This window comes from Salvelinus namaycush, unplaced genomic scaffold, assembly GCF_016432855.1.
Source record: "Salvelinus namaycush isolate Seneca unplaced genomic scaffold, SaNama_1.0 Scaffold1419, whole genome shotgun sequence".
NCBI lineage: Eukaryota > Metazoa > Chordata > Actinopteri > Salmoniformes > Salmonidae > Salvelinus > Salvelinus namaycush.
The window spans coordinates 1-66274 of record NW_024058141.1 but is presented as its reverse complement, the minus strand read 5'-3'; the positions used below and the strand labels follow the sequence as shown (position 1 = coordinate 66274).

Sequence of the window (66274 nt, the reverse complement as noted above, 5' to 3'; positions counted from 1 at the left end):
AGCTTCTACCTCAGCCATTTAGACTCCATAACAGCTTCTACCCCCAAGCCATAAGACTCCATAACAGCTTCTACCCCCAAGCCATTAGACTCCATAACAGCTTCTACCCCCAAGCCATAAGACTCCATAACAGCTTCTACCCCCAAGCCATTAGACTCCTGAACAGCTTCTACCCCCAAGCCATTAGACTCCTAACACTTCTACCCCCGCCATAAACTCCTGAACAGCTTCTACCCCCAAGCCAGAAGACTCCATACGCTCTACCCCCCAAGCCCATCAGACTCCTGACCTTCTACCACCAAGCCAATCGAGACTCCTGTAAACAGCTTCTACCCCCAAGCCATCAGACTCCTGACAGCTTCTACCCCCAAGCCATTAGACTCCTGAACAGCTTCTACCCCCAAGCCAATCAGACTCCTGACAGCTTCTACCCCAGCCATTAGACGCTCCATAACACTTCCTACCCCCAAGCCTAAGAATTCCATACAGCTTCTAACCCACAGCCATAAGAACTCCATAACAGCTTCTACCGCCCATATCCCTAAGACTCCTTAACAGCTTCTACCCCAATCCATCAGAATCCCATAACCAGCTTCTAACTACCCCCAAGCCATTAGACTTCCATAAACAGCTTCTAACCCCCAACCTTAGACTCCTATAAGCTTCTACCACCCAGCCATTATACTCCATACAGCTTCTACCCACAAGGCCATTTAGACTCATAACAGCAGCTTCTACCCCCAAGCCATTAGACTCCATAACAGCTTCTACCCCCAAGCCATTAGACTCCATAACAGCTTCCTCCCCCAAGCCATTTAACCCTTAACCTTCCTACCCCCAAGCCATTAGACTCCTGAACAGCTTCTACCCCCAAGCCACCCCTACCTACATGTACGATTTACCTGAACTAACCTGTACCCCTCCACATTGACTCTGTACCGGTACTTCTGTATATAGCCTCCACATTGACTCTGTACCGGTACCTTCTGTATATAGCCTCCATATTGACTCTGACCATACCCTGTATATACCTCCACTTTGGACTCCTGTACCCGTTACCCCCTGTATATAGCCTCCACATTGATCTCTGTACGGTACCCCCCTGTATATAGCCTCCACAATTGACTCTGTAACCGTGTACCACCCCCTGTATATAGCCTCCACTGACCTCTGTACGGGTACAGCCAGCCTGTATATATGCCTCCACTTGACTCGTACCGTGACCCCCTGTAGTACGCCTCCACATTGACTCTGTACCGTAAGCCCCCTGTATAGTCTCCACATTGACTCTGTTACCCGTACCCACCTGTATATACCTCACATTGTCTGTACTCTTAACTCCACGTCGAACCCCCTGTATATAGCCTCCACTTGACTCTGTCCCTACCCCCTGTATGATCCTCCACATTGACTCTGTCACCTAACCCCCCTGATATATCCTCCACATTGACTCTGTACCTTACCCCCTGTATATAGTCCTCCACATTGACTCTGTACCGGTCCCCTGTAATCCCCAGACTGACTCCCCTTATATAGCCTCCACATTGACTCTGTACCGTATAACCCTGTATTAAGCCTCCCATTGACTCTGTACCGGTACCCCATGTAGATTAGCCTCCACATTGTCTGTACCGGTACCCCACTGTATAATCCTCCACATTGACTCCTGTACCGGTACTTCTGTGTTAGCCTCCACATTGACTCTGTACCGGTACAACCCTGTATATAGCCTCTACTTGACTCTGTTACGGTATCCCTGTTATACCTCCAATTGACTCTGTAACCGGTACCTCCTATACTATAGCCTCCACATTTGACTCTGTACTCGGTACCCCCCCTGTATATAGGCCTCCACATTGACTCTGTACCGGTACCTTCCTAATAGCCTCCATATTGACTCTGTACCAGTACCCCTGTATATAGCCTCCACATTGACTCTGTACCGGTACCGCCCTGTATATAGTCCTCCACATTTGCATCTGGTTATCCGGTACCCCCTGTATATAGCCATCCACATTGACTCTGTACCACGTGCCCCATGTTAAATACCTCCACACTGACCTGTACCGGTACCATCCATGTATATGTCCTCCACATTGACTTGTCGCGGTACCCCCTGTATATAGCCTCCCTTCGAACTCTGTAACCCGTTACCTCCCCCTGTATATAGCCCTCCAAGTTGACTCTGTGACCGGTACACACCCCTGTATATAGCCTCCACATTGACTCTGTACCGTACCCCCTGTATTAGTCTCACAATTGACCTCTGGTACGGTACCCCACTGTATGATGCCTCCACATTGCTCTGTAATCCGGTACCGACCCCTGTATATAGTCTCACATGACCTCTGTACCGGTACCCCACATAGTATTATAGTCTCCCACATTGAACTCTTACCTAATCCCTGTAATATAGCCTCCACATTGACTCTGTAGCCGGTACCCCCCTGTATGATGTCCGCCACTTGAATCTGTAACCGGTACCCCTGTATATTACCTTCCACATTGACTCTGTACCGTAACTACCTGGATATCGCCCCACATTGACTCTGTACCGGTACCCCTGTATATAGCTCCACATTGACTCTGTACCGGTACCCCCCTATATTATCCCCCCATTGACTCTGACCGGTAATCCACCCCTGTATATAGCCTCCCATGACTCTGTACGGTACGTTCTTATATATCCTCCACAAATGACTCTACCGGTACACCCGTATATAGCCTACCACATTGCACTCTGTACCGTATCCCCCTGTATATAGCCTCCCATTGCTCCTGTACGGTACCACCCTATTATATGCCTGCACATTGACTCTTACCTACCCCTGTATATACCCTCTCACTGCCTCTGTACAGTACCACCCCTTTATAATAGCCCCACATTGACTCTGTACGGTACCTCCCTGTAATAGCCTCCACATGACTCTGTATCGGTACCCCTGTAGGTAGCCTCCACATTGACTCTGTGCAGTACCCACAGTATATTAGCCTCCACATTGACTCTGTCCGGTACCCCCTGTATATCGCCTCCATCATTGACTCTCTACCGGTACCACCCTGTATATAGCCTCCACATTTGACTCTGTACCAGTACCCCCTGTAATTAGCTCCCTTGACTCTGTACCGTACAACCCTGTATTATCCTCCAATTGCTCTGTACCAGGTACCCCCATGTATATGCCTCCACATTGACTCTGTACCGTACCGCCCTGTATATAGCCTCCACATTGACTCCTGTTACCATACCCCCTGTATATAGCCCTCCACATTCTCTGGACCGGTTTTTACACCCGGTATATAGCCGTCCACATTGACTCTTCACCGGTACCGCCACCCTGTATATGGCCCTCCACATTGACTCGTATCGGTACCCCCTTAGCCCTGTCAATTATTACTGTATATCCTCCACATTGCTCTGTACCGGTACCCCTGTATTTAGCCCCCCCCCAACCAATTGACTCTGTACCCGGTACACCCTGTATATATCCTCCACATTGACCTGTACGTAACACACCTGTATATAGCTCCCATTGATCTGTAACCGTACAACCGTTTCAATAGCCTCCACATTGGACTCTGTACCGTAACACCCTGTATATAGCACTCCACATTGACTCTGTCCGTACACCCTGTACGTAGCCCTCCACATTGACTTCTGACCGGTAGCCACCCTGTATATAGCCTCCACATTGACTCTGCACCGGTATCCCCCCCCTGTATATAGCCTCCCTTGACTCTGTACGCGTACATCCCCTGTATATAGCCTCCACATTTGACCTGTACCCGGTTACCCCTGATATAGCCTACCAATGGGGGGGTGGGACTCTTACCGGTACCCCCTGTATTAGCCTCCACATTGAACTGTACGGTACACCCCTGAATATAGCCTCACTTGACTCTCTGTAACCGACACCCTGTATATATCTCCACATTGACTCTGTACCGTACCCCCACTGTAGTATAGCCTCCACACTGACTCTGTCCGTACCTCCCCTGTTATAGTAGCCTCCCACTGTCTCTGTACCGTACCCCATTATATAGCCTCCACTTGGCTCTGTACCGGTACCCCCTGTATATAGCCTCCACATTGACTCTGTGCGCACCCTATATACCCGCTTTACGAACACCCTGTATATAGCCTCCACATTGACTCGGTACCGTACCCCCTGTATAATAGCCTCACATTAATGATGTACCGTACACCCTGTATATGCCTCCACATTGACTCTGTGCCGGTACCAGCCTGTATATAGCCTCCACATGACTCTCGTACCGGCCCATGTATATAGCCTCCAACATTGACCTCTGTACCGTACCTCCCCGTATATAGCCTCCACACTTGACTCTGTACCCGGTATCCCTGGTATATAGCCCCACATACGCTGTCCGTACCCTAATACCTCCATGCTCTGACCTGCCTGTAAAGCCCCAATACTTACGTCCATGTAATAACCCTCCACATTGACTCGTACCGGTACCCCCTTGATTATTAGCCTCACATTGACTCTGTACCGGACGCCCTGTATATAGCCTCCACATTGACTCTTGTACCGGTACCCCCTGTAGATAGCCTCCACATTTGTCTCTGTACCGGTACCCCCCTTTAATCCTCCCATGCTCTGCACCGGTACTCTGTATATAGCCATCCACATTGACTCTGTACCGGTACCCCCTGTGTATAAGTCCTCCACACTGACTCTGTACCGGTACCTCCGTGTAATATAGCCTCCACATTGACTCTGTACCGTACCCCCTGTATATAGCCTCCACATTACTCTGTACCTTACCCCCTGTATTAAATAGCCTCCACATTGCTCTGTACGGTACCCCCCTGTATATAGTCTCCACATTGACTCTGTTAACCGGTACCCCCCTTGTATATAGCTTCACATTGACTCTGCACCGGTACTCTCCTGTAAAATGCCTCGCACATGACTCTGTACCTGTTTTCCCCTGTAATAGCCTCCACATTGACCTCTGTACCGGTACCCCCTGTTATAGCCCTTCCACATTGACTCTGTACCGTCGCCCCTGTATATAGCCTCCACATTGACTCTGTACCGGTACCCCCTGTATTAGCCTCCACCGTGATTCTGTACCGTACCGCCATGTATATAACCTCCCACATGCTCTGTACCGGTACCCCCTGTATATATAGCCTCCACATTGACTCTGTACCGTAACCCCCCGTATATAGCCTCCACATTGACTCTTGCACCGGTACTCCTTAAATAGCCTCCACATTGACCTCGTACCGGTTTCCCCTGTTATAGCCCTCCACATTGACTCTGTTCCGGTACCCCTGTATATAGCCTCCACATTGACTCGTACCCGTACCCCCTGTATATAGCCTCCACACTGACTCTGTAACCGTACCACCCTGTATATAGCCTCCCATTGTCCTCTGTACCGGTACCCCCTGTAATAGCCTCCACTTGACTCTGTACTGGTTACCACCCTCCGTATATAGCCTCCCTATGACTCTGTACGTACCACCCCCTGTATAATGCCCCTCCACTTGACTCTGTACGCGTATCTTCTGTATATGCACTCCACATTACTCTGTACCGTATCTGTATATAGCCGTCCACATTGACTCTGCACGGTACCCCCTGTATATAGCCTCCACATTGACGCTACTACCGGTACCCCTGTATATAGCCTCCACATTACTCTGTACCTGTACCCCCTTATATAGGCCTCCACACTGACCTCTGTCCGGTACCCCCTGTAATATAGCCTCCACAGTTGTCTCTGTCCGGTACCCCTGTATATAGGCCTCCAATTGACTCTGTACCGAACCCCTGTATATACCTCCACATTGACTCTGTACAACCGCTACCCCCTGTATAATGCTCCACAGTTGACTGAGTACGTAGCCCCTGTATATAGCCTCCACATTGACTCTGTACCGGTACCCTCTCCCTGTATTACCTCCACATTGCTCTGTACCGGTACCCCTGTATATAGCCTTCCAATGACTCTGTATACCGGTACCCCCTGTATATAGCCTCCAACTGACTTTGTACCGGTACCCTGATAATAGCCTCCACATTGACCTGTACGGGTACCCCCCTGTATATTAGCCTCCACATTGACTCTGTACCTGGTACCCCCCTGGGTATAGTAGCATCTACATTGACCTGACCGGTACCCCTGTATATAGCCTCGCCTTGACTCTGTAACCGGTACTCCTGTAATAGCCTCCACATTGACTCTGTACAGCGGTTTTCCCCTGTAATATAGCCTCCCATTGACTCTGTACCGGTACCCCCTGTATATAGCCTCCACATTGACTCGTAAGACCCCGTACCCCCTGTATATAGCCTCCACATTTACTCTGTCCGTACCCCCCTGTATATAAGCCTCCACATGACTCTGGATCCGTTACCCCATGTATATCTCCACATTGACTCTGTACCGGTACCCCCCCTGTATATAGCCTCCACATTGCTCTGTCCGTAACCCCCCCCCTTATAATAGCCTCCACATTGACTCTGTCCCGGTACCCCCTTTATATCCTCCAATTGACTCTGCACCGTTACTCCTGTAATAGGCCTCCACATTGACTCTGTCCGGTTTCCTCCCTGTATATAGCCTCCCATTGACTCTTGTACCGGTAACCCCTGATATAGCCTCCACATTGACCTGTACCCGTACCTCCCTGTATATAGCCTCCACACTGACTCTGTACGGTACCACCCTGTATATAGCCGCCACTTGGTCTCTGTACCGGTACCAGGCCCTGTATATAGCTCCACATTGACTCTGTCTGTTACCTCCCCTATATAGCCTTCCACATGACTCTGTACCGTACCCCCTGTATATAGCCTCCACATTGACTCTGTCCAGTACCCCCTGTATATAGCCTCCAACTTGACTCTGTACCCGTACCCCCTGTATTGCGTCCACATCTGACTCTGTCCGGTTACCCCCGTGTATATAGCGTCCCACATTGACTCTTAACCGGTTAACCCGTCCCTGTTATACCTCCACATTGTCTCTGTACGGTACCACCCTGTATGATAGCCCTCCACATTTGACTCTGTACCTGGGTACCCGTGCCGTTGGCGTAGTGACTATTATCCTCCACATTGACTCTGTACGCGGTACCCTCCCCTGTATATATGCCTCCACATTGACTCTGTACCGTACCTCCCTGTAATATAAGCCTCCACATTGACTCGATGTGACCGGTACTCCCTGTAGTATCGCCTCCACATTGACCTTGGCACCGTTACCGCCCTGTATAATAGCCGTCCCATTTGACTCTGTACCCTGGTCCTACCTGTATGTAGCCTTCACATTTGTGAGATAGATACCTTCTGACGTGTTTACCATGGTAGCCCCATTCAACTCATCAACAGGAAGGTATTACCTTACTCGACATGTATCCATGGAACCCCATTACCTCCGCACAGAAGGTATGACCACGTCTGTGACATGTTACCCATTGGGGTAACCGCATTACCTCCAGACAGGAAGGTCATGACCATCCCCCTGACCAAATGTTCCATGGTAACCCATTAACCATCAGATCAGGAGGTATGACACTCTGACATGTTACCATGGTAACCCATTATCCATCAAGGAAGGTATGACACTCTGACATTTTACCATGGTAACCCCATTACCGCAACGAGAATGTAATGACCACTCTGACTGTTACCATGTACCACATTTACCATCAACATAGGACGTATGGCCACTTTAACATGTTTACCAGGTACCCCATTACATCAGACAGGAAGGTATGACCACTCTGACATGTTCACCATGGTCACCCATTACCATCAGACAGGAAGGTAGGACCATTACCTGACATGTTTACCATGGTAACACCATTTACCATTCAACAGTGAAGGTATGACCACTCTTACATGTACCGATGGTAAGCCCATTACCATCAGACAGAAGGTATGACCACTCTGACATGTTACCGTGGTAGCCCCATTACCACCAGCATCCCACTCCTTAGTAACGGTATACCCTTACCATGAGCAGGGTATACCACTTGTAAGTACCATGTACCCATTACCATCAGACAGGAAGTATGAACCACTCGACAGTTACATGGTAACCCCATTACCATCAGACGGAAGGTATGACCCTCTGACATGTTACCATGGTAACTCCCATTAACCATCAGACAGGAAGTGTATGACCACTCTGACATGTTACCATGGTAGCCCCATTACCATCAGACAGAAGGTATGAGCCACTTTACATGTTACCATGGTAGCCCCATTACATCAGGAAGTACTGGCTTACTGTTAACAGGTACCCCATTACACAGACGGTAGCCCTCTGGCCTGTGTAGCCATGGTAGCCCCATTACCATCGTACAGGACGGATGACACTCTGATTTACCATGGTAACCCCATTACCATCAGACAGGAAGGTTATGACCAACTCTGACATTTTACCATGGTAACCCGCTTACCATCAGCAGGAAGGTATGACCACTCAGAATTTACCATGGTAACTCCACTTACCATCAGACATGCAAGGTATGACCACTCTGACATGTTTAACCATGGTACCCCTTACCATCGACGGAAGGTATGACACTCTGACATGTGTACCATGGTAACCCCCATTACCATCAGACAGGGAGGTATGACCACTCTGCTGTTACCATGGGAACCCCATCACCAATCAGACAGGAGGTATGACCATTCTGACATGTTACCATGTAACCCCATACCATCAGACAGGAAGGTATGACCACTCTTACATTGTTACCATGTAGCCCCATTACCATCAGACAGGAAGGTATGACCACTCATGACATGTTACCATGGTAACCCCATTACCGTCAGCAGAAGTATGACCACTCTTGACATTTTACCAGGTAACCCCATTACAACTAGACAGGAAGGTAGGACACTCTGCCATGTTACATGGTCAACCCATTACCATCAGACAGAGGTAATGGCCACCACTCTGACTGTTACCATGGTGCCCCATTACCATCAGACAGGAAGTAATGACACCTCTGACATGTTACCATTTGTAACCCCATTACCATCAACAGTGAAGGTATGACCACCTGACATGTTCTACCGATGTAACCTCCATTACCCATCAGACAGGAAGGTATGACCACTCTGACAATGTTACCCATGGTAACCCCATTACCACCAGACAGGAAGTATGACCGACTCCTGAATGTACCATGGTACCACCCATTACCATCAGACAAGGAAGGTTGACCACTCTGACATGTTTACCCATGGTAGCCCCATTACCACCAGACAGGAAGGTATGACACGTCTGACATGTTACCATGGTAGCCCCATTACCATCAGGACGGAGTAATGACCACTTTGACATGTTACCACTGGTCAGCCCCTTAACCACCAGACAGCGAAGTATGATCCACAATCTGACATGTTACCATGGTAACCATTAAGTTACACCAGACAGGAAGGGTCGAATGACCACTTCTGACTATGTTTCCATTGGTACAAATCCCATTACCGATCAGTATCAGGAAGTGTATTGACACTCTGTGACATGTTCTACCATGAGTTACACCCTCATTACCATCGTACATGGAAGGTTAATGAGCCGATCGACCTTTCTACGTTACATGATGTTTTTTACCATGGTAGCCCCATTACCATCAGACAGGAGGTAGACCTCGTGCCATTTACCCATGAGTAACCCCATTACCAACCCAGCAGGACGGTATGACCACTCTGACATGTACCATGTGTAACCCCATTACCATCAACCAGGAGGTATGACCACTTCTGAAACATTGTTACCATGGTAGGGCGCCACTTCATCAGACAGGAAGGTAATGCCACTCTGACAATTTTACCATGGTAGCCCCATTACATCAGTACGATGAAGTATAGGTACCACTCTGAATGTTACCTGGTGAGCCCCAGTATCCATCAGACCGGAAGTATACCACTCTGACCTGTTCCATGTGGTTACCCCATTGACCATCAGACGGAAGTATATGACCACTTCTGCATGTTTAACCATGGGTTAACTCCATTACAAGTCAGACAGGAGGTATGCCACTGCTGGCATGTTACCATGGTAACCCCATGTAACCCACTCCGAGACAGATAGTATTGACCACTCTGACATTTTCACCATGGTAGCCCCTTACCACCAACTAGGCAGGTATACCACTACTGACACTGTTACCGATGTGAACCCCCATTACATAGACATAAGGTTGCCTTGACTGTAGCATGTACACCCTACCTCAACGAGCGTATGCCACTGACATGTTACATAACCCCTTACTAGTCAAGACCAGATAAGGTTATCGACTCTACGTGGGTGTCTCACTGTGTGGTGTCCTTGTACCCCATTACACTATCAGGATAGACTTGAAGTATGGCCACTCGCATGGATCATGGTCTCCATACCATTCGAGAATGCCACGTCTCATATTCATGTAACTCAGACTGTTACTTGATACGAACAGGAAAGTTGGTATGACCACTCTGCATTTTATCCCGATTGATCATGTACCCCATTACCATCGACGAGAAGGTATGACCTCTGACATAGTTACCATGGTAGCCCGATCAACCATCCAACAACAATGTTGATAGGCACGTATCTTTGACGCTGCTGTGGGATGACAATGAAAGATGAATGTTCGCTACATCGTTATATCAGTAGCAGAATCACTGCTTTCTATGGTGGTACCCTATCAGGTGGTGCTTATTCTCATTGAACTTCTCATATTAGGCTCTGTTACCTCAAATCATATAGCATCCTGATATATAACAAGTGTTTCAGCACTTGGTACACCGTGTGTGGAAATGCTTACTTAGGCGCCCTTTCCCACATGCAGTTTAAAAGTAAGACAATTAGATCCAATACCATGAAAAAGAAAATAGTAACACATAAAATAAAATAAAGTCGCTGGCTATATACATGGCAGCAGTAAGCAAGGAAGTACGGCTTCCGTAGGTCAGGTTCGGGATGTATCGGAGTAGTTGGGGATGATTTCCAACACGCCTTGTGAGAGTGATGGTACGAGATTTCAATATTTTGTGTTTTAGTAGTTTGTCCTTGGCAGTTGTTTACTTAGAGTCTGATCTAATGTCTCTCGTTATGTAAATGTTCAGTCTCTTTGGATGTGTGACCACCAGAAAAGGTTGCTGCTGCTCTCTGCCACACGCTAATGGGGAGCTAATAATACCAGAATATGCCAAAGTTACAGTAGAGCAGAGTTGAGATTTGACGTCCGCTATTCAACCACAGATTGGCAGCGTTTTGTTTGGGCCGCGGCTTTTAGCCACGTGTATTGAAAGCAAAGTTCATGACTTATGAGACTGAGAGGCTGAGAGAGGTGCTGACTTTCGTTGAGCACAGCATGTCTGGACGTAGCTAATGGCATGAGTTGAGACAGAATCTGAAGGTTCCCAGCCTTCATCACAACTATTGAGGTCACCGCTTTATTTGGCTGAAATTGCTATGGTAAGATTTTAAAAAAAATCATATTGCAGATGGTGAATACATGGAGTATCACGAGTGTTGTTCTATTATAGGTTATAGAGCATAACCATCTGTCAGTACTTATATAGTCCCTGTGTGGCTGTCTGGTGTGTCTATATATAACCAGTTCTATAGTCTGTGCGATCATAACTACCCAGAGGTTCTATATCTGGTGTGACATATTTAAACATCTATTCCTTTGGTTGTGATCATTATAAACAGTTTTGTATATCTGGTGTGATCATATTTAAAACAGTTGTCTTCATATCTGGTGTGTCATATATACATACAGTTTCTATATCTGGTGGATCAATCAAAATCAGTTCAATACTAGTTCTGTGTGATCAATAGTAAGTGCGTTCTATATCTTTGTGAATCTTAAACAGTTAGCGATATAAACAGTTCTATATCTGTGTGGATCATATATAGACAGTTCTATATCTGGTGTATCATATATAAAAACGTTCTATATCGGTGTGATCTATCTATATTCGTAAAAACAGTTCTATATCTGGTGTGATCAATAGATTTCAAACGTTCTATATCTGGTGTTGATCTATAAACAGTTTTCTTAATCTGTGTGATCATATTTAAACAGTTCTTTATCTGGTGTGAATCATATAAACAGTTCTATGGGTGTATATATATAAACAGTCTATATATCTGGTGTGATCATATATTAAAACAGTTCTATATCTGGTGTGATCATATATAATAAACAGTTCTATATCTGGTGTGTATTAAAGTCATATCGGGTTATATATATAGCTACTAATAACAGTTTCTATATCTGTGTGATATAAACAGTTCTTATCTGGTGTGATCATATTTAAAAAGGTTCTATATCTGTGATGTGATCATTAAAAACAGTTCCTATATCTTGGTGTGTCATTTTAAAACAGTTCTTTATCTGGTGTGATCATAAAACAGTTCTATATCTGGTGTGATCATATTTAAAACAGTTCTATATCTGGGTGTGTCATATAGAAAACGTGTTGCTATATCTGGTGGATCATATATAAACAGTTTCTATATCTGGTGGTTGATCAATATAGAAACCCATTTTCTATATCTGGTGTGATCATAAAACAGTTCTATATCTGGTGTGATCATAAAACAGTTCTATATCTGGTGTGATCATATTAAAAAGGTTCTATCGGTGTGATCATATAAAAACAGTTCTTAATCTGGTGTGATCATATATAAACGAGTTTATAATCCTTTGGGTGGGTGGATCATTTAAAACAGTTCTTTATCTGTGTGATCATAAAACATTCGATATATCTGGTGTGATCATATTTAATACATTCATATCGTGTGATCATAATAAACAGTTCTATATCTGGTGTGATCATATATAAAACGTTCTATCTCTTGGTGTGATCATATATAAAACAGTTCTATATCTGGTGTGATCATATATAAAACAGTTCTATATCTGGTGTGATCATAAAACAGTTCTATATCTGGTGTGATCATATATAAAACAGTTCTATATCTGGTGTGATCATATATAAAACAGTTCTGGTGTGATCATATATAAAACAGTTCTATATCTGGTGTGAGCATATATAAACATAGTTTCTATATCTGGTGTGATCATATATAAAACGTTTCTATATCTGTGTGATCATAAAACAGTTTCTATTATCTGGTGTGGATCATAAAACAGTTCTATATCTGGTGTGATTTAATGATAAACAGTTCTATATCTGGTGTGATCATAAAACAGTTCTATATCTGGTGTGATCATTTTAAAACAGTTCTTTATCTGGTGTGATCATAAAACAGTTCTATATCTGGTGTGATCATATTTAAAACAGTTCTATATCTGGTGTGATCATATATAAAACAGTTCTATATCTGGTGTGATCATATATAAAACCCAGTTCTATATCTGGTGTGATCATTTTTAAACGTTCTTTTATCTGGTGTGATTCATAAACATTCTATATCTGGTGTGATCAGTTGAAAACAGTTTTCTATATCTGGTGTGGATCTATTAAAACAGTTCTATATCTGGTGTGATCATATATAAAAACGTTACTATATCTGGTGTGATCATAAAACAGTTTCTATATCTGGTGTTGATCATATATAAACAGTTCATATCTGGTGTGATCATTATAAACATTCTGGTGTGATCATATATAAACAGTTCATATATCTGGTGTGAGCATATATAAACGTTCCTATATCTGGTGTGATCATATATACAAACAAGTTCTATATCGTGTGTATCATACAAACAGTTTCTATATCTGGTGTGAATCTCATAAAACAGTTTCTATATCTGGTGTGATCGTATATAAACAACAGTTCTATACTGGTGTGATCATATTAAAAAGTTCTATATCTGGTGTGATCATTTTAAAACAGTTCTTTATCTGGTGTGATCATAAAACAGTTCTATATCTGGTGTGATCATATTTAAAACAGTTCTATATCTGGTGTGATCATATATAAAACAGTTCTATATCTGGTGTGATCATATATAAAACAGTTCTATATCTGGTGTGATCATATATAAAACAGTTCTATATCTGGTGTGATCATAAAACAGTTCTATATCTGGTGTGATCATAAAACAGTTCTATATCTGGTGTGATCATATTAAAAAGGTTCATATCTGGGTGTGATCATATATAAACAGTTCCTATAATCTGGTGTGTCATATTAAAACGTTTCTATATCTGGTGTGATCATTTTAAAACAGTTCTTTATCTGTGTGATCATAAAACATTCTATATGCTGTGTGTATCATAATTAAAACAGTTCTATATCTGGTGTATCATACTATAAGACAGTTTCTATATCTGGTGTGTATCATATATAAAACAGTTTCTAATATCTGGTTGTGATCATAAAACAGTTCTATATCTGGTGTGATCAATATATAAACATTTTCTATCTCCTGGTGGATCATATATAAAACATTCTGGTGGATCATATATAAAAAGTTCTATATCTGTGTGATCTCATATAAAACATTCTATATCTGGTGTGATCATAAACAGTTCTATATCTGTGTGATCATAAAACAGTTCTATATCTGGTGTGTGAGGGTCATAGTATAAAACAGTTTCTATATCTGGTGTGATCAATATAAACTCTATATCTGGTGATCAAAACATTTCTATATCTGGTGTGATCATAAAACAGTTCATGATCTTGGTGTGATCATTTAAACACAAGTTTACTTTATCTGGTGTGATCATTTTAAACAGTTCTATGATCTGGTGTGGATACATAATAAAACAGGTCTATATCTGGTGTGATCATATTTAAACAGTTCTAATAATCTGGTGTATCATATTTAAAACAGTTTTCTATATGGTGTGATCATATTTAAACAGTTCCTATATCTGGTGTGATCATATTTAAAACAGTTTCTATATCTGTGATGATCATATTATAAACAGTCTAGTAGGTCTTATCTAGGTGTGATCATATTTAAACAGGTCTTTATCTGGTGTGTCATTTAAACAGTTCTCATATCTGTGTGCTCATAAAACAGTTCTAGTATCTGGTGTGATCATATATAAAACAGTTCTATATCTGGTTGATCATATTATAAAACAGTCTATATGCTGATGTGATCATAAGTTCTAACGTGTATAGAAAACAGTTCTATATCTGGTTGTGATCTATAAAACTTCTATATCTGGTGTGATCAAAACATTCTATAGTGATGATAAAACAGTTCTATATCTGGTGTGATCATTTTAAAACAGTTCTTTATCTGGTGTGATCATCTAATAAACAACAGTTTCTATATCTGTGTGATCATAAACAGTTCTATATCTGGTGTGATCATATATCAAACAGTTCTATATCTGGTGTAGATCATATAATAACAGTTCTATATATGTGTGTGATCATATTTAGAAACAGTTCTATATCTGGTGTGATCATATATAACAGTTCTATATCGGTGTGGATCATAACACGTTCTATATATCTGGTGGATGTCGCGTTCTGACGCTATTGTTCCTTTTTCTGTTATTTTTTTAGGTTGGTCATGCGGAGTGAGTTGGTGGGTTGTCTTTGTGTGTTTTGTCTGACGTTCTAGTAGTCTAGGGTGTTGTATGTGTATGGGGTAGAGAAGAGTGAGGTTGTCTAGTTATGTCTATGGCTGCCTAGATTGGGTCTCAATCAGAGACAGCTGTCATTCATTGTCTCTGATTGGGAGCCATATTTAAGGCAGCCATAGGCAGTAGGCTTTTGTGGGTAGTTGTCTATGTTGAACATTTGTTGCTTGTCTGTGCACTTACGTTATTTAGCTTCACGGTCGTTTGTTGTTTTGTTAGTTTGTGTATAGTGTTCGTTTTGTGTTTTCTCTCTCTTCTCAATAAAAGAAGATGTATTTTGCACACGCTGCGCCTTGGTCCAATCTGTCTCAAGAAGACGATCGTGACATGTGATCATATATAAAACAGTTCTATATCTGGTGTGATCATATATAAAACAGTTCTATATCTGGTGTGATCTAATTCTTAATCATCATCATCATCATCGTCCTCAGATCAAATGATCCCAGCTGCTGTTTCCCTCTGTTCTGTTCCTTGAGCCGTGTTGCTCTGCTGTTAAAATGAGTAAATGTTGACTCTCCCTCCTCGCCTCGCCCTTCTCTTTGTTCACTAATCTAGCAGCTTATCCACTCATTAAAATCCCTTCCATCAATATTCTTACTGAACCAACAGGGACAAACTCCATGGTAAATTGACGGTGAGAAACAACTCATCCAGAAGTAACGTATTCAACACGGTTGTTTTTCAGCACGGCTGATCTGTCACACTGTTTATCACAGGTCTTTAGGAATTTACAATACTGGACATTTTAAACCTCTGTTATAATCATGTGCAAGGTTTAAAGGTGTTGTTAAAATAGTGGGGGGGGGGGGGGGGGGGGGGGAGTGTTCTGTTGGTCACGTGGTGATGGTTAGTAGAGAGAGAATGCTGTGGTGGTGTCTGGGCTGGTCAGGGTAACCTGGTGGTTGTCTGGGCTGGTCAGGGTAACCTGGTGGTGGTCTGGGCTGGTCAGGGTAACCTGGGGGTTGTCTGGGCTGGTCAGGGTAACCTGGGGGTTGTCTGGGCAGGTCAGGGTAACCTGGTGGTTGTCTGGGCTGGTCAGGGTAACCTGGGGGTTGTCTGGGCTGGTCAGGGTAACCTGGGGGTTGTCTGGGCTGGTCAGGGTAACCTGGGGGTTGTCTGGGCTGATCAGGGTAACCTGGTGGTGTCTGGGCTGGTCAGGGTAACCTGGTGGTGGTCTGGGCTGGTCAGGGTAACCTGGTGGTTGTCTGGGCTGGTCAGGGTAACCTGGTGGTGGTCTGGGCTGGTCAGGGTAACCTGGGGGTTGTCTGGGCTGGTCAGGGTAACCTGGGGGTTGTCTGGGCAGGTCAGGGTAACCTGGTGGTTGTCTGGGCTGGTCAGGGTAACCTGGGGGTTGTCTGGGCTGGTCAGGGTAACCTGGGGGTTGTCTGGGCTGGTCAGGGTAACCTGGGGGTTGTCTGGGCTGATCAGGGTAACCTGGTGGTGTCTGGGCTGGTCAGGGTAACCTGGTGGTGGTCTGGGCTGGTCAGGGTAACCTGGTGGTGGTCTGGGCTGGTCAGGGTAACCTGGTGGTGGTCTGGGCTGGTCAGGGTAACCTGGTGGTGGTCTGGGCTGATCAGGGTAACCTGGTGGTGGTCTGGGCTGATCAGGGTAACCTGGTGGTGGTCTGGGCTGATCAGGGTAACCTGGTGGTGGTCTGGGCTGATCAGGGTAACCTGGTGGTGGTCTGGGCTGATCAGGGTAACATGGTGGTGGTCTGGGCTGGTCAGGGTAACCTGGTGGTGGTCTGGGCTGGTCAGGGTAACCTGGTGGTGTCTGGGCTGGTCAGGGTAACCTGGTGGTGGTCTGGGCTGATCAGGGTAACCTGGTGGTGGTCTGGGCTGATCAGGGTAACCTGGTGGTGGTCTGGGCTGATCAGGGTAACCTGGTGGTGGTCTGGGCTGATCAGGGTAACATGGTGGTGGTCTGGGCTGGTCAGGGTAACCTGGTGGTGGTCTGGGCTGGTCAGGGTAACCTGGTGGTGTCTGGGCTGGTCAGGGTAACCTGGTGGTTGTCTGGGCTGGTCAGGGTAACCTGGTGGTGGTCTGGGCTGGTCAGGGTAACCTGGGGGTGGTCTGGGCTGGTCAGGGTAACCTGGGGGTGGTCTGGGCTGGTCAGGGTAACCTGGGGGTGGTCTGGGCTGGTCAGGGTAACCTGGGGGTGGTCTGGGCTGGTCAGGGTAACCTGGGGGTGGTCTGGGCTGGTCAGGGTAACCTGGTGGTGTTTGGGCTGATCAGGGTAACCTGGTGGTGGTCTGGGCTGTTCAGGGTAACCTGGTGGTGGTCTGGGCTGGTCAGGGTAACCTGGTGGTGGTCTGGGCTGGTCAGGGTAACCTGGTGGTGGTCTGGGCTGGTCAGGGTAACCTGATGTTTGGCAGTTGGTGGTGGTCTGGGCTGGTCATGGTAACCTGGTGTTTGGCAGGTGGTGGTGGTCTGGGCTGGTCAGGGTAACCTGGTGTGATTTAGGAAAAATGTACAGACATGGACGTATGGCACATTTGCAACAAAGATATTGATATTCAGGTTTTGAGATAAGATTGTTTAATAGTGCTCCAGATTAGAGCTAATATCCCTTTTGAACACCTGCAATAGGTGTTAATGAAGGAGTTAACCATAGGACATATACAGACATGGCTTCTTGTTTGACTGGCCTGTCTCCCCATGTCTGGTACAGGTACCCCCACCACACTCCCCCTTCTCTCCCGAGCTTTAGCTCGCCTTCAGCACACACTGTTGGGGCGAGTGAGGCTAAACTAATATTGGCCCCAAGTCGTAATATATTGAAAACAAATATTGTCCTCATGACTACTGCATGTTTTGTTGACTATGAACTTTCTTGTTTACCCAACCGTGGGACAGACTGTTTGGTTACACAGACTTTTGGCCTTCCATCCTATTCTTTTATTTTTTATTTTTTATATTTTTTATTACCCCCTTTTCTCCCCAATTTTCGTGGTATCCAATCGCTAGTAATTACTATCTTGTCTCATCGCTACAACTCCCGTACGGGCTCGGGAGAGACGAAGGTCGAAAGCCATGCGTCCTCTGACGCACAACCCAACCAAGCCGCACTGCTTCTTAACACAACGCGCCTCCAACCCGGAAGCCAGCCGCACCAATGTGTCAGAGGAAACACCGTGCACCTGGCCCCCTTGGTTAGCGCGCACTGCGCCCGGCCCGCCACAGGAGTCGCTGGAGCGCGATGAGACAAGGATATCCCTACCGGCCAAACCCTCCCTAACCCGGACGACGCTAGGCCAATTGTGCGTCGCCCCACGGACCTCCCGGTCGCGGCCGGCTGCGACAGAGCCTGGGCGCGAACCCAGAGACTCTGGTGGCGCAGCTAGCGCTGCGATGCAGTGCCCTAGACCACTGCGCCACTCGGGAGGCCCCTCCCATCCTATTCTAACCACCTCTCGCCGGCTTTGTATTCATGTTACCTGATGAAATTGCTGTACAATATGATCTTGTTGCCATTTGATGCACATTCAAATGTCATAAACTAACACTGCAGAGCTCTCCCTGTCCTCTGCCATGCCTTGAGTGTATTACTGCTGATGATAACTGGAAATGTGCACGTACACCCTGACCCATCTACTGTTGCTAGCCTCAATATCTGGAAATGTGCATGTCCACCCTAGCTTTGTTTTTTTGAAATGTTTGTTGTTTGAAGGTGTATTGGAATGTTCTTGGTAGCTAGCTTCTTAGTTTGGATCTTGCGATGCAGATGGCATCAGTTGCTGGGACTGCTTGTCTCTTTCCAGTGATCCTGCCGACCAAGGACGGGTCTGAGGAGCTATTTGGCGTCACAGCTAGCCTAGCTGCTAGCTAGCTGCTTATCAAGCTAGCGGGATTTTCTTGAACGCATCCCATGATGCATTTAGCCATTGTGGCTGGGACCGCAGATTGTCCCGAATTTGTGGTTGTCTAGATCCCTGCTATTTGTTGTTTTCAATCTTCCCTGTGACCTGCCCTGTCTGGCGAGGAGGAGGAGGAGTAACAGCGTAACCTACGTTGCTACAGTGTTTGCTCCACTAAAAGTTTAGCGATTACGCTGCGGTACTTAGAGGTAATTTGTGGTTTAGTACGGTACCCTGCGTCACCACTTCATTGCTCCAGAACACCACAAGGGGGAGTTAGAGCACTGATTATGCTTTTGGGTCCTACTGTGTCTCTAACTGACAATGAATGGGAGACATAAACCTAAATAGAAACTGATAAATGTGCACGACTTCAGTATTACTTACTAAAACTGATGTTACACTAAGGTTTTTTTTAAATTTAATTTTGTTAGGATTTTTTTGTCACATTATACATTGCCTGAGTGGCGCAACTATCGAAGACAGCAGTGCAAGCTGTGTTGCTACAGATGCTGGTTCAATACCTGTGCCGGCATGGACTGAGATGACTGTAGGTTTTTGGTTTCTCTCCCTCTAAAAACAGAAATAAATCATTCTAAATAACAAACTGGCTTTATTTACAAATTAGTAACTATCTCACCCCATGTTCAAGAATGGCCTTTTTCTCGCTAATTTTAAGTTATTTGAAAACGAAAATCATCTCCAAAATATTGTTATTTAAAAAAAAAGAGAGATTATTATTATTATTAATTTAGAAATGATATAAAAGCCCCTTGGATATTCTCACAGATATATTATTACCCCTGTTATAAGCAGGATAATATATATTGGTCATGGCTCCCGTGTGGCTCACAATGGGATTGCCTTGCAGTTCTCCAGCTGTATTCACTGAAAGCGCACAAGGTTTAAGGCACGAGAGCAAGGGGCACAGGATGGGCCGCAGAGCCGCGCACAGAAGACAGACTTACATGCTACCCAAACCGGACTCGTCGCGTGTGCAAGTGTTGCAAAATAAATGTACACATACATGTTATTCAATCATTAAACCCACACTGCTCGCCCTTGCCAACAAGCGTCTGCGTTGCCAAGTGCTACCAAAGAAGTCAGTTCTATTTGTGACGCTGAACGCGGTGCAAGTCCTGCCTCTCCCATCTCCTCATTGGTTTATAGAAGCAGATACCCATGTGCCATCTCCTCATTGGTTATACCCACGTGAGTGACTGAAAGACTAACTGAGCTCGTCGGTCGTCGTGGTGCTGGGCGTGTGGGTAGTGGGCGGGGTTATATCCTGCCTGGTTGGCCCTGTCCGGGGGTAGCGGGGTTATATCCTGCCTGGTTGGCCCTGTCCGGGGGTAGCGGGGTTATATCCTGCCTGTTTGGCCCTGTCCAGGGGTAGCGGGGTTATATCCTGCCTGGTTGGCCCTGTCCGGGGGTAGCGGGGTTATATCCTGCCTGGTTGGTCCTGTCCGGGGGTAGCGGGGTTATATCCTGCCTGGTTGGCCCTGTCCGGGGGTAGCGGGGTTATATCCTGCCTGTTTGGCCCTGTCCGGGGGTAGCGGGGTTATATCCTGCCTGTTTGGCCCTGTCCGGGGGTAGCGGGGTTATATCCTGCCTGTTTGGCCCTGTCCGGGGGTAGCGGGGTTATATCCTGCCTGTTTGGCCCTGTCCGGGGGTAGCGGGGTTATATCCTGCCTGGTTGGCCCTGTCCGGGGGTAGCGGGGTTATATCCTGCCTGTTTGGCCCTGTCCGGGGGTAGCGGGGTTATATCCTGCCTGGTTGGCCCTGTCCGGGGGTAGCGGGGTTATATCCTGCCTGGTTGGCCCTGTCCGGGGGTATCGGGGTTATATCCTGCCTGTTTGGCCCTGTCCGGGGGTATCGGGGTTATATCCTGCCTGTTTGGCCCTGTCCGGGGGTAGCGGGGTTATATCCTGCCTGTTTGGCCCTGTCCGGGGGTAGCGGGGTTATATCCTGCCTGTTTGGCCCTGTCCGGGGGTAGCGGGGTTATATCCTGCCTGTTTGGCCCTGTCCGGGGGTAGCGGGGTTATATCCTGCCTGTTTGGCCCTGTCCGGGGGTATCGGGGTTATATCCTGCCTGTTTGGCCCTGTCCGGGGGTAGCGGGGTTATATCCTGCCTGTTTGGCCCTGTCCGGGGGTAGCGGGGTTATATCCTGCCTGTTTGGCCCTGTCCGGGGGTAGCGGGGTTATATCCTGCCTGTTTGGCCCTGTCCGGGGGTAGCGGGGTTATATCCTGCCTGTTTGGCCCTGTCCGGGGGTAGCGGGGTTATATCCTGCCTGGTTGGCCCTGTCCGGGGGTAGCGGGGTTATATCCTGCCTGGTTGGCCCTGTCCGGGGGTAGCGGGGTTATATCCTGCCTGGTTGGCCCTGTCCGGGGGTAGCGGGGTTATATCCTGCCTGTTTGGCCCTGTCCGGGGGTAGCGGGGTTATATCCTGCCTGTTTGGCCCTGTCCGGGGGTAGCGGGGTTATATCCTGCCTGTTTGGCCCTGTCCGGGGGTAGCGGGGTTATATCCTGCCTGTTTGGCCCTGTCCGGGGGTAGCGGGGTTATATCCTGCCTGGTTGGCCCTGTCCGGGGGTAGCGGGGTTATATCCTGCCTGGTTGGCCCTGTCCGGGGGTAGCGGGGTTATATCCTGCCTGTTTGGCCCTGTCCGGGGGTAGCGGGGTTATATCCTGCCTGTTTGGCCCTGTCCGGGGGTAGCGGGGTTATATCCTGCCTGTTTGGCCCTGTCCGGGGGTAGCGGGGTTATATCCTGCCTGTTTGGCCCTGTCCGGGGGTAGCGGGGTTATATCCTGCCTGTTTGGCCCTGTCCGGGGGTAGCGGGGTTATATCCTGCCTGGTTGGCCCTGTCCGGGGGTAGCGGGGTTATATCCTGCCTGTTTGGCCCTGTCCGGGGGTAGCGGGGTTATATCCTGCCTGGTTGGCCCTGTCCGGGGGTAGCGGGGTTATATCCTGCCTGGTTGGCCCTGTCCGGGGGTATCGGGGTTATATCCTGCCTGTTTGGCCCTGTCCGGGGGTATCGGGGTTATATCCTGCCTGTTTGGCCCTGTCCGGGGGTAGCGGGGTTATATCCTGCCTGTTTGGCCCTGTCCGGGGGTAGCGGGGTTATATCCTGCCTGGTTGGCCCTGTCCGGGGGTAGCGGGGTTATATCCTGCCTGGTTGGCCCTGTCCGGGGGTAGCGGGGTTATATCCTGCCTGTTTGGCCCTGTCCGGGGGTAGCGGGGTTATATCCTGCCTGTTTGGCCCTGTCCGGGGGTAGCGGGGTTATATCCTGCCTGTTTGGCCCTGTCCGGGGGTAGCGGGGTTATATCCTGCCTGTTTGGCCCTGTCCGGGGGTAGCGGGGTTATATCCTGCCTGGTTGGCCCTGTCCGGGGGTAGCGGGGTTATATCCTGCCTGGTTGGCCCTGTCCGGGGGTGGCGGGGTTATATCCTGCCTGTTTGGCCCTGTCCGGGGGTGGCGGGGTTATATCCTGCCTGTTTGGCCCTGTCCGGGGGTGGCGGGGTTATATCCTGCCTGTTTGGCCCTGTCCGGGGGTAGCGGGGTTATATCCTGCCTGTTTGGCCCTGTCCGGGGGTAGCGGGGTTATATCCTGCCTGTTTGGCCCTGTCCGGGGGTAGCGGGGTTATATCCTGCCTGTTTGGCCCTGTCCGGGGGTAGCGGGGTTATATCCTGCCTGTTTGGCCCTGTCCGGGGGTAGCGGGGTTATATCCTGCCTGTTTGGCCCTGTCCGGGGGTAGCGGGGTTATATCCTGCCTGTTTGGCCCTGTCCGGGGGTAGCGGGGTTATATCCTGCCTGTTTGGCCCTGTCCGGGGGTAGCGGGGTTATATCCTGCCTGTTTGGCCCTGTCCGGGGGTAGCGGGGTTATATCCTGCCTGGTTGGCCCTGTCCGGGGGTAGCGGGGTTATATCCTGCCTGGTTGGCCCTGTCCGGGGGTAGCGGCCGGCTGCGACAGAGCCTGGGCGCGAACCCAGAGACTCTGGTGGCGCAGCTAGCGCTGCGATGCAGTGCCCTAGACCACTGCGCCACTCGGGAGGCCCCTCCCATCCTATTCTAACCACCTCTCGCCGGCTTTGTATTCATGTTACCTGATGAAATTGCTGTACAATATGATCTTGTTGCCATTTGATGCACATTCAAATGTCATAAACTAACACTGCAGAGCTCTCCCTGTCCTCTGCCATGCCTTGAGTGTATTACTGCTGATGATAACTGGAAATGTGCACGTACACCCTGACCCATCTACTGTTGCTAGCCTCAATATCTGGAAATGTGCATGTCCACCCTAGCTTTGTTTTTTTGAAATGTTTGTTGTTTGAAGGTGTATTGGAATGTTCTTGGTAGCTAGCTTCTTAGTTTGGATCTTGCGATGCAGATGGCATCAGTTGCTGGGACTGCTTGTCTCTTTCCAGTGATCCTGCCGACCAAGGACGGGTCTGAGGAGCTATTTGGCGTCACAGCTAGCCTAGCTGCTAGCTAGCTGCTTATCAAGCTAGCGGGATTTTCTTGAACGCATCCCATGATGCATTTAGCCATTGTGGCTGGGACCGCAGATTGTCCCGAATTTGTGGTTGTCTAGATCCCTGCTATTTGTTGTTTTCAATCTTCCCTGTGACCTGCCCTGTCTGGCGAGGAGGAGGAGGAGTAACAGCGTAACCTACGTTGCTACAGTGTTTGCTCCACTAAAAGTTTAGCGATTACGCTGCGGTACTTAGAGGTAATTTGTGGTTTAGTACGGTACCCTGCGTCACCACTTCATTGCTCCAGAACACCACAAGGGGGAGTTAGAGCACTGATTATGCTTTTGGGTCCTACTGTGTCTCTAACTGACAATGAATGGGAGACATAAACCTAAATAGAAACTGATAAATGTGCACGACTTCAGTATTACTTACTAAAACTGATGTTACACTAAGGTTTTTTTTTAATTTAATTTTGTTAGGATTTTTTTGTCACATTATACATTGCCTGAGTGGCGCAACTATCGAAGACAGCAGTGCAAGCTGTGTTGCTACAGATGCTGGTTCAATACCTGTGCCGGCATGGACTGAGATGACTGTAGGTTTTTGGTTTCTCTCCCTCTAAAAACAGAAATAAATCATTCTAAATAACAAACTGGCTTTATTTACAAATTAGTAACTATCTCACCCCATGTTCAAGAATGGCCTTTTTCTCGCTAATTTTAAGTTATTTGAAAACGAAAATCATCTCCAAAATATTGTTATTTAAAAAAAAAAAGAGAGATTATTATTATTATTAATTTAGAAATGATATAAAAGCCCCTTGGATATTCTCACAGATATATTATTACCCCTGTTATAAGCAGGATAATATATATTGGTCATGGCTCCCGTGTGGCTCACAATGGGATTGCCTTGCAGTTCTCCAGCTGTATTCACTGAAAGCGCACAAGGTTTAAGGCACGAGAGCAAGGGGCACAGGATGGGCCGCAGAGCCGCGCACAGAAGACAGACTTACATGCTACCCAAACCGGACTCGTCGCGTGTGCAAGTGTTGCAAAATAAATGTACACATACATGTTATTCAATCATTAAACCCACACTGCTCGCCCTTGCCAACAAGCGTCTGCGTTGCCAAGTGCTACCAAAGAAGTCAGTTCTATTTGTGACGCTGAACGCGGTGCAAGTCCTGCCTCTCCCATCTCCTCATTGGTTTATAGAAGCAGATACCCATGTGCCATCTCCTCATTGGTTATACCCACGTGAGTGACTGAAAGACTAACTGAGCTCGTCGGTCGTCGTGGTGCTGGGCGTGTGGGTAGTGGGCGGGGTTATATCCTGCCTGGTTGGCCCTGTCCGGGGGTAGCGGGGTTATATCCTGCCTGGTTGGCCCTGTCCGGGGGTAGCGGGGTTATATCCTGCCTGTTTGGCCCTGTCCAGGGGTAGCGGGGTTATATCCTGCCTGGTTGGCCCTGTCCGGGGGTAGCGGGGTTATATCCTGCCTGGTTGGCCCTGTCCGGGGGTAGCGGGGTTATATCCTGCCTGGTTGGCCCTGTCCGGGGGTAGCGGGGTTATATCCTGCCTGTTTGGCCCTGTCCGGGGGTAGCGGGGTTATATCCTGCCTGTTTGGCCCTGTCCGGGGGTAGCGGGGTTATATCCTGCCTGTTTGGCCCTGTCCGGGGGTAGCGGGGTTATATCCTGCCTGTTTGGCCCTGTCCGGGGGTAGCGGGGTTATATCCTGCCTGTTTGGCCCTGTCCGGGGGTAGCGGGGTTATATCCTGCCTGGTTGGCCCTGTCCGGGGGTAGCGGGGTTATATCCTGCCTGTTTGGCCCTGTCCGGGGGTAGCGGGGTTATATCCTGCCTGGTTGGCCCTGTCCGGGGGTAGCGGGGTTATATCCTGCCTGGTTGGCCCTGTCCGGGGGTATCGGGGTTATATCCTGCCTGTTTGGCCCTGTCCGGGGGTATCGGGGTTATATCCTGCCTGTTTGGCCCTGTCCGGGGGTAGCGGGGTTATATCCTGCCTGTTTGGCCCTGTCCGGGGGTAGCGGGGTTATATCCTGCCTGTTTGGCCCTGTCCGGGGGTAGCGGGGTTATATCCTGCCTGTTTGGCCCTGTCCGGGGGTAGCGGGGTTATATCCTGCCTGTTTGGCCCTGTCCGGGGGTAGCGGGGTTATATCCTGCCTGTTTGGCCCTGTCCGGGGGTAGCGGGGTTATATCCTGCCTGTTTGGCCCTGTCCGGGGGTAGCGGGGTTATATCCTGCCTGTTTGGCCCTGTCCGGGGGTAGCGGGGTTATATCCTGCCTGGTTGGCCCTGTCCGGGGGTAGCGGGGTTATATCCTGCCTGGTTGGCCCTGTCCGGGGGTAGCGGCCGGCTGCGACAGAGCCTGGGCGCGAACCCAGAGACTCTGGTGGCGCAGCTGGCGCTGCGATGCAGTGCCCTAGACCACTGCGCCACTCGGGAGGCCCCTCCCATCCTATTCTAACCACCTCTCGCCGGCTTTGTATTCATGTTACCTGATGAAATTGCTGTACAATATGATCTTGTTGCCATTTGATGCACATTCAAATGTCATAAACTAACACTGCAGAGCTCTCCCTGTCCTCTGCCATGCCTTGAGTGTATTACTGCTGATGATAACTGGAAATGTGCACGTACACCCTGACCCATCTACTGTTGCTAGCCTCAATATCTGGAAATGTGCATGTCCACCCTAGCTTTGTTTTTTTGAAATGTTTGTTGTTTGAAGGTGTATTGGAATGTTCTTGGTAGCTAGCTTCTTAGTTTGGATCTTGCGATGCAGATGGCATCAGTTGCTGGGACTGCTTGTCTCTTTCCAGTGATCCTGCCGACCAAGGACGGGTCTGAGGAGCTATTTGGCGTCACAGCTAGCCTAGCTGCTAGCTAGCTGCTTATCAAGCTAGCGGGATTTTCTTGAACGCATCCCATGATGCATTTAGCCATTGTGGCTGGGACCGCAGATTGTCCCGAATTTGTGGTTGTCTAGATCCCTGCTATTTGTTGTTTTCAATCTTCCCTGTGACCTGCCCTGTCTGGCGAGGAGGAGGAGGAGTAACAGCGTAACCTACGTTGCTACAGTGTTTGCTCCACTAAAAGTTTAGCGATTACGCTGCGGTACTTAGAGGTAATTTGTGGTTTAGTACGGTACCCTGCGTCACCACTTCATTGCTCCAGAACACCACAAGGGGGAGTTAGAGCACTGATTATGCTTTTGGGTCCTACTGTGTCTCTAACTGACAATGAATGGGAGACATAAACCTAAATAGAAACTGATAAATGTGCACGACTTCAGTATTACTTACTAAAACTGATGTTACACTAAGGTTTTTTTTAAATTTAATTTTGTTAGGATTTTTTTGTCACATTATACATTGCCTGAGTGGCGCAACTATCGAAGACAGCAGTGCAAGCTGTGTTGCTACAGATGCTGGTTCAATACCTGTGCCGGCATGGACTGAGATGACTGTAGGTTTTTGGTTTCTCTCCCTCTAAAAACAGAAATAAATCATTCTAAATAACAAACTGGCTTTATTTACAAATTAGTAACTATCTCACCCCATGTTCAAGAATGGCCTTTTTCTCGCTAATTTTAAGTTATTTGAAAACGAAAATCATCTCCAAAATATTGTTATTTAAAAAAAAAAGAGAGATTATTATTATTATTAATTTAGAAATGATATAAAAGCCCCTTGGATATTCTCACAGATATATTATTACCCCTGTTATAAGCAGGATAATATATATTGGTCATGGCTCCCGTGTGGCTCACAATGGGATTGCCTTGCAGTTCTCCAGCTGTATTCACTGAAAGCGCACAAGGTTTAAGGCACGAGAGCAAGGGGCACAGGATGGGCCGCAGAGCCGCGCACAGAAGACAGACTTACATGCTACCCAAACCGGACTCGTCGCGTGTGCAAGTGTTGCAAAATAAATGTACACATACATGTTATTCAATCATTAAACCCACACTGCTCGCCCTTGCCAACAAGCGTCTGCGTTGCCAAGTGCTACCAAAGAAGTCAGTTCTATTTGTGACGCTGAACGCGGTGCAAGTCCTGCCTCTCCCATCTCCTCATTGGTTTATAGAAGCAGATACCCATGTGCCATCTCCTCATTGGTTATACCCACGTGAGTGACTGAAAGACTAACTGAGCTCGTCGGTCGTCGTGGTGCTGGGCGTGTGGGTAGTGGGCGGGGTTATATCCTGCCTGGTTGGCCCTGTCCGGGGGTAGCGGGGTTATATCCTGCCTGGTTGGCCCTGTCCGGGGGTAGCGGGGTTATATCCTGCCTGTTTGGCCCTGTCCAGGGGTAGCGGGGTTATATCCTGCCTGGTTGGCCCTGTCCGGGGGTAGCGGGGTTATATCCTGCCTGGTTGGCCCTGTCCGGGGGTAGCGGGGTTATATCCTGCCTGGTTGGCCCTGTCCGGGGGTAGCGGGGTTATATCCTGCCTGTTTGGCCCTGTCCGGGGGTAGCGGGGTTATATCCTGCCTGTTTGGCCCTGTCCGGGGGTAGCGGGGTTATATCCTGCCTGTTTGGCCCTGTCCGGGGGTAGCGGGGTTATATCCTGCCTGTTTGGCCCTGTCCGGGGGTAGCGGGGTTATATCCTGCCTGTTTGGCCCTGTCCGGGGGTAGCGGGGTTATATCCTGCCTGGTTGGCCCTGTCCGGGGGTAGCGGGGTTATATCCTGCCTGTTTGGCCCTGTCCGGGGGTAGCGGGGTTATATCCTGCCTGGTTGGCCCTGTCCGGGGGTAGCGGGGTTATATCCTGCCTGGTTGGCCCTGTCCGGGGGTATCGGGGTTATATCCTGCCTGTTTGGCCCTGTCCGGGGGTATCGGGGTTATATCCTGCCTGTTTGGCCCTGTCCGGGGTAGCGGGGTTATATCCTGCCTGTTTGGCCCTGTCCGGGGGTAGCGGGGTTATATCCTGCCTGTTTGGCCCTGTCCGGGGGTAGCGGGGTTATATCCTGCCTGTTTGGCCCTGTCCGGGGGTAGCGGGGTTATATCCTGCCTGTTTGGCCCTGTCCGGGGGTATCGGGGTTATATCCTGCCTGTTTGGCCCTGTCCGGGGGTAGCGGGGTTATATCCTGCCTGTTTGGCCCTGTCCGGGGGTAGCGGGGTTATATCCTGCCTGTTTGGCCCTGTCCGGGGGTAGCGGGGTTATATCCTGCCTGTTTGGCCCTGTCCGGGGGTAGCGGGGTTATATCCTGCCTGGTTGGCCCTGTCCGGGGGTAGCGGGGTTATATCCTGCCTGGTTGGCCCTGTCCGGGGGTAGCGGGGTTATATCCTGCCTGGTTGGCCCTGTCCGGGGGTAGCGGGGTTATATCCTGCCTGTTTGGCCCTGTCCGGGGGTAGCGGGGTTATATCCTGCCTGTTTGGCCCTGTCCGGGGGTAGCGGGGTTATATCCTGCCTGTTTGGCCCTGTCCGGGGGTAGCGGGGTTATATCCTGCCTGTTTGGCCCTGTCCGGGGGTAGCGGGGTTATATCCTGCCTGTTTGGCCCTGTCCGGGGGTAGCGGGGTTATATCCTGCCTGGTTGGCCCTGTCCGGGGGTAGCGGGGTTATATCCTGCCTGGTTGGCCCTGTCCGGGGGTAGCGGGGTTATATCCTGCCTGGTTGGCCCTGTCCGGGGGTAGCGGGGTTATATCCTGCCTGTTTGGCCCTGTCCGGGGGTAGCGGGGTTATATCCTGCCTGTTTGGCCCTGTCCGGGGGTAGCGGGGTTATATCCTGCCTGTTTGGCCCTGTCCGGGGGTAGCGGGGTTATATCCTGCCTGTTTGGCCCTGTCCGGGGGTAGCGGGGTTATATCCTGCCTGGTTGGCCCTGTCCGGGGGTAGCGGGGTTATATCCTGCCTGGTTGGCCCTGTCCGGGGGTAGCGGGGTTATATCCTGCCTGGTTGGCCCTGTCCGGGGTTAGCGGGGTTATATCCTGCCTGGTTGGCCCTGTCCGGGGGTAGCGGGGTTATATCCTGCCTGTTTGGCCCTGTCCGGGGGTATCGTCGGACGGGGCCACAGTGTCTCCTGACCCCTCCTGTCTCAGCCTCCAGTATTTATGCTGCAGTAGTTTGTGTCGGGGGGCTAGGGTCAGTGTGTTATATCTGGAGTACTTCTCCTGTCTTATCCGGTGTCCTGTGTGAATTTAAGTATGCTCTGTCTAATTCTCTCTTTCTTTCTCTCTCTCGGAGGACCTGAGCCCTAGGACCATGCCTCAGGACTACCTGGCATGATGACTCCTTGCTGTCCCCAGTCCACCTGGCCGTGCTGCTGCTCCAGTTTCAACTGTTCTGCCTGCGGCTATGGAACCCTGACCTGTTCATCGGACGTGCTACCTGTCCTAGACCTGCTGTTTCAACTGTCTAGAGACCGCAGGAGGGCTCCATCCTAACGGAAACCCAGAGTTTTTTTTTTTTAAACATTTTTCTTGGAATAGAAACACCATAAAATAGAAATCAAATTTAAATTTCTAAATTTGCTAAATTTCTTAATATCAGTTCCATATACTATGTTCTTACAATTTTTTTTTTTTAATTCTCTAGTACAGCCACTATTGAAGGCTATCAAATTCTTCTCAAAGATGCCCTCTGGTGGTCAAACTAGCACTAACTAGCATTAATGGTACCAGTGGTTGGCACTTAAATAACCTGCCATAGAATTCTGCTGCACCGCGCAAGCTGTGCTGCAGTAAGCTGCAACTTTTAAAGGACGAACCACTGTAGCTACCATGACAAAGACCAAAGCAGGCCGGAGTACCGTTGAGGACAGTGGTCTCTCGAGGGACAATCAAGGTGGAACAACATGGTTGTGGACGGAATTGGAGAATCTCCACATGAGACCTGGACAGAGTCTGAGGACAAAGTGAGGGAAATGATCTCTGAGAAATTGAAGATGGACCACAGGAAGATTGAGGTGGAGCGCGCCCACAGGACTGGAAAAGCCACCAGCGGCCCAGGTGACAGGCCCAGGCCGATAGTGGTCAACTTCCTGAGGTTCAAGGACAAGGTAGCTGTTCTGGAAAGAGCCAAGAACTTGAGAGGAACGTATATCTTCCTCAACGAGGACTATCCTGAAGCTGTGCGCCAGAAGAGGAAAGAACTGATCCCAGCCATAAAAGCTGCCAGAGCGCGTGGGGACATAGCTTACACCCGCTATGACAGACTCATTGTCCCCCCTCCCAGAAGCCTGGAAGGGATGAGAGAGCCAAGTCTATGGGTTCATGGCTTCAACGCCGCAACACACACACACACACACACACACACACACACACACACACACACACACACACACACACACACACACACACACACACACACACACACACACACACACACACACCCCAACTGATTAATGGACTGCTGAATGTATATATGTTTTTATCTTGCTGTGTCTGCTCTTTTCAGTGTTATGTCTCTCTCTGATAAGCTACTCAGGAAAGGGCTGGAAACAACCCATATTAATATATGGAGCCTTAGAAATAAGGTTAATTAAATTGGATAATATTCATATATTAGCCATTTCTGAGACTCACTTAGATAATTCATTGTATGATACAGCAGTAGCAATACAAGGATATAACATCTATAGAAGAGACAGGAATGCTTATGGGGGAGGTGTTGCTGTATGTATTCAGAGCCATATCCCTGTAATGCTTATGGGGGAGGTGTTGCTGTATATATTCAGAGCCATATCCCTGTAATGCTTATGGGGGAGGTGTTACTGTATATATTCAGAGCCATATCCCTGTAATGCTTATGGGGGAGGTGTTACTGTATATATTCAGAGCCATATCCCTGTAATGTTTATGGGGGAGGTGTTACTGTATATATTCAGAGCCATATCCCTGTAATGCTTATGAGGGAGGTGTTGCTGTATATATTCAGAGCCATATCCCTGTAATGCTTATGGGGGAGGTGTTGCTGTATATATTCAGAGCCATATCCCTGTAATGTTTATGGGGGAGGTGTTACTGTATATATTCAGAGCCATATCCCTGTAATGCTTATGAGGGAGGTGTTGCTGTATATATTCAGAGCCATATCCCTGTAATGCTTATGGGGGAGGTGTTGCTGTATATATTCAGAGCCATATCCCTGTAATGCTTATGGGGGAGGTGTTGCTGTATATATTCAGAGGCCATATCCCTGTAATGCTTATGGGGGAGGTGTTGCTGTATATATTCAGAGCCATATCCCTGTAATGCTTATGGGGGAGGTGTTGCTGTATATATTCAGAGCCATATCCCTGTAATGCTTATGGGGGAGGTGTTACTGTATATATTCAGAGCCATATCCCTGTAATGCTTATGGGGGAGGTGTTGCTGTATATATTCAGAGCCATATCCCTGTAATGCTTATGGGGGAGGTGTTGCTGTATATATTCAGAGCCATGTCCCTGTAATGCTTATGGGGGAGGTGTTGCTGTATATATTCAGAGCCATATCCCTGTAATGCTTATGAGGGAGGTGTTGCTGTATATATTCAGAGCCATATCCCTGTAATGCTTATGGGGGAGGTGTTGCTGTATATATTCAGAGCCATATCCCTGTAATGCTTATGGGGGAGGTGTTGCTGTATATATTCAGAGCCATATCCCTGTAATGCTTATGGGGGAGGTGTTGCTGTATATATTCAGAGCCATATCCCTGTAATGTTTATGGGGGAGGTGTTGCTGTATATATTCAGAGCCATATCCCTGTAATGCTTATGGGGGAGGTGTTACTGTATATATTCAGAGCCATATCCCTGTAATGCTTATGGGGGAGGTGTTGCTGTATATATTCAGAGCCATATCCCTGTAATGCTTATGGGGGAGGTGTTACTGTATATATTCAGAGCCATATCCCTGTAATGCTTATGGGGGAGGTGTTACTGTATATATTCAGAGCCATATCCCTGTAATGCTTATGGGGGAGGTGTTGCTGTATATATTCAGAGCCATATCCCTGTAATGCTTATGGGGGAGGTGTTGCTGTATATATTCAGAGCCATATCCCTGTAATGCTTATGGGGGAGGTGTTACTGTATATATTCAGAGCCATATCCCTGTAATGCTTATGGGGGAGGTGTTGCTGTATATATTCAGAGCCATATCCCTGTAATGCTTATGGGGGAGGTGTTGCTGTATATATTCAGAGCCATATCCCTGTAATGCTTATGGGGGAGGTGTTGCTGTATATATTCAGAGCCATATCCCTGTAATGCTTATGGGGGAGGTGTTACTGTATATATTCAGAGCCATATCCCTGTAATGCTTATGGGGGAGGTGTTGCTGTATATATTCAGAGCCATATCCCTGTAATGCTTATGGGGGAGGTGTTACTGTATATATTCAGAGCCATATCCCTGTAATGCTTATGGGGGAGGTGTTACTGTATATATTCAGAGCCATATCCCTGTAATGCTTATGGGGGAGGTGTTACTGTATATATTCAGAGCCATATCCCTGTAATGCTTATGGGGGAGGTGTTACTGTATATATTCAGAGCCATATCCCTGTAATGCTTATGGGGGAGGTGTTACTGTATATATTCAGAGTCATATCCCTGTAATGCTTATGGGGGAGGTGTTGCTGTATATATTCAGAGCCATATCCCTGTAATGCTTATGGGGGAGGTGTTACTGTATATATTCAGAGCCATATCCCTGTAATGCTTATGGGGGAGGTGTTACTGTATATATTCAGAGCCATATCCCTGTAATGCTTATGGGGGAGGTGTTGCTGTATATATTCAGAGCCATATCCCTGTAATGCTTATGGGGGAGGTGTTACTGTATATATTCAGAGCCATATCCCTGTAATGCTTATGAGGGAAGGTGTTGCTGTATATATTCAGAGCCATATCCCTGTAATGTTTATGGGGGAGGTGTTACTGTATATATTCAGAGCCATATCCCTGTAATGCTTATGGGGGAGGTGTTGCTGTATATATTCAGAGTCATATCCCTGTAATGCTTATGGGGGAGGTGTTGCTGTATATATTCAGAGCCATATCCCTGTAATGCTTATGGGGGAGGTGTTGCTGTATATATTCAGAGCCATATCCCTGTAATGCTTATGGGGGAGGTGTTGCTGTATATATTCAGAGCCATATCCCTGTAATGCTTATGGGGGAGGTGTTGCTGTATATATTCAGAGCCGTATCCCTGTAATGCTTATGGGGGAGGTGTTACTGTATATATTCAGAGCCATATCCCTGTAATGCTTATGAGGGAGGTGTTGCTGTATATATTCAGAGCCGTATCCCTGTAATGCTTATGGGGGAGGTGTTGCTGTATATATTCAGAGCCATATCCCTGTAATGCTTATGGGGGAGGTGTTGCTGTATATATTCAGAGCCGTATCCCTGTAATGCTTATGGGGGAGGTGTTACTGTATATATTCAGAGCCATATCCCTGTAATGCTTATGAGGGAGGTGTTGCTGTATATATTCAGAGCCATATCCCTGTAATGCTTATGGGGGAGGTGTTGCTGTATATATTCAGAGCTATATCCCTGTAATGCTTATGGGGGAGGTGTTGCTGTATATATTCAGAGCCATATCCCTGTAATGCTTATGGGGGAGGTGTTACTGTATATATTCAGAGCCATATCCCTGTAATGCTTATGGGGGAGGTGTTGCTGTATATATTCAGAGCCATATCCCTGTAATGCTTATGGGATAGGTGTTGCTGTATATATTCAGAGTCATATCCCTGTAATGCTTATGGGGGAGGTGTTGCTGTATATATTCAGAGCCATATCCCTGTAATGCTTATGGGGGAGGTGTTACTGTATATATTCAGAGCCATATCCCTGTAATGCTTATGGGGGAGGTGTTGCTGTATATATTCAGAGCCATATCCCTGTAATGCTTATGGGGGAGGTGTTACTGTATATATTCAGAGCCATATCCCTGTAATGCTTATGGGGGAGGTGTTGCTGTATATATTCAGAGCCATATCCCTGTAATGTTTATGGGGGAGGTGTTACTGTATATATTCAGAGCCATATCCCTGTAATGCTTATGGGGGAGGTGTTACTGTATATATTCAGAGCCATATCCCTGTAATGCTTATGGGGGAGGTGTTGCTGTATATATTCAGAGCCATATCCCTGTAATGCTTATGGGGGAGGTGTTGCTGTATATATTCAGAGCCATATCCCTGTAATGTTTATGGGGGAGGTGTTACTGTATATATTCAGAGCCATATCCCTGTAATGCTTATGGGGGAGGTGTTACTGTATATATTCAGAGCCATATCCCTGTAATGCTTATGGGGGAGGTGTTACTGTATATATTCAGAGCCATATCCCTGTAATGTTTATGGGGGAGGTGTTGCTGTATATATTCAGAGCCATATCCCTGTAATGCTTATGGGGGAGGTGTTGCTGTATATATTCAGAGCCATATCCCTGTAATGCTTAGAGAAGCCAGTATCTAAATAATATGTGTGAAATGCTTGACAGTGTATGTGATGTAAACAGAGAGGTCTACTTTCTTGGGGACCTGAATATTGACTGGTTTTTATCAAATTGTCCTCTCAAGAGGAAGCTTCTTACTGTATCCGGTGCCTGTAATCTGGTTCAGGTTAATAATCAACCTACCAGGGTGTTTACAAACACGACAGGAACTAGATCATCCACATGTATTGATCAAATTGTTACTAATACTGTAGAACTGTGTTCTAAAGCTGTGTCTGTACCCATTGGATGCAGTGATCACAATATAGTGGCTATATCCAGGAAAGCCAAAGTTCCAACAGCTGGCCCTAAAATAGTGTATAAGAGATCATACAAAAGATTTTGCTGTGACTCTTATGTGGATGATGTAAAAAAAATAGTTGTTCTGATGTGATTAATGAGGAGCATTAATGAGAAGAGGCAGAGGTCGAGAGCCGTGCATCCTCCAAAACACAACCCAGCCAAGCCGCATTGCTTCTTGACACAATGCCCGCTTATCCCGGAAGCCAGCTACACCTTTGTGTCTGGCCCACCACAGGAGTCGCTAGTGCGCGATGGGACAAGAACATCCCTGCCGGCCAAACCATCTCTTTACCCGGACGATGCTGGGCCAATTGTGCGCAGCCCCATGGGTCTCCGGTCGCAGCCGGCTGCGACAGAGCCTGGACTTGAACCAGGATCTGTAGTGCCTTAGACCACTGTGCCACTCGGGAGGCCCTGGCTGACTTAACTGCAAAATTGAGAAATTTTGACTAAACTCAACAAAAAGAAGAAGAAACTGTATTATGAAAGCCAAAATCAATGATATGAAGAATGATGGAAAAAAAAGTACTTTGGAGTACTGTAAATGAAATTATTTGCAGAAAGACATTCAACTCATTCTTTCATCGAATCAGATGGTCTTATTCATCACAAAACCATTTGATGTTGCCAATTATTTGAATGATTATTTCATTGGCAAAGTGGGCAAACTTAGGCAGAAAATGCCAACAACAAGCAGTGAGCCATCGTACTCATGCATAAAAAACTAATAATGAAAGAAAAGCATTGCAAGTTTGAATTTTGTAAAGTTAGTGTGGGAGAGGTGAAAAAAACTATTGTTATCGATCAGTAATGACAAACCTCCTGGCATTGACAACTTAGATAGAAAGCTACTGAGGATGGTAGCTGACTCTATAGCCACAACTATCTGTCCTATCTCTAATATGAGCCTAGAGGGATGTCTTTGTCCTCAGGCCTGGAGGGAAGCCAAAGAAATTGGCTTTATTGGTTCTAACAGCAGACCTATAAGCTTGCTGCCAGCTCTTAGCAAACTGTTAGAAAAACTTGTGTTTGACCAAATTCAATACTATTTCTCTGTAAACAAATTAACAACAGACTTTCAGCATGCTTATAGAGAAGGTCAGTCAATATGTACTGCACCGACACAAATGACTGATGATTGGTTGAAATAAATTGATAATAAGAAGATTGTGGGAGCTGTACTGTTAGATTTCATTGCAGCCTTTGATATTATTGACCATAACCTGTTATGTATGTGTTATGGCTTTTTAACCTCTGCCATATCGTGAATTCAGAGATATCTATCTAATAGAACTCAAAGGGTTTTCTTTCTGCCCTGTGTGGTGTACCGCAGGGCAGCGCTCTAGGCCCTCTACTCTTTTCTATTTTTACCAATGACCTGCCACTGGCATTGAACAAAGCAGGTGTGTCCATGTATGCTGATGATTCAACCATATACGCATCAGCAACCACAGCTAATGAAGTCACTGAAACTCTTAACAAAGAGTTGCAGTCTGTTTTAGAATGGGTGGCCAGTAATAAACTGGTCCTGAACATCTCTAAAACTAAGAGCATTGCATTTGGTACAAATAATTCCTTAAGTTCTAGACCTCAGCTGTATCTGGTAATGAATGGTGTGGCTGTTGATTAAGTTGAGGAGACTAAATTACTTGGCATTACCTTAGATAGTAAACTGTCATCATAGTTCTGTCCTTGAGCTGTTCTTGTCTATTGATGTTCTGTTATATGTCATTCTGTATTATGTTCTGTGTTCTGTGTTTTGTGTTCTGTGTTCTGTAAGAAGTTACTCCCCAGGAAGAGTAACTTCTGCTTTTGCAACAGCTACTGGGGATGCTAATAAAATACCAAGGAGAGCAGAGTGCATTGACTGTCTATCACCACTAGATGGCAGCGTTTAGTGACTGGCTTTAGAAACTGGAAGGCAGAGTGCATTGACTGTCTATCACCACTAGATGGCAGCGTTTAGTGACTGGAAGGCAGAGTGCATTGTGACTTGTGCTCTATCTGCTTCCCTGATTTCTGCTCTCGTCAAAGCCTGGGTTTTCTGCACGTTAACGATACGTCCTCCTTTCATTTAATTTAATTTAATCCTGTTGGATGCATTTGCTGTTTGTTGTGGTTGTGTTTCAGATTATTTTGTGCCCAGTAGAAATGAATGGTAAATAATGTACAAAGAAAATAATGTTTCTAAACACTTCTACATTAATGTGGATGCTACCATGATTACGGATAGTCCTGAATGAATCGTGAATAATGATGAGTGAGAAAGTTAGACACTCAAATACTGTACCATGATATTTGTGCGTCTGTAACTTTTGTGCTGTGACAAGGTAGGGTTGGTATACAGAAGATAGCCCTATTTGGTCCATATTATGGCAAGAGCTGCTCAAATAAGCAAAGACAGTCCATCATTACTTTAAGACATGAAGGTCAGTCAACGCGGAAATTTTCAATAACTTTGAACGTTTCTTCAAGTGCAGTCGCTAAAAGCATCAAGCGCTATGATGAAATTGGCTCTCATGATGACCGCCACAGGAAAGGAAGACCCAGAGATACCTCTGCTGCAGAGGATAAGTTCATTAGAGTTATCAGCCTTGGAAATTGCAGCCCAAATAAATGCTTCACAGATTTCAAGTAACAGACACATCTCAACATCAGCTGTTCAGAGGAGACTGCGTGAATCAGGTCTTCATGGTCGAATTGCTGCAAAGAAACAACTACTAAAGGACACCAATATGTAGAAGAGACTTGCTTGGGCCAAGAAACACGATGGATATTGAATATTAGACCGGTGGAAGTCTGTCCTTTGGTCTGATGAGTCCAAATTTGAGTTTTTTGGTCCTAACTGCTGTGTCTTTGTGAGACGCAGAGTTGGTGAACGGATGATCTCTGCATGTGTGGTTCCCACCGTGAAGCATGGACGAGGAGGTGTGATGGTGTGGGGTGCTTTGCTGGTAACACTTGTGATTTATTTAGAATTCAAGGCACACTTAACCAGCATGGCCACCACAGCATTCTGCAGCGATACGCCATCCCATCTGGTTTGGGCTTGGTGGAACTATCATTTGTTTTTCAACAGGACAATGACCCAAAGACCACCTCCAGGCTGTGTAAGGGCTATTTGACCAAGCAGAGGAGTGATGGAGTGCTGCATCAGATGACCTGGCCTCCACAATCACCACACCTCAACCCAATTGAGATGGTTTGGGATGAGTTGGACTGCAGAGTGAAGGAAAAGCAGCAAACAAGTGCTCAGGATATGTGGGAACTCCTTCAAGACTGTTGGAAAAGCATTCCAGGTGAAGCTGATTAAGAGAATGCCAAGAGTGTGCAAAGCTGTCATCAAGACAAAGGTTGGCTACATTGAAGAATCTCAAATATAAAATATATTTTGGTTACTACATGATTCATTGGTTATTTCATAGTTTTTATGTCTTCACTATTAGTCTACCATGTAGAAAATTGTAAAAATAAAGAAAAAACCCTTGAATGAGTAGGTGTGTCCAAAGTTTTGACTGGTACTGTACAGTCGTGGCCAAAAGTTTTGAGAATGACACAAAAATTTATTTTCATAAAGTTTGCTGCTTCAGTGTCTTTAGATATTTTCGTCAGATGTTACTATGGAATACTGAATTATAATTACAAGCATTTCATAAGTGTCAAAGGCTTTTATTGACAATTACATGAAGTTGATGCAAAGAGTCAATATTTGTAGTGTTGACCCTTCTTTTTCAAGACCTCTTCAATCCGCCCTGGCATGCTGTCAATTCACTTCTGGGCCACATCCTGACTAATGGCAGCCCATTGTTGTATAAACAATGCTTGGAGTTTGTCAGAATTTGTGGGGTTTTGTTTGTCCACCCGCCTCTTGAGGATTGACCACAAGTTCTCAATGGGATTAGGGTCTGGGGAGTTAACTGGCCATGGACCCAAAATATAGATGTTTTGTTCCCCGAGCCACTTAGTTATCACTTTGCTTTATGGCAAGGTGCTCCATCATGCTGGAAAAGGCATTGTTCGTCACCAAACTGTTCCTGGATGGTTGGGAAAAGTTGATTTTCGGAGGATGTGTTGGTACCATTCTTTATTCATGGCTGTGTTCTTAGGGAAATTTGTGAGTGAGCCCACTCCCTTGGCTGAGAAGCAACCCCACACATGAATGGTCTCAGGATGCTTTATTTTTGGCATGACACAGGACTGATGGTAGCGCTCACCTTGTCTTCTCCGGAGAAGCTTTTTTCCGGATGCCCCAAACAATCGGAAAGGGGATTCATCAGATAAAATGACTTTACCCCAGTCCTCAGCAGTCCAATCCCTGTACCTTTTGCAGAATATCAGTCTGTCCCTGATGTTTTTCCTGGAGAGAAGTGGCTTCTTTGCTGCCCTTCTTGACACAAGGTCATCCTCCAAAAGTCTTCGCCCCACTGTGCGTGCAGATGAACTCACACCTGCCTGCTGCCATTCCTGAGCAAGCTCTGTACTGGTAGTGCCCTGATCCTGCAGCTGAATCAACTTTAGGAGACGGTCCTGGAGCTTGCTGTACTTTCTTGGGCACCCTGAAGCCTTCTTCACAACAATTGAACTGCTCTCCTTGAAGTTCTTGATGATCCGATAAATGGTTGATTTAGGTGTAATCTTACTGGCAGCAATATCCTTGCCTGTGAAGCCCTTTTTGTGCAAAGAAATGATGACGGCACGTGTTTCCTTGCAGGTAACCATGGTTGACAGAGGAAGAACAATGATTCCAAGCACCACCCTCCTTTTGAAGCTTCCAGTCTGTTATTCGAACTCAATCAGCATGACAGAGTGATCTCCAGCCTTGTCCTCGGCAACACTCACACCTGTGTTAACGAGAGAATCACTGACATGATGTCAGCTGGTCCTTTTGTGACAGGGCTGAAATGCAGTGGAAATGTTTTTGGGGGGATACAGTTCATTTGCATGGCAAAGAGGGACTTTGCAATTAATTGCAATTCATCTGATCACTCTTCATAACATTCTGGAGTATATGCAAATTGCCATCATACAAACTGAGGCAGCAGACTTTGTGAAAATTAACATTTGTGTCATTCTCAAAACCTTTGGCCACGACTGTATACAGTTGAAGTCGGAAGTTTACATACACCTTAGCAAAATACATTTAAACTCAGTTTTTCACAATTCCTGACATTTTAATCTTAGTAAAAATTCCCTGTCTTAGGTCAGTTAGGATCACCACTTTATTTTAAGAATGTTAAATGTCAGAATAATAGTAGAGAGAATGATTTATTTAAGCTTTTATTTCATTCATCACATTCCCAGTGGGTCAGAAGTTTACATACACTCAATTAGTGCTTGGTAGCATTGCCTTTAAAATGTTTAACTTGGGTCAAACGTTTCGGGTAGCCTTTCACAAGCTTTCCACAATAGGTTGGATGCATTTTGGCCCAGTCCTCCTGACAGAGCTTGTGTAACCGAGTCAGGTTTGTAGGCCTCTTTGCTCGCACACTCTTTTTCAGTTCTGCTCACAAATTTTCTATAGGATTGAGGTCAGGGCTTTGTGATGGCCACTCCAATAATCACCAATCAATACTTTGAATTGCCTGAATGGCACCACATCTTCAAGATGAAATGTATTTTGAATTTTGTTCCAGCAATACGGTGCATTAAAACTAAAAGCACATTTGCCTACCTCGGTGGAGACCCTAGGACCCTCAAGAGTTAACCAATCCTATGAACGGGTTAGACAACTCAGGTGTCTATACTTAAATAGCAAAGTTAGATAAGACAGAAGGTTATGAAGTAGTTTTTGTAAACAAAAAGGGAATAATGTTGAGATCTACGGGACAACCTTCTGATCCAGTGATGAGTATTAAAACTGTCCCCTGTAACAAAACGAAGGGCATTATGGGAGATGGCATCCAAAGGTTTAAGACTAGCAGCAGCTGCACTTTGATAAATAACATCATCATAATCAACAACAGATAAAAGGTTGACTGAATAATCTGCTTCCTACTAGGCGCAATCTGTTCTATAGAAAAAGCCACCTTTAGGTCTTAGCTTCTTAACGAGCTCATCCATATTACCTCCTCCCATCTGCCCACTGCACTGAGACTAGGAAACACTGTCACCACTGAAAAGAAAAATCCACGATAATAGAGAATTTCAATAAGCACCTCTCCATGGCTGGCCATGCTTTCCACCAGGCTACCACAACCCCGACCAACAGCTCTGCACCCCCCGCAGCAAATGGCCCAAGCCCCCCCCCCCCACCCCCCTGCTTCTCCTTCACCCAAATCCAGATAGCTGATGTTCTGAAAGAGTTGCAAAATCTGGATCCCTACAAATCAGCTGGGCTAGACAATCTGGACCCTCTCTTCCTAAAATTATCTGCCGCCATTGTTCAAATCAAATCAAATCAAATTTTATTTGTCACATACACATGGTTAGCAGATGTTAATGTGAGTGTAGCGAAATGCTTGTGCTTCTAGTTCCGACAATGCAGTAATATCTAACAAGTAATCTAACCTAACAATTCCACAACTACTACCTTATACACACAAGTGTAAAGGGATAAAGAATATGTACATAAAGATATATGAATGACTGATAATACAGAACGGCATAGGCAAGATGCAGTAGATGGTATAGAGTACAGTATATACATATGAGATGAGTAATGTAGGGTATATAAATATAAAGTGGCATAGTTTAAAGTGGCTAGTGATACATGTATTACATAAAGATGGCAAGATGCAGTAGATGATATAGAGTACAGTATATACATATACATATGAGATGAGTAATGTAGGGTATGTAAACATTATATTAAGTGGCATTGTTTAAAGTGGCTAGTGATACATTTTTACATACATTTCCATCAATTCCCATTATTAAAGTGGCTGGAGTTGAGTCAGTATGTTGGCAGCGGCCACTAAATGTTAGTGGTGGCTGTTTAACAGTCTGATGGCCTTGAGATAGAAGCTGTTTTTCAGTCTCTCGGTCCCTGCTTTGATGCACCTGTACTGACCTGGCCTTCTGGATGATAGCGGGGTGAACAGGCAGTGGCTCGGGTGGTTGTTGTCCTTGATGATCTTTATGGCCTTCCTGTGACATCAGGTGCTGTAGGTGTCCTGGAGGGCAGGTAGTTTGTGCAGACCGCACTACCCTCTGGAGAGCCTTGCGGTTGAGGGCGGTGCAAGTTCCATACCAGGTGGTGATACCACCTGGACAGGATGCTCTCGAATGTGCATCTGTAAAAGTTTGTGAGTGTTTTAGATAAGCCAAATTTCTTCAGCCTCCTGAGGTTGAAGAGGTGCTGTTGCGCCTTCTTCACCACGCTGTCAGTTTGTCCGTGATGTGTACGCCGAGGAACTTCCCACCTTCTCCACTACTGTCCTGTCGATGTGGATAGGGGGCTGCTCCCTCTGCTGTTTCCTGATGTCCACGATCATTTCCTTTGTTTTGTTGACGTTGAGTGTGAGGTTATTTTCCTGACACCACACTCCAGGTGCCCTCAGCTCCTCCCTCCCAACGTATCGTCGTTGTTGCCTACCACTGTAGTGTCATCTGCAAACTTGATGATTGAGTTGGAGGCGTGCATGGCCACGCAGTCGTGGGTGAACAGGGAGTACAGGAGAGGGCTGAGAATGCACCCTTGTGGGGCCCCAGTGTTGAGGATCAGCGGGGTGGAGATGTTGTGTCCTACCCTCACCACCTGGGGGGCGGCCCGTCAGAAAGTCCAGGACCCAGTTGCACAGGGCGGGGTCGAGACCCAGGGCCACAAGCTTAATGACGAGTTGGGAGGGTACTATGGTGTTAAATGCTGAGCTGTAGTCAATGAACAGCATTCTTACATAGGTATTCCTCTTGTCCAGATGGGATAGGGCAGTGTGCAGTGTGATGGCGATTGCATTGTCTGTGGACCTATTGGGGTGGTAAGCAAATTGGAGTGCGTCTAGGGAATCAGGTAGGGTGGAGGTGATGTGATCCTTGACTAGTCTCTCAAAGCACTTCATGATGACAGAAGTGAGTGCTATGGGGTGAGAGTCATTTTGTTTAGTTACCTTAGCTTTCTTGGGAACAGGAACAATGGTGGCCATCTTGAAGCACGTGGGAACAGCATACTGGGATAGGGATTGATTGAATATGCCCGGAAACACACCAGCCAGCTGGTCTGCCCATGCTCTGAGGAAGCGGCTAGGGATGCCGTCTGGGCCAGCAGCCTTGCGAGGGTTAACACGTTTAAATGTTTTACTCACGTTGGCCACGGTGAAGGAGAGCCCACAGGCTTTGGTAGTGGGCCGTGTCAGTGGCACTGTATTGCCCTCAAAGCGAGCAAAGAAGTTGTTTAATTTGTCTGGGAGCAAGACGCCAATGTCCGTGAAGAGGCTGGTTTTCTTTTTGTAATCCGTGATTGACTGCAGACCTGCCACATACTGTACATCTTGTGTTTGAGCCCTTGAAATGCGACTCTACTTTGTCTCTATACTGACGCTTTGCTTGTTTGATTGCCTTGCGAAGGGAATAGCTACACTATTTGTATTCGGTCATGTTTCCAGTTGCCTTGCTGTCACGCCCTGACCTTAGAGATCCTTTTTATGTCTTTATTTTGGTTGGTCAGGGCGTGAGTTTGGGTGGGCATTCTATGTCTGGTGTTCTATGTTGTCCTTGTTTTGTATTTTTATGTGTTTGGCCTGGTATGGTTCTCAATCAGAGGCAGCTGTCTATCGTTGTCTCTGATTGAGAACCATACTTAGGTAGCCTGTTCCCACCTGTGTTGGGGGGTAGTTGTTTTCTGTTTTGTGTGTATAGCTTACAGAACTGTTTCGTTTCGTTCTCTCTCTTTGTTGTTTTTGTGATTTCAGTGTTCAGTTTATTTTATAACATTAAAATGAACACTTACCACGCTACACCTTGGTCCTCTTCTCCTTCTCCCGACGACGTTCGTTACACTTGCCATGATTAAAAGCGGTGGTTCACGCTTTCAGTTTTGCGCGGATGCTGCCATCAATCTACGGTTTCTGGTTAGGGTTTTAAGGTTTTAATGGTCACAGAGGGAACGACATCTCCGATGCACTTGCTAATAAACTCACTCACTGAGTCAGCGTATACGTCAATGTTGTTGTCTGAGGCTATCCGGAACATATCCCAGTCCATGTGATCGAAGCAATCTTGAAGTGTGGAATCCGATTGGTCAGACCAGCGTTGAACAGACCTGAGCACGGGTGTTTCCTGTTTTAGTTTCTGTCTATAGGCTGGGAGCAACAACATGGAGTCATGGTCAGATTTGCTGAAGGTAGGGTGGGGGAGGGCTTTGTATGTAGTTCAGAATGCTACTAGGAAGCCTTGTTCTAAGATTAGCTTTGTTCAAATCCCTAGCTACAATAAACTCAGCCTCAGGATATATGGTTTCCAGTTTACATAGAGTCCAGTGAAGTTCTTTCATGGCCGTCGAGGTATCTGCTTGGGGTGGGGACGCTAAGCTGCTAGATATCAAGTTATCGAAGTTAATCCCAGATGAGTTTTGCATTGGAGCCCTCTTTGTCTGGAGAAAATAATGAACGGCTCCAGCGCTGTATCTACTACACTTTGTTTCGGGACAAACCGCATCACTCAGAGTTCCAATGTGGCAATTGTTTCCTTGCTGAAAATGATAGGCTTGAGGTGGTTTCCTTGATCACACAGTTCACCAGCCTACATAAGAAACTGGGGAAAACGCAGTGTGGAATGTTTACCTTTTCTACGCCAGTGGCTGGCACAATGGCATTTGTGCTTGTTGGATGCATCTTCGCCTTGTCGTTTGTCATTATCCGACTGGCCGGTGTTGCCTGCAGCTCCCTCATCTGATAGTGGAGTCGGAGGAGCACTGCAAGAGGAGCATGGCAATCAAAAATGATTGCATGTCACGAGCCGTGGAAGCCGAAGACAGTGGCTTTCCGCGAAGCAGTCTACACTCCCAAGGAGAGGCCCAGAGTGGATACAAACAATGAATACTGTGACTACTGTGATTATTATTATTTGACCATGCTGGTCATTTATGAACATTTGAACATCTTGGCCATGTTCTGTTATAATCTCCACCCGGCACAGCCAGAAGAGGACTGGCCACCCCTCATAGTCTGGTTCCTCTCTAGGTTTCTTCCTAGGTTTTGGCCTTTCTAGGGAGTTTTTCCTAGCCACCGTGCTTCTACACCTGCATTGCTTGCTGTTTGGGGTTTTAGGCTGGGTTTCTGTACAGCACTTTGAGATATCAGCTGATGTAAGAAGGGCTATATAAATAAATTTGATTTGATTTGAATAGTTTCGCCATCCTGGAGCCTGATGTTCGTGCACCTTTGTTGCTCGGCGTACCTGTGTCTGCGGCCGCTGTGTTGCTCGGCGTACCTGTGTCTGCGGCCGCTGTGTTGCTCGGCGTACCTGTGTCTGCGGCCGCTGTGTTGCTCGGCGTACCTGTGTCTGCGGCCGCTGTGTTGCTCGGCGTACCTGTGTCTGCGGCCGCTGTGTTGCTCGGCGTACCTGTGTCTGCGGCCGCTGTGTCTACTCCTACAATTTCGAAATCAACGTCAGCAACCTTCCCTGTTATGGATCAAATGGGGCTTATCCATCTGTCGGAGGCCTGCGCCAGAGGCAACAGGCTCAAGATATCCTGCCTGTCGCCCATCCATAAAGGGTTCTCCGAATCCTGTGAAGCGTGGGAGTGGGCGGATTTCCTCGGCCTTCTCGCCAGCCGTGATTTTGGGCAGCTCCATGGTAAGAAATGTGTCCATTCCTGGTGTCCTATCCTGGGCATTATTATTATTATTATTATTATAAATGACATTACTAAGCTGCTCCCGAATGGACTACGTCAGGACATGGACATTGATTCTATTGTAGTCCACGTTGGTTTTAATGACATTACTAAGCTGTTCCTGAATGTACTACACCAGGACGTGGACATTGATTCTATTGTAGTCCACGTGGGTTTTAATGACATTATGAAGGACAGCTCTGAACAGTTTAAACTGGATTTTAAAGCTGATCGACTCTCTGCAAGACACTAATAAAATATCCATCCTATCTGGCCCTGTGCCCTCTCTGAATCTACTAGACACTAATAAAGACCCATCATATCTGGCCCTGTGTCCTCTCTGAATCTACTAGACACTAATAAAGACCCATCCTATCTGGCCCTGTGCCCTCTCTGAATCTACTAGACACTAATAAAGACCCATCATATCTGGCCCTGTGACCTCTCTGAATCTACTAGACACTAATAAAGACCCATCATATCTGGCCCTGTGTCCTCTCTGAATCTACTAGACACTAATAAAGACCCATCCTATCTGGCCCTGTGCCCTCTCTGAATCTACTAGACACTAATAAAGACCCATCATATCTGGCCCTGTGCCCTCTCTGAATCTACTAGACACTAATAAAGACCCATCATATCTGGCCCTGTGTCCTCTCTGAATCTACTAGACACTAATAAAGACCCATCCTATCTGGCCCTGTGCCCTCTCTGAATCTACTAGACACTAATAAAGACCCATCATATCTGGCCCTGTGCCCTCTCTGAATCTACTAGACACTAATAAAGACCCATCCTATCTGGCCCTGTGCCCTCTCTGAATCTACTAGACACTAATAAAGACCCATCATATCTGGCCCTGTGTCCTCTCTGAATCTACTAGACACTAATAAAGACCCATCATATCTGGCCCTGTGCCCTCTGAATCTACTAGACACTAATAAAGACCCATCATATCTGGCCCTGTGTCCTCTCTGAATCTACTAGACACTAATAAAGACCCATCATATCTGGCCCTGTGCCCTCTCTGAATCTACTAGACACTAATAAAGACCCATCATATCTGGCCCTGTGTCCTCTCTGAATCTACTAGACACTAATAAAGACCCATCCTATCTGGCCCTGTGCCCTCTCTGAATCTACTAGACACTAATAAAGACCCATCATATCTGGCCCTGTGCCCTCTCTGAATCTACTAGACACTAATAAAGACCCATCCTATCTGGCCCTGTGCCCTCTCTGAATCTACTAGACACTAATAAAGACCCATCATATCTGGCCCTGTGTCCTCTCTGAATCTACTAGACACTAATAAAAGACCCATCATATCTGGCCCTGTGCCCTCTCTGAATCTACTAGACACTAATAAAGACCCATCATATCTGGCCCTGTGTCCTCTCTGAATCTACTAGACACTAATAAAGACCCATCCTATCTGGCCCTGTGCCCTCTCTGAATCTACTAGACACTAATAAAGACCCATCATATCTGGCCCTGTGCCCTCTCTGAATCTACTAGACACTAATAAAGACCCATCATATCTGGCCCTGTGCCCTCTCTGAATCTACTAGACACTAATAAAGACCCATCATATCTGGCCCTGTGTCCTCTCTGAATCTACTAGACACTAATAAAGACCCATCCTATCTGGCCCTGTGCCCTCTCTGAATCTACTAGACACTAATAAAGACCCATCCTATCTGGCCCTGTGTCCTCTCTGAATCTACTAGACACTAATAAAGACCCATCATATCTGGCCCTGTGTCCTCTCTGAATCTACTAGACACTAATAAAGACCCATCATATCTGGCCTTGTGCCCTCTCTGAATCTACTAGACACTAATAAAGACCCATCATATCTGGCCCTGTGTCCTCTCTGAATCTACTAGACACTAATAAAGACCCATCATATCTGGCCCTGTGTCCTCTCTGAATCTACTAGACACTAATAAAGACCCATCATATCTGGCCCTGTGCCCTCTCTGAATCTACTAGACACTAATAAAGACCCATCATATCTGGCCCTGTGCCCTCTCTGAATCTACTAGACACTAATAAAGACCCATCCTATCTGGCCCTGTGCCCTCTCTGAATCTACTATACACTAATAAAGACCCATCATATCTGGCCCTGTGTCCTCTCTGAATCTACTAGACACTAATAAAGACCCATCATATCTGGCCTTGTGCCCTCTCTGAATCTACTAGACACTAATAAAGACCCATCATATCTGGCCCTGTGCCCTCTCTGAATCTACTAGACACTAATAAAGACCCATCCTATCTGGCCCTGTGCCCTCTCTGAATCTACTAGACACTAATAAAGACCCATCATATCTGGCCCTGTGTCCTCTCTGAATCTACTAGACACTAATAAAGACCCATCATATCTGGCCTTGTGCCCTCTCTGAATCTACTAGACACTAATAAAGACCCATCATATCTGGCCCTGTGTCCTCTCTGAATCTACTAGACACTAATAAAGACCCATCATATCTGGCCCTGTGCCCTCTCTGAATCTACTAGACACTAATAAAGACCCATCATATCTGGCCCTGTGCCCTCTCTGAATCTACTAGACACTAATAAAGACCCATCCTATCTGGCCCTGTGCCCTCTCTGAATCTACTAGACACTAATAAAGACCCATCATATCTGGCCCTGTGTCCTCTCTGAATCTACTAGACACTAATAAAGACCCATCATATCTGGCCTTGTGCCCTCTCTGAATCTACTAGACACTAATAAAGACCCATCATATCTGGCCCTGTGCCCTCTCTGAATCTACTAGACACTAATAAAGACCCATCCTATCTGGCCCTGTGCCCTCTCTGAATCTACTAGACACTAATAAAGACCCATCATATCTGGCCCTGTGTCCTCTCTGAATCTACTAGACACTAATAAAGACCCATCATATCTGGCCTTGTGCCCTCTCTGAATCTACTAGACACTAATAAAGACCCATCATATCTGGCCCTGTGCCCTCTCTGAATCTACTAGACACCAATAAAGACCCATCATATCTGGCCCTGTGCCCTCTCTGAATCTACTAGACACTAATAAAGACCCATCATATCTGGCCCTGTGTCGTCTCTGATCATATCTGGCCCTGTGCCCTCTCTGAATCTACTAGACACCAATAAAGACCCATCATATCTGGCCCTGTGCCCTCTCTGAATCTACTAGACACTAATAAAGACCCATCATATCTGGCCCTGTGCCCTCTCTGAATCTACTAGACACTAATAAAGACCCATCCTATCTGGCCCTGTGCCCTCTCTGAATCTACTAGACACTAATAAAGACCCATCATATCTGGCCCTGTGCCCTCTCTGAATCTACTAGACACTAATAAAGACCCATCATATCTGGCCTTGTGCCCTCTCTGAATCTACTAGACACTAATAAAGACCCATCCTATCTGGCCCTGTGCCCTCTCTGAATCTACTAGACACTAATAAAGACCCATCATATCTGGCCCTGTGTCCTCTCTGAATCTACTAGACACTAATAAAGACCCATCATATCTGGCCCTGTGTCGTCTCTGATCATATCTGGCCCTGTGACCTCTCTGATCATATCTGGCCCTGTGCCGTCTCTGATCATATTTGGCCCTGTGTCCTCTCTGATCATATCTGGCCCTGTGCCGTCTCTGATCATATCTGGCCCTGTGCCGTCTCTGATCATATCTGGCCCTGTGACCTCTCTGATCATATTTGGCCCTGTGTCCTCTCTGATCATATCTGGCCCTGTGCCCTCTCTGATCATATCTGGCCCTGTGACCTCTCTGATCATATCTGACCCTGTGTCCTCTCTGATCATATCTGGCCCTGTGTCGTCTCTGATCATATCTGGCCCTGTGCCCTCTCTGATCATATCTGACCCTGTGTCCTCTCTGATCATATCTGGCCCTGTGCCCTCTGATCATATCTGGCCCTGTGTCGTCTCTGATCATATCTGGCCCTGTGCCGTCTCTGATCATATCTGGCCCTGTGCCGTCTCTGATCATATCTGGCCCTGTGCCCTCTCTGATCATATCTGGCCCTGTGCCGTCTCTGATCATATCTGGCCCTGTGCCCTCTGATCATATCTGGCCCTGTGCCCTCTCTGATCATATCTGGCCCTGTGTCGTCTCTGATCATATCTGGCCCTGTGTCCTCTCTGATCATATCTGGCCCTGTGCCATCTCTGAATCGTGGCATTGAAAGCTTTAGCAGGATTCTTTCTCTTCACACCTGGCTACGTGATTATTGCAGCTCAATAGGTGTAACTTTTGTTGACAATTACGATACCTTCTGGAAACAAAACAAGTTTTATAAGGAGGATGAGATCCACCCAAATCATTTGGGTTCCTGGATCCTTTCACAGCATTATAAGGCTGCTTTGAGACAATGACTTATCAATGACCCAAGTCCAGCTCAGTTAATCTCTACCACTGTGATGCTGAGTTGTCATAATGCTTCAGGAAATCTACATTACACCAGGGATGTTGGCAGACACAATGTAAATAACCTAATGTATGTCCCTCTTACTACCCCGATCCTACAGCTATTGTATGCAGTAATCATGTGCCTATGAACCAGATTTATGCTGTTAGCACTGAGGCAGTGTGCCCTAGTAGGAAATCCACTGTGTGCAGCTCACCCTGCACTAACATAAATACCATGAGAATATTTACTTCTGCTAAGCTGAAGAAGCAAGGTTCATGAAATCAATCATTTGCTAGTAGAATTCATGTTCTGACTATCTCTGAAACTCACTTAGATAATTCCTTTGATGATACAGTGGTAGCAATAGAAGGTTATAACATTTGTGACCAACCGGCTCGATCTTATAAAGCAAAATTTGAAATTGTGTTTTTTACATTGGATAAAAGTAGAGACTCAGAGCTACAAAATGTATATCATACACTACAATTGAGGAACAATGGGAAAATAATTCCGCTTTGAAAGTTGATAAACTTGTAACCTCACTTTTGAGAAAATGTCCCTTGAATGATTTGGTACACCTACTGGAGAGCTCTTCTTTGTCTACACCCATTCAGCATCGTTCACACCCTCTTAAGCTTTAGCCCCACCCATCTTTTTAAGGATTCACATGTGAGGCTATGTACTGTACTAAACAACCAAAGATTTCAAGACTAAAGGCTGGTATGTACCACGGGTGTGTTCGTAAATTTAATCTGGAGCGCCAGAATGTGCTCTGGGTTTTTGTAAAAAGAGCATTGTCAGATTGGCCATTCGTAAATTCAGAGCGTTTTGCTCTCGGAGCGTTCAGAGCTCACACTGGACGCTCTGGCCGAAAAGTGGGGTTGATATGAGTGTTCTGACCTAACTACAACAGTCAAGCACCCAAACTAACTGGCTAACGTTGGCTAGCTTGCTAGCTACTTCCAGACACAAATGAGAGAACAGCTCACTCTGACCATTTTACTCGCCCTAGCAGAGCTGGTTAGGCTGTTTTCATGTTATCCAGAACGTTGGTGACTAACTGTGCTGCTGGCAACAATTTAATTCGGCTTTTTTGATGTTGAGCGTTCGTAAATTCATCAGTTATTCTGCTCTCTGTCACACTCAGGTGAGAGTGCTCTGAAATCGGAGTAGATAGCCAGAGCGAATTTACCAGCTACGTCTATTGACAGTTGTCGCAGTGACATAAACATTCTATTGAAATAGTTACTTGCATAGTGGAGTGTTTTGTTTAGATATCTAGCTAGCTAAACAATGAACCATAATCCTAACTCATAACGTTACTACCCTGCATGAATCTGCAGGTAGCTAACCAACCAGGTTCAATGTTACCTAGCTAACATTAGGCTAGAACTAGCAATGCAAATGAGGTGAGATACAAATAATATTACTACACAGATCATACACCTAACGTTAGCGAGCTAGCCAGCCAGCTAATGTTAGCTAGCTAGCTAACAGTACACTTTAACTTTAAAACGACTTTCTGACAAAATTAGAAACGTGTAATATCTGAAAATGTAGCTACCTGTTATACATGGATGGACGCTTCTCCATTTCTGTCACGGATGCCAGTTTGAAGATGTAATCTAGAAAAACTGGTGTTTTATACAACAGTCTTCTGCGTGTTCACTTTTCGACTCCATCTGTATATTTTCAATCAAAGCCAGAACTTTCTCCATCTCCTTAACTGTCATACTCGAATTCCATTAATTTCTAAACTCAGTCCTCCAGAAAGTGGACATCAACACTTATGCAGTTCAATTACGTGATGTCTTTCAAACAAGCAATGTTAGAATGAATTACCTACACATACTGACCAGCTCATGTTATAGACGTGTTACATAGTCCGGGTAGCCGAACTCATCTCTCGGCATGTCCAGCCCACTCTTTATCTCAGCCAATCATGGCTAGCGGGAAGTTTGCTGTCTTTTTCCATGGCTAAACCAACTAGGCTAGTAATTTAACAATTTAGCAATTTGTTAATAAGGCGATAATTCACATGTTCCAGACTTTACTGCCAAAAAAGTTTACGTTCTAATGGTGCTCTTGTGAAGTAGTGACGTGCACCTAGTTTCCTGTGTATTGATGAGGAAATGAACAATTCTATGGTGGAGAGGGATGAGGCAAAAGGAAAGGCAAATAAGTCTGGCCGCACAATAGATTGGCAAACATACTGCAAATTGAGAAATCACATGACTAAACTGAATAAAAAGAAGAAGAAACTATATTATGAAATAGAGATAAATGACATAAAGAATGACAGTAAAAGCTTTGGAGCTTCAATGATACTTTGGGAAAACAGGCAAACTGAGCTCCATTATTCATTGAATCATATGGCTCATTTATCACAAAACTACTTCAGAGATTTTTTTAATTGGCAAGAAAACTTAGGCATGACATGCCAGCAACAAATGCTGACACCACACATCCAAGTATATCTGACCAAATTATGAAAGACAAGCATTGTAATTTTGAATTCCGTAAAGTGAGCGTGGAAGAGGTGAAAAAAAGATGGCTATTGTCACGTTCCTGACCTGTTTTCTGTTGTTTTTGTATGTGTTTAGTTGGTCAGGGCGTGAGTTGGGGTGGGCATTCTATGTTTTGTGTTTCTATGTTTAGGTCGTTGGTAATTAGCCTTATATGGTTCTCAATCAGGGACAGGTGTTTGACGTTTCCTCTGATTGAGAACCATATAAAGGTAGGCTGTTCACACTGTTTGTTTGTGGGTGGTTGTCTTCCGTGTCTGTATGTTTGTTCATACCACACGGGACTGTAGCGTTTGTTCGTTCGTTTGTTGTAGTCTGTACCTGTTCCTGCGTTCTTCGTGTTATATGTAAGTTCTCATGTTTAGGTCAGTCTACGTTCGTTTTGTTATTTTGTAATCATTCCAAGTGTTTGTTTTCGTGTTCGTTTTCGGCAGTTAATAAATTCATTATGTTTTCAAAACCCGCTGCATTTTGGTCTGATCACTACTCCTCCTCTTCGGAAGAAGAGGAGGAGGACAACCGTTACAGAACCACCTACCAATCCAGGACCAAGCAGCGGCAGCAGGAGAGGCTGAATTATTTGGAGAAATGGACATGGGAGGACGACCTAGAAGGCAAAGGACCCTGGGCACAGCCAGGGGAATATTGCCGCCCCAAAGAGGAGCTGGAGGCAGCTAAAGCTGAGAGGCGGCGATATGAGGAGGCAGCACGAAAACAAGGCTGGAAGCCCGTAAATCAAACCCAAACATTTCTTGGGGGGGGGCTCTCGGGAAGTGTAGTTGGGTCAGTCAGGAGACGTGAGCCAACTCCTCCTGCTTACCGTAAGGAGCCGGTGAGGGCGGAGTTGGAGGTGAGTGACGCAGAGACAGTAAAGGAGTTAATGGAGAAATTGGAGGAGAGAGTTATGAGGGATGTACTGGTTTGGTGCTTTAGGCACGGCATCCGTCCGACTGAACGTGTTGGTGAGTTGATGTCACCGGGTACCGCTCTCCATACTCGTCCTGAGGTGCGTGCTAGCCGTCTGGTTAAGACAGTGCCTACACCACGCACCAAGCCTCCTGTGCGTCTCCAGAGTCCTGTGCGTCCTGTTACTGCTCCACGCACTCTCCCTGTGGTGCGTGTCTCCAGCCCAGTGCCTCCAGTTCCGGCAACACGCATCAAGCCTCCTGTGCGTCTCCAGAGCCCTGTACGCACTGTTCCTTCTCCCCGTACTCGCCCTGATGTGCGTGCGCTCAGCCCGGTACCACCAGTGCCGGTACCACGCACCAGGCCTATAGTACGCCTTGAGAGTCCAGTGTGCCCTGTTGTTGTTCCCCGCACTAGCCTGATGGTGCGTGTCATTAGCCCGGTACCTCCAGTTCCGGCACCACGCACTAGGCCTACAGTGCGCCTCAGCCGGCCAGAGTCTGCCGTCTGCCCAACGGCGCCTGAACTGCCCGTCTGCCCAACGCCGTCTGACCTGTCCGTCTGCCAAGCGCCGCATGAACTGCCCGTCTGTACTGAGCTTTCAAAGCCGCCCGTCTGTACTGAGCCTGCAAAGCCGCCCGTCTGCCATGAGCCTTCAGAGCCGTCCGCCAGACAGGAGCCGCTAGAGCCTTCCGCCAGACAGGAGCCGCTAGAGCCTTCCGCCAGACAGGAGCCGCCAAAGCCTTCCGCCAGACAGGATCAGCCAGAGCCTTCCGCCAGACAGGATCAGCCAGAGCCTTCCGCCAGACAGGATCAGCCAGAGCCTTCCGCCAGACAGGATCAGCCAGAGCCTTCCGCCAGACAGGATCAGCCAGAGCCTTCCGCTAGCCATGAGCAGCCAGAGCCTTCCGCTAGCCATGAGCAGCCAGAGCCTTCCGCTAGCCATGAGCAGCCAGAGCCTTCCGCTAGCCATGAGCAGCCAGAGCCGCCAGCCAGCCAGGAGCTGCCAGAGCCGCCAGCCAGCCAGGAGCTGCCAGTGCCGCCAGCCAGCCAGGAGCTGCCAGAGCCGCCAGCCAGCCAGGATCCGCCAGAGCCGCCAGCCAGCCAGGATCCGCCAGAGCCGCCAGCCAGCCAGGATCCGCCAGAGCCGCCAGCCAGCCAGGATCCGCCAGAGCCGCCAGCCAGCCAGGATCCGCCAGAGCCGCCAGCCAGCCAGGATCCGCCAGAGCCGCCAGCCAGCCAGGATCCGCCAGAGCCGCCAACCAGCCAGGATCCGCCAGAGCCGCCAGCCAGCCAGGATCCGCCAGAGCCGCCAGCCAGCCAGGATCCGCCAGCCAGCCAGGATCCGCCAGCCAGCCAGGCTTCGCCAGAGCCAGCCAGCCAGGATCCGCCAGCCAGTCCGGTGCTGCCCTTCAGTCATGAGCTGCCCTCCAGTCATGAGCTGCCTTTCAGTCATGAGCTGCCTTCCAGTCATGAGCTGCCCTACAGTCATGAGCTGCCCTACAGTCATGAGCTGCCCTACAGTCATGAGCTGCCCTACAGTCATGAGCTGCCCTACAGTCATGAGCTGCCCTATAGTCCGGAGCTGCCCTATAGTCCGGAGCTGCCACTCAGCCCGGAGCTGCCACTCAGCCCGGAGCTGCCACTCAGCCCGGAGCTGCCACTCAGTCCGGAGCTGCCACTCAGTCCGGAGCTGCCACTCAGTCCGGAGCTGCCCTATAGTCCGGAGCTGCCCTATAGTCCGGAGCTGCCCTATAGTCCGGAGCTGCCCTATAGTCCGGAGCTGCCCTATAGTCCGGAGCTGCCACTCAGTCCGGAGCTGCCACTCAGTCCGGAGCTGCCACTCAGTCCGGAGCTGCCACTCAGTCCGGAGCTGCCACTCAGTCCGGAGCTGCCCCTCTGTCCAGAGCTGCCCCTCTGTCCTGAGCTACCCTTCTGTCCTGAGCTACCTCTCTGTCCTGAGCTACCTCTCTGTCCTGAGCTACCTCTCTGTCCTGAGCTACCTCTCTGTCCTGAGCTACCTCTATGTCCTGAATTATCTAGGGGGGACCGGTGTGAAGGTTCCTAGACCAGGGTTGGGGGCGAGGATCGCCACTCGGAGGACGCTAAGGAGGGGGACAAAGACAATGGTGGAGTGGTGTCCTCGTCCTGCGCCGGAGCCGCCACCGCGGACAGATGCCCACCCAGACCCTCCCCTTGAGTTTTTAGGGGTGCGCCCGGAGTTCGCACCTTGAGGGGGGGGTTCTGTCACGTTCCTGACCTGTTTTCTGTTTTTGTATGTGTTTAGTTGGTCAGGGCGTGAGTTGGGGTGGGCATTCTATGTTTTGTGTTTCTATGTTTAGGTCGTTGGTAATTAGCCTTATATGGTTCTCAATCAGGGACAGGTGTTTGACGTTTCCTCTGATTGAGAACCATATAAAGGTAGGCTGTTCACACTGTTTGTTTGTGGGTGGTTGTCTTCCGTGTCTGTATGTTTGTTCATACCACACGGGACTGTAGCGTTTGTTCGTTCGTTTGTTGTAGTCTGTACCTGTTCCTGCGTTCTTCGTGTTATATGTAAGTTCTCATGTTTAGGTCAGTCTACGTTCGTTTTGTTATTTTGTAATCATTCCAAGTGTTTGTTTTCGTGTTCGTTTTCGGCAGTTAATAAATTCATTATGTTTTCAAAACCCGCTGCATTTTGGTCTGATCACTACTCCTCCTCTTCGGAAGAAGAGGAGGAGGACAACCGTTACAGCTATCAACAAATGTTCCTGGATAATAGATAGTTGGATAAACATGGAGAATATTCCTTGTGTGTAAACTTCAATTTTTTATTACCATTTTTTATGCTCTCTATAGTTATGTATTTCAAAATGGACCAATTCTGCACATTTGGGCAAACTCCTGGCAGACTTGATACAAAATATTGTTTAGCGATGTAATTGTTTACTGGATCAGTCTGAAACTTTGCATACACACTGCTGCCATCTTGTGGACAACATCTAAATTACACCTAGTATCCTTTTTCAATGTATCAAATCAAATCAAAGTTTATTTGTCACGTGCGCCGAATACAACAGGTGTAGACCTTACAGTGAAATGCTTTACTTACAGGCTCTAACCAATAGTGCGAAAAAGGTGTTAGGTGAACAATAGTTAAGTAAAGAAATAAAACAACAGGTAGTATGTACATGAATGTATAGTTAAAGTGACTATGCATATATGATTAGCAGAGAGTAGCAGCAGCGTAAAGAGGGGTTGGGGGCACATAATGCAAATAGTCCGGGTAGCCATTAGATTACCTGTTCAGGAGTCTTATGGCTTGGGGGTAAAAAATGTTGAGAAGCCTTTTTGTCCTAGACTTGGCACTCCGGTACCGCTTGCCATGCGGTAGTAGAGAGAACAGTCTATGACTGGGGTGGCTGGGGTCTTTGACAACTTTTTATCCTTCCTCTGACACCGCCTGGTGTAGAGGTCCTGGATGGCAGGCAGCTTAGCCCCAGTGATGTACTGGGCCGTACGCACTACCCTCTGTAGTGCCTTGCGGTCAGAGGCCGAGCAGTTGCCATACCAGGCAGTGATGCAACCAGTCAGGATGCTCTCGATGTTGCAGCTGTAGAACCTTTTGATCTCAGGACCCATGACAAATATTTGTAGTTTCCTGAGGGGGAATAGGCTTTGTCGTGCCCTCTTCACGACTGTCTTTGTGTGTTTGGACCATGTTAGTTTGTTGGTGATGTGGACACCAAGGAACTTGAAGCTCTCAACCTGCTCCACTACAGCCCCGCTGATGAGAATGGGGGCGTGCTCGGTCCTCCTTTTCCTGTAGTCCACAATCATCTCCTTTGTCTTGGTTACGTTGAGGGATAGATTGTTATTCTGGCACCACCCAGCCAGGTCTCTGACCTCCTCCCTATAGGCTGTCTCGTCATTGTCGGTGATCAGGCCTACCACTGTTGTGTTGTCAGCAAACTTAATGATGGTGTTGGTGTCGTGCCTGGCTATGCAGTCGTGGGTGAACAGGGAGTACAGGAGGGGACTGAGCACGCACCCCTGGCGGCCCGTCAGGAAGTCCAGGATCCAGTTGCAGAGGGAGGTGTTTAGGCCCAGGGTCCTTAGCTTAGTGATGAGCTTTTTGGGCATCATGGTGTTGAACGCTGAGCTGTAGTCAATGAATAGCATTCTCACATGGGTGTTCCTTTTCTCCAGGTGGGAAAGGGCAGTGTGGAGTGCAATAGAGATGTATCATCTGTGGATCTGTTTGGGCAGTATGCAAATTGGAGTGGGTCTAGTGTTTCTGGGATAATGGTGTTGATGTGAGCCATTACCAACCTTTCAAAGCACTTCATGGCTACGAACGTGAGTGCTACGGGTTTGTAGTCATTTAGGCAGGTTGCCTTTGTGTTCTTGGGCACAGGGACTATGGTGGTCTATTTGAAACATGTTGGTATTACAGACTCAATCAGGGACATGTTGAAAATGTCAGTGAAGACACCTGTCAGTTGGTCAGCACATGCCCGGAGCACACGTCCTGGTAATCCGTCTGGCTCTGCAGCCTAGTGTATGTTGACCTGGTTAAAGGTCAACATATGGCCTTTCTCTTGCATTTCAAACATGTTTTTTAATATAAATATAAAACGTATGTTTTTTTGGTTTGTGTTATCTTTTACCAGATCTAATGTGTTATATTCTCCTACATTATTTCGCATTTCCACAAACTTCAAAGTGTTTCCTTTCAAATGGTATCGAGAATATGCATATCCTTGCTTCAGGTACTGAGCTAAGGGCAGTTAGATGTGGGAAGGTCCATAACATGGAGGATATTCCTGATACCGGGGCAGTTAGATGTGGGAAGGTCCATAACATGGAGGATATTCCTGATGCCGGGGCAGTTAGATGTGGGAAGGTCCATAACATGGAGGATATTCCTGATGCCGGGGCAGTTAGATGTGGGAAGGTCCATAACATGGAGGATATTCCTGATGCCGGGGCAGTTAGATGTGGGAAGGTCCATAACATGGAGAATATTCCTGATGCCGGGGCAGTTAGATGTGGGAAGGTCCATAACATGGAGGATATTCCTGATGCCGGGGCAGTTAGATGTGGGAAGGTCCATAACATGGAGAATATTCCTGATGCCGGGGCAGTTAGATGTGGGAAGGTCCATAACATGGAGAATATTCCTGATGCCGGGGCAGTTAGATGTGGGAAGGTCCATAACATGGAGGATATTCCTGATGCCGGGGCAGTTAGATGTGGGAAGGTCCATAACATGGAGAATATTCCTGATGCCGGGGCAGTTAGATGTGGGAAGGTCCATAACATGGAGGATATTCCTGATGCCGGGGCAGTTAGATGTGGGAAGGTCCATAACATGGAGAATATTCCTGATGCCGGGGCAGTTAGATGTGGGAAGGTCCATAACATGGAGAATATTCCTGATACCGGGGCAGTTAGATGTGGGAAGGTCCATAACATGGAGAATATTCCTGATGCCGGGGCATTTGGATAGATTAAAAGAGAGAATATTCCTGGTATCGGGATTGATAGATAGCTGGATTAGAAAACATGAGTTGGCGCACACCCAGCAAAATGTGTTTGTGTGGAGGTGCTGACTAACGGCGAATAAACTATAAACTATCAAAATAAAGAAAGTCGCACACTTCATGTATAAACTCCCAGCAATTGAATGGGTATTTACCAACGTTTCGGCTGTGCCTTCCTCAGGGTGATGTCATGATGAGGTGATGTCATGAATACTTGATCCAGGTTATGTAGACAGACAGTTATATAAATCCACAATTATAGTGTATTTATCGGTGGTGATAGTGTTTCCTAGCCTCAGTGCAGTGGGCAGCTGGGAGGAGGGGCTTAATGTGAGTCTGGAAGGAGAGTTTATAGTCTAACCAGACACCTAGGTATTTGTAGTTGTCCACATATTCTAAGTCAGAACCGTCCAGAGTAGTGATGCTGGACGGGTCGGGCAGGTGCAGGCAGCGATCGGTTGAAGAGCGTGCATTTAGTTTTACTTGCATTTAAGAGCAGTTGGAGGCCAGAAGGAGAGTTGTATGACATTGAAGCTCGTCTGGAGGTTAGTTAACACAGTGTCCAAAGAGGGGCCAGAAGTAATCTATCTCATCACCTGTTAATGTGGAAAAGCCTACATAGGACAAACAAAAATAAAAATAAAACAAAGCATTGCTGAACACGTGAACTCAATCAGATGTAAGAACATTGACTATCCAGTAGCAGCTCACTTTGTTGAAACTAACCATCCAATCTCCTTCCTCAAATACACAGGCATTGAGCATGTTGCTCTACCAAGGAGAGGAGGTAACATCGGCAATGTCATTTACAAAATAGCCTCCAACACTCTATTCAACAAATTGGATGCAGTCTATCACAGTGCCATCCGTTTTGTCACCAAAGCCCCATATACTACCCACCCCTGCGACCTGTACGCTCTCGCTGTTTGGCCATGGCTTCATACTCGTCGCCAAACCCACTGGCTCCAGGTCATCTACAAGTCTTTGCTAGGTAAAGCCCCGCCTTATCTCAGCTCACTGGTCACCATAGCAGCACCCACCCGTAGCACGCGCTCCAGCAGGTATATCTCACTGGTCACCCACAAAGCCAATTCCTTGTTTGGCTGCCTTTCCTTCCAGTTCTCTGCTGCCAATGACTGGAACGAATTGCAAAAATCACTGAAGCTGGAGACTCATATCTCCCTCACTAGCATTAGGCATCAGCTGTCAGAGCAGATCACAGATCACTGCATCTGTACATAGCCCATCTGTAAATAGCCCATCCAACTACCTCATCCCCATACTGTATTTATTTATTTACCTTGCTCCTTTGCACCCCAGTATCTCTACTTGCACATTCATTTTCTGCACATCTACCATTCCAGTGTTTAATTGCTATATTGTAATTACTTCGCCACCATGGCCTATTTATTGCCTTACCTCTCTTATCCTACCTCATTTGCTCACATTGTATATAGACTTATTTTTCTACTGTGTTATTGACTGAATGTTCGTTTACTCCATGTGTAACTCTGTGTTGTTGTTTGTGTCGAACTGCTTTGCTTTATCTTGGCCAGGTCGCAGTTGTAAATGAGAACTTGTTCTCAACTTGCCTACCTGGTTAAATAAAGGTGTTCTCAACTGGCCTACCTGGTTAAATAAAGGTGTTCTCAACTAGCTTACCTGGTTAAATAAAGGTGTTCTCAACTTGCCTACCTGGTTAAATAAAGGTGTTCTCAACTAGTCTACCTGGTTAAATAAAGGTGTTCTCAACTGGCCTACCTGGTTAAATAAAGGTGTTCTCAACAGGCCTACCTGGTTAAATAAAGGTGTTCTCAACCGGCCTACCTGGTTAAATAAAGGTGTTCTCAACTGGCCTACCTGGTTAAATAAAGGTGTTCTCAACTGGCCTACCTGGTTAAATAAAGGTGTTCTCAACTGGCCTACCTGGTTAAATAAAGGTTCTCAACTGGCCTACCTGGTTAAATAAAGGTGTTCTCAACTAGCCTACCTGGTTAAATAAAGGTGTTCTCAACTAGCCTACCTGGTTAAATAAAGGTGTTCTCAACTGGCCTACCTGGTTAAATAAAGGTGTTCTCAACTAGCCTACCTGGTTAAATAAAGGTGTTCTCAACTTGCCTACCTGGTTAAATAAAGGTGTTCTCAACTAGTCTACCTGGTTAAATAAAGGTGTTCTCAACTGGCCTACCTGGTTAAATAAAGGTGTTCTCAACTTGCCTACCTGGTTAAATAAAGGTGTTCTCAACTGGCCTACCTGGTTAAATAAAGGTGTTCTCAACAGGCCTACCTGGTTAAATAAAGGTGTTCTCAACCGGCCTACCTGGTTAAATAAAGGTGTTCTCAACTGGCCTACCTGGTTAAATAAAGGTGTTCTCAACTGGCCTACCTGGTTAAATAAAGGTGTTCTCAACTGGCCTACCCGGTTAAATAAAGGTCTTCTCAACTGGCCTACCTGGTTAAATAAAGGTTCTCAACTGGCCTACCTGGTTAAATAAAGGTGTTCTCAACTGGCCTAACTGGTTAAATAAAGGTGTTCTCAACTGGCCTAACTGGTTAAATAAAGGTGTTCTCAACTAGCCTACCTGGTTAAATAAAGGTGTTCTCAACTGGCCTACCTGGTTAAATAAAGGTGTTCTCAACTAGTCTACCTGGTTAAATAAAGGTGTTCTCAACTGGCCTACCTGGTTAAATAAAGGTGTTCTCAACTAGTCTACCTGGTTAAATAAAGGTGTTCTCAACTGGCCTACCTGGTTAAATAAAGGTGTTCTCAACTAGTCTACCTGGTTAAATAAAGGTGTTCTCAACTGGCCTACCTGGTTAAATAAAGGTGTTCTCAACTGGCCTCCCTGGTTAAATAAAGGTGTTCTCAACTAGCCTACCTGGTTAAATAAAGGTGTTCTCAACTTGCCTACCTGGTTAAATAAAGGTGAAATAAAAAAATATTAATAAAAATAATAATGTACAGTATCTGTTATGTCTAGATGTATAATAATATACAGTATGTCTAGATGTATAATAATATACAGTATCTGTTATGTCTAGATGTATAATAATATACAGTATGTCTAGATGTATAATAATATACAGTATCTGTTATGTCTAGATGTATAATAATATACAGTATCTGTTATGTCTAGATGTATAATAATATACAGTATCTGTTATATCTAGATATATAATAATATACAGTATGTCTAGATGTATAATAATATACAGTATCTGTTATGTCTAGATGTATAATAATATACAGTATCTGTTATATCTAGATATATAATAATATACAGTATGTCTAGATGTATAATAATATACAGTATCTGTTATGTGTAGATGTATAATAATATACAGTATCTGTTATATCTAGATATATAATAATATACAGTATGTCTAGATGTATAATAATATACAGTATCTGTTATGTGTAGATGTATAATAATATACAGTATGTCTAGATGTATAATAATATACAGTATCTGTTATGTCTAGATGTATAATAATATACAGTATGTCTAGATGTATAATAATATACAGTATCTGTTATGTCTAGATATATAATAATATACAGTATGTCTAGATGTATAATAATATACAGTATCTGTTATGTCTAGATGTATAATAATATACAGTATGTCTAGATGTATAATAATATACAGTATCTGTTATGTCTAGATGTATAATAATATACAGTATGTCTAGATGTATAATAATATACAGTATCTGTTATGTCTAGATGTATAATAATATACAGTATGTCTAGATGTATAATAATATACAGTATCTGTTATGTCTAGATGTATAATAATATACAGTATCTGTTATGTCTAGATATATAATAATATACAGTATCTGTTATGTCTAGATGTATAATAATATACAGTATGTCTAGATGTATAATAATATACAGTATCTGTTATGTCTAGATGTATAATAATATACAGTATCTGTTATATCTAGATATATAATAATATACAGTATGTCTAGATGTATAATAATATACAGTATCTGTTATGTCTAGATGTATAATAATATACAGTATGTCTAGATGTATAATAATATACAGTATCTGTTATGTCTAGATGTATAATAATATACAGTATCTGTTATATCTAGATATATAATAATATACAGTATGTCTAGATGTATAATAATATACAGTATGTCTAGATGTATAATAATATACAGTATCTGTTATGTCTAGATATATAATAATATACAGTATGTCTAGATATATAATAATATACAGTATGTCTAGATGTATAATAATATACAGTATCTGTTATGTCTAGATATATAATAATATACAGTATGTCTAGATGTATAATAATATACAGTATCTGTTATGTCTAGATGTATAATAATATACAGTATGTCTAGATGTATAATAATATACAGTATCTGTTATGTCTAGATGTATAATAATATACAGTATCTGTTATGTCTAGATGTATAATAATATACAGTATGTTATATCTAGATGTATAATAATATACAGTATCTGTTATGTCTAGATGTATAATAATATACAGTATGTCTAGATGTATAATAATATACAGTATCTGTTATGTCTAGATGTATAATAATATACAGTATCTGTTATGTCTAGATGTATAATAATATACAGTATGTCTAGATGTATAATAATATACAGTATCTGTTATGTCTAGATGTATAATAATATAAAGTATCTGTTATGTCTAGATGTATAATAATGTACAGTATCTGTTATGTCTAGATGTATAATAATATACAGTATCTGTTATGTCTAGATGTATAATAATATACAGTATCCGGGTGCCCCCCGGGTGGCGCAGTGGTCTAGAGCACTGCATCGCAGTGCTAGCTGCGCCACCAGAGTCTCTGGGTTCACGCCCAGGCTCTGTCGCAGCCGGCCGCAACCGGGAGGTCCGTGGGGCGACGCACAATTGGCATAGCGTCGTCCGGGTTAGGGAGGGTTTGGCCGGTAGGGATATCCTTGTCTCAGTATGTAAATGTAATAAAATGTATGCACTCTACTGTAAGTCGCTCTGGATAAGAGCGTCTGCTAAATGACTAAAATGTAAATGTAAATGTCTAGATGTATAATAAGATACAGTATGTCTACATGTATAATAATATACAGTATCTGTTATGTCTAGATGTATAATAATATACAGTATCTGTTATGTCTAGATGTATAATAATATACAGTATGTCTAGATGTATAATAATATACAGTATCTGTTATGTCTAGATGTATAATAATATACAGTATCTGTTATATCTAGATATATAATAATATACAGTATGTCTAGATGTATAATAATATACAGTATCTGTTATGTCTAGATATATAATAATATACAGTATGTCTAGATGTATAATAATATACAGTATCTGTTATGTTTAGATGTATAATAATATACAGTATGTCTAGATGTATAATAATATACAGTATCTGTTATGTCTAGATGTATAATAATATACAGTATCTGTTATATCTAGATATATAATAATATACAGTATGTCTAGATGTATAATAATATACAGTATCTGTTATGTCTAGATATATAATAATATACAGTATGTCTAGATGTATAATAATATACAGTATCTGTTATATCTAGATGTATAATAATATACAGTATCTGTTATGTCTAGATGTATAATAATATACAGTATCTGTTATGTCTAGATGTATAATAATATACAGTATGTCTAGATGTATAATAATATACAGTATCTGTTATGTCTAGATGTATAATAATATACAGTATGTCTAGATGTATAATAATATACAGTATCTGTTATGTCTAGATGTATAATAATATACAGTATCTGTTATGTCTAGATGTATAATAATATACAGTATCTGTTATGTCTAGATGTATAATAATATACAGTGTCTAGATGTATAATAATATACAGTATCTGTTATGTCTAGATGTATAATAATATACAGTATCTGTTATATCTAGATGTATAATTATACAGTTCTGTTATGTCTAGATGTATAATAATATACAGTATGTTATATCTAGATGTAATTAATATCAGTATGTCTAGATGTATAATAATATACAGTATCTGTTATGTCTAGATGTATAATAATATACAGTATGTCTAGATGTATATAATATACAGTATGTCTAGATGTATAATAATATACAGTATGTCTAGATGTATAATAATATACAGTATCTGTTATATCTAGATATATAATAATATACAGTATGTCTAGATGTATAATAATATACAGTATCTGTTATGTCTAGATATATAAATATACAGTATGTCTAGATGTATAATAAATACAGTATCTGTTATGTTTAGATGTATAATAATATACAGTATGTCTAGATGTATAATAATATACAGTATCTGTTATGTCTAGATGTATATAATATACAGTATCTGTTATATCTAGATATATAATAATATACAGTATGTCTAGATGTATAATAATATACAGTATCTGTT

General features: G+C 45.7%; 1 protein-coding gene across 1 annotated transcript; it reads right to left on the bottom strand.

Annotated features, from left to right (window-relative positions):
- Window positions 1–16419: 16419 nt before the first annotated feature.
- On the bottom strand, window positions 16420–46389 carry LOC120036667 (adhesive plaque matrix protein-like). The gene is made up of 6 exons (XM_038983053.1): window positions 46298–46389; window positions 45992–46183; window positions 45376–45506; window positions 17574–17932; window positions 17036–17470; window positions 16420–16962 (listed from the first exon to the last, which is right to left on the bottom strand). Exons 1-6 carry the CDS (start codon window positions 46387–46389, stop codon window positions 16420–16422), a joined length of 1752 nt encoding a protein of 583 aa, XP_038838981.1.
- Window positions 46390–66274: the final 19885 nt, after the last annotated feature.

Bases quoted from the DNA above. Each gene is read 5' to 3' on its own strand.
- LOC120036667 (XM_038983053.1), bottom strand. From the start codon at position 46,389: ATGGAGCTGCCCAAAATCACGGCTGGCGAGAAGGCCGAGGAAATCCGC. The intron at 17,471-17,573 runs GTTACCCTGACC...TACCCTGATCAG, and splicing joins CCAGCCCAGACAACCACCAG to CCCAGACCACCACCAGGTTA. The intron at 16,963-17,035 runs GTTACCCTGACC...TACCCTGACCAG, and splicing joins CCAGCCCAGACCACCACCAG to CCCAGACAACCCCCAGGTTA.